Source organism: Mesocricetus auratus, unplaced genomic scaffold (genome assembly GCF_017639785.1).
Source record: "Mesocricetus auratus isolate SY011 unplaced genomic scaffold, BCM_Maur_2.0 Super-Scaffold_100120, whole genome shotgun sequence".
NCBI classification, from domain to species: Eukaryota; Metazoa; Chordata; class Mammalia; order Rodentia; family Cricetidae; genus Mesocricetus; species Mesocricetus auratus.
This window is the reverse complement of record NW_024429246.1, coordinates 4,954-55,724: the sequence shown is the minus strand read 5'-3', so window position 1 is coordinate 55,724 and position 50,771 is coordinate 4,954. Positions and strand designations below refer to the sequence as shown.

The following is a 50,771-nucleotide window of genomic DNA, read 5'->3' as shown; positions in this document are numbered from 1 at the left end:
TCAAGTAACATATAAAGGCAGACCTATCAGAATTACACCTGATTTCTCCATGGAAACGCTGAAAGCCAGAAGGTCCTGGATAGATATTCTACCTACACTAAGAGACCACGGATGCCAGCCCAGACTACTATACCCGGCAAAGCTCTCAATCACTATAGACGGAGAAAACAAGATATTCCATGACAAAACTAGATTCAAGCAATATGTGTCCACTAACCCAGCCCTACAGAAAATTTTGGAAGGAAAACTCCAACCCAAGGAAGCTAACTACAACCAGAAAAACATAAGCATTAGAGAATCTCTCTCTACCAACAGCCAAAAGAACAAAGGGGTGAAATTCCACACATAATTCCACCAACAACAACCATCGCAAATCGAAGAAGGATGAGCAATCATTGGTCATTAATATCCCTCAATATTAATGGCCTTAACTCACCCATAAAAAGACACAGACTAGCAGATTGGATTCGAAGACAGAACCCTTCCTTCTGCTGCATACAGGAAACACACCTCACCCTTAAAGACAGACATTACCTGAGAATTAAAGGTTGGGAAAAAATTTTTCAATCGAATGGACCCAAGAAACAAGCCGGGGTAGCAATCCTAATATCTAACAAACTAGACTTTAAAATAAAATCAATCAAAAGAGATGAAGGAGGTCATTACATACTCATCACAGGTGAAACCCACCAAGAGGAAGTGTCTATTCTGAACATCTATGCCCCAAATACAAAGGCATCCACATTCGTTAAAAAACATTATTAGAACTTAAATCTCATCTAAAGCCCCACACAGTTATAGTGGGAGATTTCAACACACCACTCTCACCACTAGACAGGAATACCAAACAGAAACTCAACAAAGAAGCAAAAGGGCTAATAGAAGTAATGACCCAACTGGGATTAACAGATATCTATAGAACATTTCATCCACATAAAAAAGAATATACCTTCTTCTCACCACCACATGGAACCTTCTCAAAAATCGACCACATACTTGGCAACATATCAAACCTCAGCAGCTACAAAAAATTGGAATAACTCCATGCATCTTATCAGACCACCATGCTTTAAAATTAGAATTCAACAACAACACAAATTGCAGAAAACCTACAAACTCATGGAAATTGAATAATGCTCAACTGCACCATCCCTGGGTCAAAGAGGAAATAAAAAAAGAAATTAAAGACTTCCTCGAATTCAATGAGAATGAAGACACAACATACCCAAACCTATGGGACACTTTGAAAGCAGTGCTACAGGGGAAGTTCATAGCGCTAAATGCTCACATGAAGAAACAGGAGAACAATTATACCAGAGAATTAACATCACAGCTGAAAGCTCTAGAACACAAAGAAGCACACTCCCCCAGGAGGAGTAGATGCCAGGAAATAATCAAATTGAGGGCTGAAATCAATAAAGTAGAAACCAGGAAAACAATACAAAGAATCAACGCAACGAAGAGTTGGTTCTTTGAGAAAATCAACAAGATAGACAAACCTTTGTCCAAACTTACCAAACAGCAGAGAGTGAACATGCAAATTAACAAAATTAGAAATGAAAAGGGGGACATAACAACAGACTCTGAGGAAATCCAGAGAATCATTAGGTCATACTTTGAAGACCTGTACTCCACAAAATTCGAAAATTTAAAGGAAATGGATGACTTCCTGGACAGCTATCATTTGCCAAAACTAAATCAAGAACAGATAAGCAATTTAAATAGACCTATAACCCCTATGGAAATAGAAGCTGTCATCAAAAGTCTCCCAACCAAAAAAGCCCAGGTCCAGATGGCCTCAGTGCAGAATTCTACCAGAAATTCAAAGAACAGCTTATACCAATTCTTCTCAAAGTGTTCCACACAATAGAAGCAGAAGGGTCTTTGCCAAACTCTTTCTATGAGGCTTCAATAACCTTGATCTCCAAGCCACACAAAGATACAACTAAGAAAGAGAACTTCAGACCAATATCCCTCATGAACATTGATGCAAAAATACTCAATAAAATACTGGCAAATCGGATCCAAGAACACATCAAAACAATCATTCTCCACGATCAAGTAGGTTTCATCCCAGGAATGCAGGGATGGTTCAACATACGAAAATCCATCAACGTAATCCACCATATAAACAAGCTGAAAAACAAAAATCACATGATCATCTCACTAGATGCTGAAAAAGCCTTTGACAAAATCCAACATCCCTTCATGATAAAGGTCTTGGAGAGATCGGGGATAAGAGGGACATACTTAAACATAATAAAAGCCATATACAGTAAACCAACAGCCAACATCAAACTAAATGGACAGAAACTCAACGCAATTCCTCTAAAATCAGGAACAAAACAAGGCTGTCCAATCTCTCCATACCTTTTCAACATGGTACTTGAAGTTCTAGCTATTGCCATACGACAACAAAGGGGGATCAAGGGGATACAAATTGGGAAGGAAGAGGTCAAACTTTCACTGTTTGCAGACGATATGATAGTTTACATCAATGACCCAAAGAACTCTACCAGGGAACTCTTACAGCTGATTAACACCTTCAGCAAAGTGGCAGGCTACAAGATCAACTCAAGAAAATCAGTAGCCCTACTATATACAGATGATAAAAGGGCTGAAAGAGAAATCAGAGAAACATCACCCTTTACAATTGCCACAAACAACATAAAATACCTTGGGGTAAGGCTAACCAAACAAGTGAAAGACCTGTATCGTAAGAACTTTGAATCTTTAAAGAAAGAAATTAAAGAAGCCCTCAGAAAATGGAAAGATCTCCCATGCTCTTGGATAGGTAGGATCAATGTAGTAAAAATGGCAATCCTGCCAAAAGCAATCTACAGATTCAATGCAATCCCCATTAAAATCCCAGCACAGTTCTTCACAGACCTTGAAAGAACAATAATCAATTTTGTATGGAAAAACAAAAGACCCAGGATAGCCAAAACAACCCTGTTCAACAAGGCAACGTCTGGAGGCATCACCATCCCTGACCTCAAGCTCTATTATAGAGCTATAGTACTGAAAACAGCTTGGTATTGGCACAAAATTAGACAGGTAGACCAATGGAATCGAATTGAAAACCCGGGTATTAACCACACACGTACGAACATCTGATCTTTGACAAAAAAGCTAAAAATATACAATGGAATAAAGAAAGCATCTTCAACAAATGGTGCTGGCATAATTGGAGACTGGCATGTAGAAGAATGCAGATCGATCCATGTCTATCGCCAGGCACAAAACTTAAGTCCAAATGGATCAAAGACCTCAACATAAATCCAGCCACACTGAACCTCTTAGAAGAGAAAGTGGGTGGTACCCTTGAACGAATTGGTACAGGATTCAGCTTCCTGAACATAACACCAGTAGCACAGGCAGTAAGATCAACAATTAATAAATGGGACCTACTGAAACTGAGAAGCTTCTGTAAGGCAAAGGACACAGTCAGCAAGACAAAAAGGCAGCCCACAGAATGGGAAAAAATATTCACTAATCCCACATCTGACAGAGGGTTGATCTCCAAAATTTACAAAGAACTCAAGAAGCAAGTCTCCAAAACACCAAAGGACCCTATTAAACAATGGGCTGCAGAACTAAATAGAGAGTTTTCAATAGAGGAGTCTAAAATGGCTGAGCGGCACTTGAGAAAGTGCTCAACATCCTTAGCCATCCGGGAAATGCAAATCAAAACAACTCTCAGATACCATCTCACCCCTGTCAGAATGGCTAAAATCAAAAACACCAATGACAATTTATGCTGGAGAGGATGTGGTGAAAGGGGGACACTCCTCCATTGCTGGTGGGAGTGCCAACTGGTTCAGCCACTTTGGAAATCAGTGTGGAGATTCCTCAGAAAAATGGGAATAAACCTACCACAAGACCCAGCAACTCCACTCTTAGGCATATATCCAAAAGATGCCCATTCATACAAAAAGATGTCTGTTCCACTATGTTCATAGCAGCTTTATTTGTAATTGCCAGAACGTGGAAGCAACCTAGATGTCCCTCAACCGAAGAGTGGATAGAGAAAATGTGGTACATCTACACAATGGAGTACTATTCAGCAGAAAAAATAATGGAATCATGAGATTCGCAGGCAAATGGATGACACTAGAAGAAACCATCCTGAGTGAGGTAACCCAGTCACAAAAAGAGAAACATGGCATGTACTCTCTCATATATGGATTTTAGACATAGATCTGGGGAGTGCCAGCCTACAATCCTGTGGCCAGAGAGTCTGGGAAACAGAAACTTTATTTAGTGGCTGATCGAGGAAGAGGCAGACTCCCTTGGTTAAGTACTGAGCTGAACTCAAGAAAGCCAGTAACAGAGAGGGAGGACTGATGATCAAAGGGATTAAGACTGGGCTGGTTTAACCCCCAGAAACAGCTGACCAGACAAAGGTTAACTCTTGAATCCCAGGCATTAGCCTGGGAAGCCAGCATGGGACTGATCAAGACCCCCAGAATCTGGGTGTCAGTGAAGAGGCCTAGGGAATCTATTGAGCCTTGGGCAGCAGATCAGTACCCATCCCAAGTATACACACGGACTTTGGACTCCAATAGAACAATGTGAGGTGCACTCTCACCCTGAACTCTTGGGAAAGGGTCTAGGCCCTGCCCTATATGAAATGACACACTATGGACACCCCCATGGAGGGCCTCAACCTCCCTGGAGAAATGAGGGGACACCGGGGGGGGTGGGAGGGCACGGGAGGAAGGGAGGGAATGGGAGAGGGACCTGGAACTGACTTGTGAAGCAACTTTGATTCTTATCTAAATTTAAACTGGAAAATAAAATTAAAAAAATTAAAAAAAATAAAAAAATCTCAAATATTATCAAAAAAAGAAGCTAGTGTCCAGCTGCTTTGCTTTTCTGATATTCAGCTTGAAGTTTGAACCCTAATATCAGTCTCTGGGTCATTTTTTTCCGTGTTATAATCGTTGGATAGTCTATAAGTGCAGGATTATGGCCCTGACTCCCATCTCCACACTGTCTTCTCTGCTTAGGCTACCCCAAGGCTGAACATCAGGAGATGTGTGATAAAACACAGCTGTGTTTTCAAGAAGCTATTTACACCAGATTAGACGTACAGTTCATTAGAACATTCATCTGCCATAAAAAAAAAGTTTACAGATTGCCTTATGATACCAAGGAAGCTAGTCCCCATGGGGGAGGCTTTAAATTCTTGTCCACATCAAGACTCCTGGCTCTGAGACAGGGTTTTTCTGTATTGTTTTGGAGGCTCTCGGACCAGCCTGGTCTCGTCCTCACAGACATCCGCCTGCCTCTAGCTCCCGAGTGCTGGGATTAAAGGCGTGTGCCACCACCGCCCAGATACACCAAGCATTTGAAATGAGGAAATGCTCAAGGCCACCAAGCACTACAACAGATTGAATTATCCTCAGAGAAACTGAGCTCACACCTTTAATCCCAGCACTGAGGAGGTGGAGACAGAAGGGGTGTGGCTTGGCAGAGGGAGGTATTTAAGGCAGGAAGAGAGCCAGCTCACCCCATTCAGCCTGAGGATTGCTAGACACCATTTCTCTTCCTTTGTGCCTGAGGATTCACGAGAGGTAAGAAGTCACACTGGGGATTGGGACTTTGATTCTCCGACCTTTCAGCATTAACTCTGATTACTGACTCTGGGTTTACTAAGACTAATTAGTATTCTGGCTACACAACCTGTTGTTTTACTTTGTGTTTTGTTAAACCCCAGTAATATCACTGTGGACTTTTACATGATGAGGGTCAATGTCTGCAGCTTCCTTACAGTGCTTTGTACTCTGAAATGATGTCCTAGGATTGCAACAGTCTAGCATCTGTGGGTGAGAACAGCTTGTTTGAATTCACATCCAAAATTAGCATTTTTGAGTTCCATGCGCATAGTTGTAAACACTAACATTTAACATTGAAAATTTTCCCCAGCAGTAATTTTTCAACTGAGAAATATGCACTGTCAAGTAAATATAGCATTCTAAAAAGTATTTTGACAGATTTGTGGAAAACAACTTTTATCCCACCATTGGTGAGGCAAAGACAGCTGGATGTCAGGGAGATACAGGCTATCCCTTCACTATATTGATTTCTACTTCAACCTGTGCTTCGTGGTGAGAATATTTCTCTGACAAAAAAAGAAAAGGAGAAAAAGAAATTTGTATTTTTGTGCTGGGTCCTTAAAGTCGCACTCTTGAGCCTGTTTCATGGTACCAGGCCACAGTATTTTCCCAGTTAGTAAAGGAGTTTTAAACAAGGTGGTGTTGACACAGGTCTGCAATCCAATTTTTCAGTATTGTCCTGGTATCTGATTCCAGGTTTTTAAACACGAATTAGATTTCAGGAGACCACGAGTTCTGATTCCGAGACCAAAATGGCCGACAAAATGGATATGTCTTTGGATGACATCATTAAGCTGAACCGGAGCCAGCAAGGCAGTCGCGGCAAAGGCCAGGGCTGGAGCAGGGCCGGCTACCAGGGCCGCCACGGTGGTGCCATGCAGGCCCCTGTGTGGGGGAATCGAGGCAGCAGGTCTCTGAAGAACCGGCCTACCATGAGTGGTGGCTCTGCCGGAGGAGGCAGGAACAGGCCGGCTCCCTACAGCAGGCCTATACAACTCTCCAACAAGTGGCAGCATGACCTATTCGACAGTCACTTCCGTGGTGGAGCCAGCATGGAGATGGGCGGAAAGCTGTTTGTGTCAAACCTTGACTGCGGGGTGTCAGACGCGGATATTCAGGAACTCTTCTCAGAGTTTGGAACACTGAAGACAGCAGCTGTGCACTATGATTGCTCTGGACGTAGTTTAGGGACAGCACATGTGCACTTTCTACAGAAGGCAGATGCTCTGAAGGCTATGAAACAGTACAATGGTGTCCCTTTAGATGGCCGCCCAATGAACATTCAGCTTGTCTCATCACAGACTGACTCACAAAGAAAACCTGCACAGAGAATGAACAGAGGTGCCATGAGGAGAAACCATGGCTCAGGGTGTTTTGGTGGTGGCCTCATCCGGAGAGGGACCCGTGGAGGCAGCCCTGGAAGAGGTAGAGCTACGAGCAGGAACTCAAAGCAGCATCTTTCTGTCGAGCAGTTGGATGCACAGCTGGATGAGTACAATGCACAGATGGACACCAGTTGAACAGCCGGGCATATCCACAGAAATGACAGGACCCAGAAGCTTTGTCCGTAATCCCTCGAGGGGGTTTGAAAACTGGACTGTGAGGACAATGGTGGATTTCTTTTTGTTTGTCTCTCTCTGTCATTTTTCCCTGTTTTAAAATGGGATCTAAAAACACATGTAAAGGCTTTTTTCCCTCCTTTTCTAATACTGAAACAGACCTGTTTTGTACCGAGTTATTTTGGCGATCAGTTTTACTGGTTACTGTTGTGGAGAAGGAGGCATATTCACCTTTGCCATAATAAACTAGACTTGTGTGTAGGAAAGAAAATAAAAAGAGAATTCTGGCTACAAAACCTACTGTGTTTTAGTTTGTTGTGAGCTGCCACCTAGTGGTGAGACTGTGTAATTCCCACAAGAGGAGGGTCAATGCCTGCAGCCTGCTCAGGGGATTTTTACAGAGAATGGATGTGGCAGAGTTGCAGCAGTCTGCTTTTGGTGGGTGAGAACAGTTTGCTTGCTGTCTCCCTTGCTCCTCCTGAGGGTTTCTTGGAAAAATACTTGTTAAGTGTAATTCTCTCTGGCAGATTTTCATTAAATTTGGTCTATAGTAAATTAAGTAATTCATTTTGTGTGCTTTTGTGATCCCAAATATTCAGTTCCATTTCTGCTCCTGAGGTTTGACTGGGTAGTGATTGGAAGTGGCATTCCAGTTACAGTCACTGAAGGTGGTTTGTAGTTATTTTCAGTGCTATGCCTGTTTATGTCAAATGGGGAATCACTTGAAGGGGCCTATATCTTTTACAACTTGAGTACAGTTCTGTGTTAACAATCCAGGTACTTTCCTTCTGAATGATCTCTTGCTCATGTTGGGGGCAATTAATCCCCCAGATCTGCTCACCTGCGGAGCCAGACAAAAAGTCCTAGAAAGTAGAGAGGGGGGAGATAGTAGTGAATGATCCAGTGGGATACATTCAGTTTTCCCACATTCTGTTTTACTGGAAATATTTCTATAGGCTTCCACTGAGAAAGATCTCAGAATTATCCCGCTATAGCTATGACAAGACTTTCTACATAAGATATGGTACCAGTTGGAAAATCAATCTTATATGAATATTCATGTGAGTCATGCATATTATATTTAGGTTCTACTTCAAGATATATCCTTGCCTAATGCTCAGAAATAGGCTAGGCTTTCAGTTCCAGAAATGACTTTCCTGTGGTTGAGTCCTCCTTAAGTCCAATTATAAGCTGTTGGTTACAAACAATGTATGTGTGCTGCTCTTGCAGCCTTCAGGTTATCATGCAGTGCAGACCATTGGTATGGTTCATAATTTTCATAAATGGGAAGGGCTGTTGGCTTTATGTTGGGAGAAGTCTCGTGTCTTTGTCAAGAAAGAACTGTTGACCAATAGTGATGCAAGATAGCTGGGACTAGGAGTCCAGAAGGACTCTGGGAAGTAGAAACACAGAAGTTAAGATATAAGACCATGGGGTAGGATGCCCGGAAAGTTCTCCGGTAAGAGAAATACTTAGATTATCCATTATGGGATAAATACTTAAGTCAGGGCTAGCCAGTAAGAAACATACAAGGCCAACAGCTTCATAGTTAATATAGCCTCCTGTGTGTTTATTTGGGCCTGATGCGGTTCTGGAACCAGGCTGGCGGGAAGGCTTCCCTTTAGAGCTTTAAAAGTTTACAGATTGCCTTATGATACCAAGGAAGCTAGTCCCCATGGGGGAGGCTTTAAATTCTTGTCCACATCAAGACTCCTGGCTCTGAGACAGGGTTTTTCTGTATTGTTTTGGAGGCTCTCAGCCCAGCCTGGTCTCCATCCTCACAGACATCTGCCTGGCTCTAGCTCTCGATTGCTGGGATTAAAGGCGTGTGCCACCACCGCCCAGATAAACCAAGCATTTGAAATGAGGAAATGTTCAAGGCCACCAAGCACTACAACAGATTGAATTATCCTCAGAGAAACTGAGCTCACACCCTTAATCCCAGCACATGAGGAAGTGGAGACAGAAGGGGTGTGGCTTGGCAGAGGGAGGTATATAAGGCAGGAAGAGAGCCAGCTCACCCCATTCAGTCTGAGGATTGCTAGACACCAGTTTCTCCTCCTTTGTGCCTGAGGATTCACGAGAGGTAAGAAGTCACACTGGGGATTGGGACTTTGATTCTCCGACCTTTCAGCATTAACTCTGATTTCTGACTCTGGGTTTACTAAGACTTATTAGTATTCTGGCTAACACAACCTGTTGATTTAATTTGTGTTTTGTTAAACCCCAGTAGTATAACTGTGGAGCTTTTACATGATGAGGGTCAATGTCTGCAGCTTACTTACAGTGCTTTGTACTCAGAAATGATGTCCTAGGATTGCAGCAGTCTAGCATCTGTGGGTGAGAACAGCTGTGTTTGAATTCACATCCAAAATGAGCATTTTTGAGTTCCATGCACATAGTTGTAAACACTAACATTTAACATTGAAAATTTTCCCCAGCATTAACTTTTCCACAGAGAAATATGCACTGATCAAGTAATATATAGCATTCTAAATAGTATTTTGACAGATTTGTGGAAAACAACTTTTATCCCACCATTGGTGAGGCAAAGACAGCTGGATGTCAGTGAGATACAGGCTATCACCTTCACTATATTGATTTCAACTTCAACCTGTGCTGCGTGGTGAGAATGTTTCTCTGACAAAAAAGAAAAGGAGAAAAAGAAATTTGTATTTTTATGCTGGGTCCTTAAAGTTGCACTCTTGAGCCTGTTTCATGGCACCAGGCCACAGTATTTTCCCAGTTAGAAAAGGAGTTTTAAACAAGGTGGTGTTGACACAGGTCTGTAATCCAATTTTTCAGTATTGTCCTGGTATCTGATTCCAGGTGTTTAAACACGAATTAGAATTCTGGAGACCACGAGTTCTGATTCCGAGACCAACATGGCCAACAAAATGGATATGTCTTTGGATGACATCATTAAGCTGAACCGGAGCCAGCAAGGCAGTCGCGGCAAAGGCCAGGGCTGGAGCAGGGCCGGACTACCAGGGCCGCCACGGTGGTGCCATGCAGGCCCCTGTGTGGGGGAATCGATGCAGCAGGTCTCTGAAGAACCGGCCTACCATGAGTGGTGGCTCTGCCGGAGGAGGCAGGACCAGGCCGGCTCCCTACAGCAGGCCTATACAACTCTCCAACAAGTGGCAGCATGACCGATTCGACAGTCACTTCTGTGGTGGAGCCAGCATGGAGATGGGCAGAAAGCTGTTTGTGTCAAACCTTGACTGCGGGGTGTCAGACGCGGATATTCAGGAACTCTTCTCAGAGTTTGCAACACTGAAGACAGCAGCTGTGCACTATGATTGCTCTGGACGTAGTTTAGGGACAGCACATGTGCACTTTCAACAGAAGGCAGATGCTCTGAAAGCTATGAAACAGTACAATGGTGTCCCTTTAGATGGCCGCCCAATGATCATTCAGCTTGTCTCATCACAGACTGACTCACAAAGAAAACCTGCACAGAGAATGAACAGAGGTGCCATGAGGAGAAACCATGGCTCAGGGTGTTTTGGTGGTGGCCTCATCCGGAGAGGGACCCGTGGAGACAGCCCTGGAAGAGGTAGAGGAACGAGCAGGAACTCAAAGCAGCATCTTTCTGCCGAGCAGTTGGATGCACAGCTGGATGAGTACAATGCACAGATGGACACCAGTTAAACAGCCGGGCAAATCCAAAGAAGTGACAGGACCCAGAAGCTTCGTCCGTAATCCCTCGAGGGAGGGTTGGCAACTGGACTGTGCAGACAATGGTGGATTTCTTTTTGTTTGTCTCTCTCTCTCTCTTTTTCCCTGTTTTAAAATGGGATCTAAAAACTCATGTAAAGGCTTTTTCTTCCTCTTTTTCTAATTCTGAAACAGACCTGTTTTGTACCGAGTTATTTTGGCGATCAGTTTTACTGGTTACTGTTGTGGAGAAGGAGGCATGTTCACCTTTGCCATAATAAACTAGAATTGTGTGTAGGAAAGAAAATAAAAAGAGAATTCTGGCTACAAAACCTACTGTGTTTTAGTTTGTTGTGAGCTGACACCTAGTGGTGAGACTGTGTAATTCCCACAAGAGGAGGGTCAATGCCTGCAGCCTGCTCAGGGAGATTTTTACAGAGAATGGATGCTGGCAGACTTGCAGCAGTCTGCTTTCTGTGGGTGAGAACAGTTTGCTTGCTGTCTCCCTTGCTCCTCCTGAGGGTTTCTTGGAAAAATACTTGCTAAGAGTATTCCTTTCTGGTAGATTTTCATTAAATTTGGTTTGTTGTAAATTAAATAATTCATTTTGTGTGCTTTTGTGATCCCAAACATTCAGTTCCATTTCTGCTCCTGAGGTTTGACTGGGAAGTGATTGGAAGTGGCATTCAAGTTACACTCACTAAAGGTGGTTTCGAGGTATTTTCAGTGTTATGCCTGTGTATGACAAATGGGGTATCACTTGTAGAGTCCCATATCTTTAACTACTTGAGTATTGTTTTGTGTTAATAATCCAGGTACTGTCCTTCTGAATGATCTCTTTCTCATGTTGGGGGCAATTAATCCCCCAGATCTGCTCACCTGCGAAGCCAAACAAATAGTCCTAGAAATTGGAGATCGTATTGACCGTAGTGAATGATCTGGTGGGACCACAATTCAGTTTTCCCACATTCTGTTTTACTAGAAATAATTCTATAGACTTCCAATGAGAAAGATCTCAGAAATATCCTGCTATAGCTATGAGAAGACTATCTATATAAGAATTGGTACTAGTTGGAAAATCAATCTTATATGAATATTCATGTGAGTCATGCATAGTGGATTTAGGTTCTCCTTCAAGATATATACTTCCCTAATGCTCAGAAATCAGGGTAGGCTTCCAGTTCCAGAAATGACTTTCCTGTGGTTGAGAACTTCTTAAGTCCAATTATAAGCTGTTGATTACCACCAATGTATGTGTGCTGCTCTTGCAGCCTTCAGGTTATCAAGCAGTGCAGACCATTGTTATGGTTCATAATTTTCATACCTGGGAAGTACTGTTGGCTTTAAAATTTTACAGATTGCCTTATGATACCAAGAAAGGTAGTTCCCATTGAGGAGGCTTTAAATTCTTGTCCACATCACGACTCCTGGCTCTGACTGAAGCACATGGCTTCTTCTGCATAGGCCTCACCTGCTACTTCTGGGAGGCAAAGGGGACAATCACAGTAGACTGTACTGTTTTTGAAATATCAAGAACATCAGTGACCAACAATATCAAAGCAGAATGCTGTGGTTTCTTTGTGAGAATGTCCGTGGCCCTGGTGAAGAGCATCATGAGTTAAGATTGGAAGATATCATTTATACTCTAACTGGATATGCTTATAGATAGTTAGATGTATTACAGCCATATTTATAGATGATAATATTTAGAAACGTTAAAACTTTTTCATACATCCTTACTGTTATTTTATTCTCTCTTCTTTTTTATTTATGTCTATCACTTCTCCATTAATCACACACACACACACACACACACACATACACACTCACACACTCAATTTCTTCCTTTTAGGATTATTATTTCCTGTTTTTTCTACTGCCCATTATTCCCTGCTCCATACAGAAGTCTCCTTTTACTTTTGTGAATATTCTGGTTACTTCAGATTGTGTACTCTCTTTTAAAGCTTGGAGGTAAGAACTTCCTATAAGAGAGAAGATGCCATCTCTGTTTTTCTGGGTTTGAGTGTAGCCACTCAATATGATCTTTTCTTGGTCCATCTATTTAGCAGAAAAGCTCATGATTTCAATTCTCTTTACAGCTGAATAGTGTTTCATAATGTATGTATACCACATTTTCACTATCTATTTGTCCAGTTCAGAGATATTTAGCATGCTTCCATTTTGTGGCTATTGTGAAGAAAGCCTGATCAAGTATTTTTGGAAAATGATACTAAGTCCTTTGAGACTATGCCAAGGCATGAAAGGGCTGGGTTGACTTGCTGAATTAATTTAATTAGAGGATTTATTTATTTGAAGATTGTCCATATTGCTTTCCAGAGGGGCTAGATATTTGGTGACGGTATTTTTATTTACTAGGTCTTTCTTTGTGATGTTGTTGCTGCTTTTTATTGTTAGCAGTATTTTTCTTCCATCTGTGTGAGAATTAATGATTTGCTGTCTTGCCCATGGATGATTACCTCCCATTTCTCTGGAATATAGGATTCCTCACATGAAGTTTATTATTTCCAATATTCTCATGGGTAAATCCTCTGATTCTCCTGTATTAATTTTAAATCTAATTATTGTCTGCAAAGCTGCTTTAGTGAAATCAATTACCTCAACATGAGAGAACTTTGAAATGAACTTCCATCTCCATCAATTTTAAAATATATTTGTATCTTGATGTAATAATATAGTTAGACTGATTTTCCCTTCAACTTTAAATGACATTTAGTGTTCTCTTGATTTAAGATCATTATCTGGATATCTGGCTTTTTGGTTGCTAGGGTATCTTCATGTAATTTGACATTTTCCCTTTTTATTACATTAATTTTAAATAGCTTGTTTCACATGTCAATCCCAGTTCCCTCTCCTTCCAGCACCCACCCAACATCCCCTCAAGCCTCCCACCATATTCCCACTTCCTTCCACATAGGGGATATCCAGAGTTTGTCATTTCGCTCATGGCAGGGTAGAGGAACTCCCCTAAAAGTCCCGGCTGAAAGAACATCCCTCTTTGTGTTATGGACACACGAAGTCCTTTTGGATGCCAGGAATAAACACTGATCTATTGCACAGGGTCTCATAGGTTGTCCAGCCCTCCTCACTGACTCTCACTCAGGGGTTCTGGATCAGTCCCATGTTGGCCTCCCACTGTCTGTATGGGTTCCAAGAGCCCCCATTGTTTAGATCAGCTGTCTTTGCTGGATTTGTCAGCCCATTCTTTGCCAATTTTTTCATCATTCCTCTATCTCTGTCACTGGCTTCCATGGGTGCAGTTCAGTGTTTAACTGTGGGTGTTTTTCTCTGCTTCCATCAGTCACTGTATGAAAGTTCTAGGATGGCATATCGTGTAAACAACATTTTCTCAAACAGCGCTCAGTATTAATTTTTTCTTTTTTTCATCCCTTATATGAATGAGTGCAAGTCATCTATCTGTCCATTGCTCCTGAAAGAGAAATATAAAGAAAAAAACAGAAGCAATTGACCGAATCTCCAATAACCATGACCCTGCTTAGTGGACAAGTCCACATTTCTAGAAATATTATATGTTCAGATACTGCAAATCATTAAGTTTGGTGCTAGAAATACTTTAAATTTTATTCTGAAAATTGTTTTAAATAAACAAACAACAAAAATTTACACACTGAAAATAACCAGACCCAAACTCTGTACCAAAAAAATATAAAGTTATTTAGTAAGAATACTCCCTGGGGGCCTTTAATCTCAGCACTCAGTAGGCAGAGGGAGGGAGATCCCTGTGAGTTCTAGACCAGCACGTTCTGCAAGAGCTTGTTCTAGTACAGCTTCCAAAGCCACAGAGAAACCCTCCAAAACAGTAACTGGGAACATAAACACTAGAGCCTTACAAAAGGGTTTTACACATTGGTTGTTGAATATATATTTATCAAGTTATCCATCAGAAAAAAGAAAAATAACTGCGATAGAATTAGAGCTAGAAGAGCATTTAGATATATACCTGTTTGTATAAGTGGTGTTCATTCCCTTTATTCAGTCCTTCCTCTGGCTTGATATTCGATCTTCTTTGTTTGCTTTCCTCATTATTCAAGTGTGCCCTCATGCATATTGTTTCTCTTATACACATATTATTGACTAGTTTCTGTGTATGAGGAAAATGGGGTTTCCTCTTCTGACATTTTGTGACTTCACTAAATAGTACACATTCTAAGTCCATTTTACAGGAAATTTTGTTGATATTTTCTATTCAAATGCAAGGTATTCCCTTATATATACATATATATATATGTATATATATAATTTTTGATTGTAATACTATGCTATGGTGAATGCAGTAGCAGTGAATAATGTGTGTAAATATTGTAAGTATTGGGATGTGGAGGTCTCTGGTTATGTCCTGAGGAGTGACACTGATGGGTCTTATATTTTCTCTTCAGTTTTCTCAATAATTTCCATACTGATTCCCATGATGACTTTATGAATTTGCACTTCTCTAAAAGCACCATTAGTGTGAGTGTTTCTTTCACTCCTGATCTTTACTAATAATTGTTTAATTGTTAGCTGATAACATCTAAATTTCAAGTCATCTCTTGTTTGTGATTACATGAAGTCATTGTAGGGATCCTGAACACTTGCAATATTTACTGGCCATATGTGTATTTGTCTTTGAAGTGTGTCTATTGAATTACCCATTTCTAGGATTGCAGTATTAGTTCTTTTTTATATAATTTGTGAAATTCTTTTTATTCTATGTATGAGCCCTTATCTGAAGTATTTTTGGTATAGATTGTCTCCTGCCAATTGGGTGTCTTTGTGGATTGCTAATTGTTTCCATACAGAAACATTTTGTATTCATATAGTCCCATCTGAGCTGTTTCTGTCCTGTTTGTGCACTCTCTAATCAATAAGATTTTAATCATCCCAGCATTCTGGTTGGTATACTGTATTTCTTGATTTGTAGGTGTTTCTGGCTTTAAATAAGGCTTTTCATTTATTTGAATGAATTTTTACAAGTGAATGATGAGAACCTAATTAAATTACCAGAATGATTTGTAGAAAAGGACACATTTTTGTAATGTGCATTTGCCTCCTGTGTTAAATAGTAAATATGTTTAACTTTCTGCTTTTCTTTCTTATTCTTCTACGATATTCCCTCATCTTCATTTTTCATGACAATACCATGCAACATTTATAACTAAAGCTTTACAATGTAATTCTATAAACCCACACTGATAGCAGTTTTATCCATTTAGTCCTTTCCAAACAATTTCTCCCTGGAAAGTAAATGTTTATCCTGAATTGATGACCTGTAATTTGAAAAATTTCCATTTTAACACATAACTATAAAATACATGTTCTTGTGGTGGACCTGTTCCTTGGTGCTTTTTAGGGCATGGAGTTCTTATTCACCAACACCAATTCTTTCAGGCTTGTTACCTGGGCACCTCTCTACAAGCGGCATGCCCTGCAAAGGTGGCCATTGTGTTGGGTGGCCTTTGGGAATATTACCAGCCATGTGATATGGGGCAGCTCCAAAGGAACCTCCTCTTTCTTATTTGTCATTAGACGATGATATTTTACCAAAACTTGTTCGGCGGCAGAGTTAAACATTTTTTGACAAAGTTAACTAGATTAGGAAAGTCCATGGCCCAGAACAGACCAAAAAAGGAGCCCTATGAGGGTTCCCAGGAGGGATGGTATGAGGGTGGACAGCCATGGAACTGTGGAGAACCAATTTATTAACAAGATTGTTGTTTTTCTCTTTCCCTCTTTCTTTTTTCTAAGCCTCTAGAACCATGGCTATACTATCCAAGATGACTCATGTCCAATTGACATAGAAATAACATTCTTCTTTCAGGGCCATGCAAAGACCCCCTTGTTGGAGGAAGAGTAAATCTAAGCCTCATCTTTTTGTAAGACCATTTCTGCCAGGGTTTGGTGTGACTCTTCTAAACAGGCTATTTGATTTTGTAATTCCTTGACGTCTCTGTCAATGGAGGCACAGAGTTCCCGGTAGTTGGATTTACCAGCTACCAGGGCAGAGATATCTTCAACGGCTCCAACGGTGCTAATTCCTAAAAGGACAGCAAGTGTAACAGTCATAATGTGTTCTTTACATATGCAAAGGTATTGGGAGGTCTCCCAGAAATGAAAGAATTCATCAGGATGGTGATAGGATAGGCAGGGGATGGCCTTTACCAATGCACAGAAGCCAACCTCCTGGAAAACTAGAATGGAAAGGCAGGGCATAAGACCATCAAGACAGGTGCAGTATGAACCATTTGTGTGGGGGCAGCAAAATCATCAGGGAAGCTGAGGACTAAAGTTTTGTTGCAGAAAAAAGTGTGGGAATGGGGAGGGTTAGGATTGTCCATAGAAATGATGCATAGGCCAGATCCTATGACCTGTTGCAGGGTGAGGTGGGAAATGCATTTATCTGGACTCCATCAGCAATAGTGGGAGTCAATGGTGGTGGTATATGTGATAGCAGGAGTCATTGTAAGTGGTAAATGCTGCAAGAACAGCCAATCCCTCATAAAAATGAGAGGAGTGATATAGCAAAGCCAGCAATCTGACATCAGTTGTGGGTGGTACTATTTGCTGCAAAAAAGGTGTGGTGTATTAGATCTAAAATAACATCTCCTATATCAGAAAAATGGGTGTCACGATTCTCAGTGGGGAGAGAAGGTGTGGAGAATGGCTCAGGGTGGAGTGTGCTATGAGATTGGGTGATCTATTAATGGAGTTTGGCATCTAATGGTGGGTTTAGGGACAGGAGATATCTGGCCTCATCCCAAGACTGCATTCAGGTCCAAAGTTACCTGAAGTCCATGGATTTGGGTAATTTCTTTGTGTAATTTAATTGAGAAGGTAAGGTCTTCATCATATGTGTATACTCTGTACCAGTTTAGAGCATGATATCCTGAGACGATGAGGTGAATTTTCAAGGGATTGCACCAATCTTGTGAGGAGAAGGCTGACAATCTGAAGGGTGCTGCTACATGCAAGTGGAATTGTGAGATTGGCTGACACAAGGAGAGGAAGAATGTGGGTAGCAGACGGTCACTTAAATGTAATCCCTATTGGAATTGGGATACCAATATGTTCCTCCAGTCATCTCGCAGCCACAAGACAGACTAAAGAAATCCAAAGGGCCCCCACATCTTACAAGAAGGCTACAGTCCCAGTGGGGTCCGGGGCACATGTAAAAGTGATAGGCCCTAAGCAGTGCTCATCTCTGGTGATGTGAGCATACAGCATATGTGGTCCCCTTAAAGGGAATGCTGGGTATGTTTTCCTGATCATAATCTTCCTCGTTGCCCTAGGAGGCTCTAGCACTGAGTGCATGTTTACAAACTTCTGGGTTGAGGGAATCTGCCCACCAAGGAATGTGTTGAGTCTTCAATGCAGACCAGAGAACTACCCAGGTATAATTCCATGGCTCATGGGGGTTAGGTTTTTTTGGGCAGCGGCTTAGGGAACATGAGAACAGAAGGGATCAGGGTAAGGATGAACAATTTAGGGATCAAAAATGCATCCATGTCAATGAGGTTATCTGTCTTCTTTTCATCTTGACCTTTGATGTCATCTTTTTGAGGTTCATCTGGGGAGAGAACAAAGGAACAGGACTCATGCAAAGAGGGTCTAATGACCTGATATGTTGGGAGGGCAGAGAAATGTTTAACAAGTCTCTGGGGTAGACAGCGAGGGGCAATGTTGACCTGGTCATAAATGCAAGCAGAGCCATGGCTTAAGATCAAGTCGGGATCCGATTCATGCCAGGAATTAGTGAGTGGATACTTCAATTTGACAAGAGTGTATGTGGAAGATGGCCTGGGGTGCCAACAGCCCTCTGTATAAGACTTGCCATTTTCATCCTCTTGGAGATAGTTTAGCATGAAGAGAGCATGACTGACAAGAAGGCAGGGGTGGGGAGGTAGGGAGTGGGGAGTGGTGGAGGATCGGAGGGAAATGTGGAGCCCCATATGATTGGCTCACTATCTGAAGCCTTGTCACTGGGGATTGTAGGCAATGGCCATTATGTGTGTGACATTGAACGTGGAGGAAAACTGTTTAAATTTCTGCGAGGTGTAACCTGGGCCATTATCTGATTTTATCCTTGTAGGAGCTCCAAGGGTGGCCAAGGAAAGGAGGACATGATTAATAACATCTTTAATGGCCACCCCAGTTTGGAGGTAGGCAAATATAAATCCTGAGAAAGTATCAGCAATGACATGGAGATATTTAAGCTGATTAAAATGAGCCAGGAGCATAACATCCATCTGCCAGAGGGCATTGGAGGTCAGGCATCCAGGGTAGACCCACAAATGTGGGGGGAGGTAAGATGGAGGAACAGCCTGAATCTCTGATTGTGGGTGTCAATTGAGGAACTTGGGGAGTCTATGGCCACTGAGAGTGGGAATAGTATTTATCTCTAGCACATGAATAGGCTTTTTGGAGCACATTTCTTGTGGAGGAATTCCTTGTTCAGCCTGGATACAGGGGCAGGTTGGTCCTATCCCCAAATATTGAGACAGATCTGATGATTCCCCCATGGAATTCCTCATTCTCGCTTAGGAGTGAATGAGTGTAGGATGGTGAGATGCTGGGGAAGAGGGAGTACTAGAGATAGGGAGCTGGGATTGGGGAGTAAATGAGAATATTAAATTTACATAAAATATGAAATCCCCATGAACTTGTGACTTAGTGGTATACAATATCAGAACCCTAGAGTCAGAAGCAAGTGGTTCACTGAGATTTCAGTAGGTTTCATAGTCCAAACTCCAAGACAACTAGAGCTACACAAAGAAACCCAACCTGATGAAACAAAACAATAAAAAATGACATAATACTAGAGCAAACACATGATTTCATTTGGAAGTAATGAAGAACATGAGGAACTATTTACTTCACAAATATTCTAAATGATATATCTCATTAACTGCCCATAAACCCTTATGAATGTATACGATACTTGTTGGGATACTCCCTCAGACTTAAACAAGTCAAAAATGCCCCCAGTATTACACAATTGCTTATTTTAGTATTTCTGAACAGTTATGGGTCTCTGCATTACCCACTACCAACTGCAAGAGGATACTTCTTTCACCAAATTTGAGTATAGTAAGAAGGGATAATTCTAAACATGAATATTTAGATGACACATTAGAAAATACATCATTAACAAAACAGAAGTAGGTACCCTCCTTTAACCTATAGTTGACAATCTAAACCAATCAAGAAAGATATTGGTTATATCCATAAACAGTTATGCCAGCATTGCAACAGTATTTGCCTCATATGTTGGTACTGTAAGATGCAGGTTCAGGGGAAATTAAGATATCTGACAATTTTGTCTGCCAGCATCATACAAAAGGGAGTGAGGAAGGAGAGTTTCCAGGTACACTCAACATTGGTCTGTCTGTCTGTCTGATTCAACATTGGTCAGTCTGTCTGTCTGAATGTGAATGTTTCTATGTCTACCTCTCCCGCTGACTCTCAGACAAATGCACCAAAACACATAGGCAAGTGAACTGTGGTGTATTTAACAACACAATATACGAAGTGTGTTCAAACAAGAGCACTGGCAATGACCAGTTTTATTTGGCATTACTCTCTGGCATCCCTGCCCATTTATTCCTAGGAAGATAACCTGTACTTGGTTCTGAGAGGTATGTTACATACACTTTTTTACTGGGAGCAGCATGTTTTATTCATATGGGATGCCTCTGTTCAATGTTTTAAAATTCCTAATATACATCCAACCCACCAGTCCTCCTTTTTTCAGCCCGATTCCCAGGTCAACATCAAGTGCACATTAGTCAATTCCCACATTTATATAGCACTTTGTGTTCTATGATTCTCAATAAATACTGGTTTCACTTCCAGAGGCCCCAAAGTCTATGCAATGCTCTGATATCCACATTCAGAGTACCTGGTACAGTCTCATGCTGGTTCCCCAACTTTCAGTCTGGGGTCCATTAACTCCCACTTGCTCAGATCAGCTTTTTCTGTGTGTTTTCCCAGCACGGACTTGACCCAGTGCTCATCACACTTCCGTCTGTATAGCTGGATTCATTGAGTTCCAATCAGTGTGTAGTTATGAATATCGGCTTCTTGTTCAATAAGCTAGTAGATGAAGTCTCTATGAGGTAGTAATCAATCTCATTATAGGAGAATGACATTTAAAGTACCCTCTCCACAATTGCTTTTGATTCTTAGTTGGGTCCATCCTTGTGGATCCACAGAAATTTCTTTCATGCCAGATTTCTTGTTAAGCACATAAAGGCTAGCTCTGTTAAGGTATCTTTTTCCTTGCTGCATTTCTCTGTTCTTTCCCCAACTCCATCTTGTGATCCCTTGTTCTCTCCTTTTCCCATCTCTCCCCTTACCTTCTCTCTCCCCATGCTCCGTATTTACTTAGGAGCTTCTACTTTTCCCTGTCTTCATGGGTCCATTTATGTCATTCTTAGTGTTCTTTTAATCCCCTAACTTCTCTGGGACTGTGGATTGTGTGCTGGTATTCCTTTGCTCTATGTTTATGAGAGAGTAAATATGTTTTTCTTTCTGTGTCTGCCTTAACTCACTCAGGATATTTTCTTCTATTTCCTGAGATTTAATTGTTTTTTTCACTGGGTAGTACAACATTGTGTAAATGAACTATAATTTCTTTATACATTCTTTGGTTTAAGGTCATGTAGTTTGCTTCCAGGTTCTGGCTTTGCAAATAATACTGCTGTGAACATAGATATTGTTGTATGTATGTGCAACTTTTGGGTATGTACCTAAGATAAGAATTTCTGGATCTTGAGGTTGACTGTTTCCCATTTTCCTGAGAAATTGCCATACTGATTTCCAAAATTTGCAGTCCCACCAGCAGTGGAAGAATGTTCCCACTTCTTCAAATCCTCTCCAGCATAAAATCTCATTAGTATTTTTGATTTTAGACATTCTGGCAGGTGTAAGATTGTATCTCAGAGTTCTTTTGATTAACATTTCTTTGATGGATAAGGATGTTGAGCAATTTCTTAAGTGTACTTTAGCGATTTTGGACTTCCTCTATTGAGAGTTCCCTATTTTGATATGTAACAAAATATTTCCTGTAATTAATTTTTAATGTATGGGTGGTGGTAGAACAAGCCTTCAACACAAGGTCTTGGGAGATAGAACCTGTCTACTGTTCAGAGTTCCAAGACAGTAAGGACTACACAGTGACCCCAGTATCAAAACAATACATCCCAAAACAACAAAACTAATTATCACATGAAAAAAGATATCTGTCTCTGAGTTTTACCTGATATAAAACCAGATAATGCACAGAGTAGTGCATCTTTAATCCCAGCAATCCAGAACAGCAATAGTTGGATCTCAGCCATTTTGTGGTCATCCTTTTCTATAAAGGGCAGAATATCCAAAGATCTTACTCATGTAAACACAGTCTCAAAAAAGGAAAGTAAGCCAAAACAACCAAAAAAACATAAATATACAACCGAAAAGAAAATACAGGCTGATAGGATCATTTGAAAAATTTCTGAGTCATATAGGATGGTATACAGCATGACTCCAGCACTTCTAATGCAGATATCTGGGAATTTAGGCCAGCAGGATCTGTAAAGATATTTCCAGGACTGCCAGCTTTACACAGAGAAAACTTGAGTAAAAAATCTTTCTATTATGTTATTAAATATTTTCCTATTTAATATTACTCAGAATAAATAGAACAGTTTATTTTATTTAATTTTTTATTTAGGTTAGAAACATTCTTGTTTCACATGCCCATCCCAGCTCCCTCTCCCTCCCCTTCTTTCCTGCCCTCCTCAATAGGTACACACCCAGTACCAAGGGAGGGTGAGGCCCTCCACATTACATTGGATCTCCTGTGACTGTCATTTCACCCAGGGCAGGGCAGGGCCTAGTCCCTCCTGCAAGTGTCTTGGCTGAGAGAGACTCCCATATTGTGGCATGGTCACTCAAAGTCTATTTGTATGCCACTGATAAGTACTTACCTCTGGCGCCATAGATTTCCTAGGCCTCCCCACTGACACCAATATTCAGGGGCTCTGGGTCAGTCCCATGCCTTCCACACGGACATCAATCTGTGGTCCCAGAGATCTCCCTTGTTCAGGTCAACAGTTTCTATGAGTTAAACTAGCAGAAATGACCTGAGAAAAGCCACCAGGGTATTGGACCTGCTCCCCCCACTGGAAAGGAACCATGGGCTCATACCCTTCAAGGGGAAATAGAATCCTACTGCACCCACAGGAAGAAATGATGGCAAGGAGACAATACATAAACATACCCACCAACAGAAAAAACAATATGACAATGCCAGAATCTACACCAGCAAGACCTGAACAGTCCATTGTGGAAGAAACAGATGAGAAAGACCTTAAAAACTATAGTTGATTTTAAACAAGATGTTTATTTAAACAACAAGAATCATCACTTGAAGTGAAAACTATCTAGGACCATTTTGTTCAAGAGTAATTTACCCCTAGTTAAAGACAGATTGTCCTATATGTAACAGCTATGTGCAAATAAGTCATAAAATTGTCCTCAGTTTTACAAGGATGAATGAAAAACATTAAAATTCTCCAATCAAACTAAATATGCAAGGATTTTGTTGATGGGTTCTCTTTTAAAACATAGAGAGAAAAATAACTTACTGGAATATGAAGAGCTGACTGAGCATGCCCTAATGGAGAAAGGAGGATATTTTCACAGAACCAGCATTCCCCACCCTCACCATCTCCATCTGATCTCAATCAAAACAAGATACTCGACATTTAGTTTAAAAAAGAAAAAAACATTGCAATATGTTTGTGAATTTATACAGTTCTTCCTGTAAAAGAAGGAAATAGTGACAGCGAAACAAAAAAAATTAGAGAAAACTATATGTGTTAATCGTGCCTTTCAAATATCAAGTGTATTCTGGGGTAATGTAGCTGGTTTCCCTTTTAGTAGACAGCTCCTGTTACTGCTGTAACACATCAGTATTGTCTTTATCCTCCATTTCCAACTGTGCTGGTCTGTCTGTCTCATTGGTTGGTTGTCAGTCAAACCAGAATCTGTTCTGCCTCATTGACAATACTTGTGGGTCACAATAGGCTTTCATTAATTTAATAAGTGTGTGTGTGCCTCTTAATCTTAAACTGCACCCCAAACCATCCTGCCTTGGCACCTTCAAATCAATATGATCCTTTTTCTAAGTCTTGAATCCATCCTCAGATTTGTTGTCAGCCTTGACAAGCACCAGAGTCTCCTCAACTACTGATTCACAAAAGAGGCTCCAGGTCTGCACCGAAGGAACACCCAAAACAATTTTTTATTATTAATTACTTGACATGCACACACAAATATGCACATATGCACACAGTGTCTGTGTGGTTTATGTATGCACACCACAAATATTCCCCGCTCTCATGACTTAACTTTCATCTACCCTGGTCCACAATTTCAACAAGTCACTCCATTTTATTCCTCCTTAGTGATTTTACTTGAGATCCACTGGATTAACCAGGGAATTTTATGGGACAGTAGATTTGGAACTATGTGATGGAGCTTAATGGGCTTAGCAGAGGATGCAGGCAATGTATCTTACTCTACAATGCATGCAGAGAGAGCATTTGAGAGATTATGGGTTGGGGTCTGTGAGCCTTTTCCTTTCTGAGACTGAGTGTGATCTAGTATGAGGTCAATGCAGGTCAGTACAATGGCTATATGGAGTCTAGAAAATGGCATGCCTTATCCTATCCTGTTCATTCCCTTCTAAACTCATTTTTGTCCTCTTCTTAGTGTACCCAGAGCCATTGGCTGAGGGTGTAACTGATATATTAGGCAAGGAAATATACATTGCAGAGATATTTTGTTTGTATTCAAACAAATGAATCTTGCTTGAATAACATATTAGTTTTAACTGTTTTTGTTTTAGATAAAAATGGCAAATATAGTGATATTTTGTTTGTAATCTAATAAATAAACTTACCTGAAATTCAGAGTGCAGAGCTAAGTCACTTGTTAGCCACATTACTAGTTAAGATAAAAGCCACTGGTTATTCAAACACCTAACCACTAGTTAGTCATAGGGGATAGACAGTGGTCACTATGCCTTTAATCCCAGAACTCAGGAGACAGGGAGACAAGGATGATTGTATTCAAGGGCACTCTAGCCCACAGAAAGGAGAATAAGTCTAAAAGAGAAAGGGATCTCACACCTTTGATGCCAGGAATTAGCATAAGAAGCCTTTAATCCCAGCACCAGGGAGGTGGAAATAGGAATGATGACTGGGTAGAGAGAGGAATATAAGGCAGAAGGAGACAGCAGCAGTGTAGTCTGAGGTTTGGTGGAGAGCATTGCAATCTGAGGATTCCTTGAGACAGGATTGCTCATTTTTGAATGAGATACAGGTAAGAGTAGTGGCTAGCCACATTGATATTCTAATCTTCATGCAAGTTTTCTTTTTTAGATTTCAACTAAATATCACTACACATTCCTTACTTATTTTCTGCATCTGATAGACACATGAGTCTTGGCATTCACCTAGGGGTGGGTTTGGATAGTGTAGTGTGCATGTGGGGGTGTTAGGCACCTTAGTTATCATCAGTCGTAGAAGAAAAATGTGTTTCTGATTTAATAAATGATCCAGCTACCCTCTCTAATGGTAACAGCAGTGCAGTGTGGGATGTACTCAGACCTGGGCTGTTAGCAATGACTAACCACTGACTTATTGACATAAATTTCTTTTTAAAATACAAGTTCCTGAAATATCTCTTGAAAACTAACAATAAAACTCTGTGTGAGAATCTACATACGTAACGACTTGAAAATTAACGATAAAAAAGTGTGATAAACTACATGTGTAACTTCTTGAAAACTAACTATATAACAGTCTAAGAGAAACTACATGCATACCTTCTTGAAAACTAATGATACAACACTGTGTGAGAAACTACATGCATAACTTCTTGAAAACTAACTATTCAACACTCTATGGGAAATTATATGCATAACTTCATGAAAACTAAGCACACAACACTGTGTGAAAAACTACATGTGTACCTTCTAGAAAACGAACAATACAACACTGTGAAAATCTATATGGGTAACTTCTTGAAAACTTATGCTACAACACTTTGTGAGAAACTACATGCATAACTGCTTGAAAACTAACTATAGAACACTGTGTGAGAAACTACATACATAACTTCTTGAAAACTAACGATACAACAATGTGTGAGAAACTTCTTGAAAAATAACATCTTGAAAAATAGCTACACAACACTCTATGAGAAACTACATGAGTCAATTCTAGAAAGCTAACTATACAACACTGTGTGAGAAACTATATGTGTAACTTCTCAAAAACTAAGCATATAACAATTGGTAAGAAAATATATGTGTAACTTGGAAACTTACTATACAACACGATATAAGATACTATTTCCAATCTTTTATAAAACTAACAATACAACACTGTGTGAGAAAGGACATGCATAACTCTTGAAAACTAATGATACAACACTGTGTGAGAAACTACATGTGTAACTTCTTGAAATCTAACAATACATCACTGTGTGAGAAACTATACGTGTAACTTCTTGAAAACCAATAATATAACACTGCTTGAGACACTACATGCATAACTTCTTGATATCTAATGATACAACACTGTGTGAAAAACTACATGTGTACCTTATTGAAAACTTAGGATACAACACTGTGATACAAACTACATGCATAACTTCTTGAAAACTAAATATACAACACTGTGTGAGAAATGACATGCGTAACTTCTTGAAAACTAAGGACACCACACTGTGAGTGAAACTACATCTGTAACTTCATGAAAACTAACGATACAACACTGTGTGACAAACTACATGTGTAACTTCTTGAAAACTAGCGATACAAACTGTGTGAAGAAACTACTGGTTTAACTTCTTGAAGAGTAGTACCACTGTGTAAGAATCTAAATGCATAACTTTTGGATAACTAACGATACAACACTGTGTGACAAACTACATACGTACCTTCTTGAAAACTAACGATAAAAAACTGTGAGAAACTATAACTGTAACTTCTTGAAAACTAACAATACAACTCTCTCTGAGAAACTACATGCATATCTTCTAGAAAACAAACGATATAACACTGAGTGAGAAACTATACCCGTATCTTCTTGAAAAATAACTATACAACACTCTATGAGAAACTAAATGAGTAAGTTCTTGAAAACTAACAATTCAACACTGTGTGAGAAACTACATTTGTAACTTCTTGAAAACTAAAAATGTAACACTTTGTAAGAATCTACTTTCATAATTTCTTGAAAACTAACTACACAACACTCTTTGAGATACTATATTCCCAACTTCCAGAAAACTAACAATACAACACTGTGTGAAAACTACATTGCACCTTATTGAAAACTAATGATACAACACTGTGTGAGAAACTACATGCCTAAATTCTTGAAAACTAAATGTACAACACTCTTTGAGAAACTACAAGAGTAACTTCTTGACAACTAAATATACAACACTGTGTTTGAAACTAAGTAACTTCTTGAAAACATTAACGATACAACACTGTGAGAGAAAGTATTCTGGTGCCTTCTAGAAAACTAATGAAACAACCCTATATAAGAAACTATAAGCGCAAGTTCTTGAAAACTAACGATACAACGCGGTGTGAGTAAATACATGCATAACTTCTTGAAAACTAAGAATACAATACGGTGTGAATAACTACATGCGAATCTCCTGGAAAACTAATGACACAACACTGTGTGAGAAACTACATGTGGAACGTCTTGAAAACTGATTATACAACACTCTATTAGAGTTTCTATGCATAACTTCTTGAAAACTAACGATACAACATTCTATTGGACACTACATATGTTACTCATTGAAAACTAACGATACAAGACTATGTGAGAAACTATAACCGTAACTTCTTGAAAACTAATGATACAACCCTGTTTGAGAAACTACATGAGTAACTTTTTGAAAACTAATGATACAAGACTGTGTGAGGAACTATAACCGTAACTTCTTGAAAACTAATGATACAACCCTGTGTGAGAAACTACATACGAAAAATGTTGAAAACTGACAATACAACACTGTGTGAGAAACCACATGCCTAACTACTTGAAAAATAACGAAACAACACTGTGTGAAAAACAATATGTGTAAATTATTGAGAACTTATGCTACAACACTGTGTGAGAAACTCTACGATTAACTTTAAAACTAATGATACAACACTCTATGGGAAATTTCATATGTTACTCTTTGAAAAATAACGATACAAGACTGTGTGAGAAACTGTACCTATGACTTCTTGAAAGCTAACGATACAACACTGTGTGAAAAACTACATGAGTAACTTCTTGAAAACTAACGATACAACACTGTTTGAAAAACTACATGTATAACTTCTTGAAAACTAACGATACAACACTGTGTGAGAAACTATACAAGTAACTTCTTGAAAAGTAATGATGTAAGACTGTGTAAGAATCTACATGTGTAACATCTGGAAAACTATCGGTACAAAACTGTGTGAGAAACTATATGTGAAACTTCTTGAAAACTAACAATAAAACACTGTGTGAAAAAACTACAGGCATAACTTCTTGAAAAATAACGATACAACACTGTGTGAGAAACAAATTTTCTTATACAAAACAAATAAAATGTGGAAGAACCTGGCAGAGTAGTATGATTGTTACTTGTTCATTTCTGGGCACTATCTTGTAATCCCCATGTTGGAAACAGTAGATATTGGGAATGAGGTTCCTCTAGCTCTGTTATAGATGCACAAAAGAGAGAGGAAGGAGAAATAAAAGGGCTGAGAGACATTAAAAGGAAGAAAGTGAGGTTTCAGGGGAAAGCAATATGGCAGTGTGAGGGGGGAGGGAGAGAGAGTGAGATATGGAGATGTGGAGATATAAGGTTGAGCAAATCTGGCATGTTTCCTGGCATTGTGGTTTCTGATGTTTTGTCATACAAGGTTGTAATAACAAAACTGGAGAAGGAGAGAGGTGGAAATGAGAAAACGAATAAAGTTGAATAATCTGGATGGAGTCTGAAGTGAGGGACTGATAGTAGTTGTGTTTAAGAGTAGAGTGAATTTGATCCCAGACAGAGATATGTAGGGAATCATTGTCTCTTCATCTTCCTCAAAAATAGTGTCCACAGCTTGGTGACATCTTGAAATGAGAAACAGGGCAGTGGAACTTGCCACGAATCTCTGTAATGAAAGTTGTTGATGGTAGTAGAGACGAACTAAAGTCTGAGGACTTTCTGTGTATATAAAGAGATCTCACTGTACTTTTTTCCCTTTAAAACAAATTATTCATGGTGAGATTATGTGATTCATGATCATTAATTATGGAGACATCAGAGCATAACTATCATGACACTGAGCATACAGTTTTGGATGTATACTGAGGGATTATATTGTTTACAGTACTTTTGTTACTGTTGTGATTTATTTCATATTTTTACAGAATGTATCTGGTTTGTTATCTCTTTTTTGTCTATTTTTTAAAGTAAATTATAAAAAAGCTTGTTTTACATGTCAATCCCAGTTCCATTTACCTATTCCTTTGCTGACCCCCAATAGCCACCTATCCCACCCCTTTCCTGCTTGCAAGGGAGGGTGAGGCATTCATGGGGGATCTTAAAAGTCTGTCATATCATTTGGAGCAGGCCCTAGGCCCTCCCAATATGTCTAGACTGAGAGAGTTACCCACTATGTGGAATGGTCTCTAAAAGTCCATTAATATGCTATGGATAAATACTCATCTACTACCAGAGGTCCCATAGATTTCCCAGGCCTACTCACTGACACAGAAGTTCAGCGGTTCTGGATTAGACCTATCCTGGTTACTCAGCTATGAGTGTGGGGTTTATGAGCTCTCACATGTTCAGGTCAGCTGCTGATGTGGATTTCACCAGTCTAGTCTTGCCCCTTTGCTCATCATTCCTCCCTCAGTTCAAATGGTTTCCAGGAGTTCAGAATTTAGCTGTGGGAATCTTCTTATGCTACAATTACCTACTGAATGAAGGCTCTAGGATGGCATAAAAGGTTGTAATTAATATCATTATCAGAGATGGGCATTGAAGGCAGCCTCTCCACTAATGCTTAGACTAATAGATGATGTCATAGAGGTAGACCTCTGGACATTTCCCTAGTGCCAGATTTCTCTTTAAACATATAATGGCTCTATCTATGATGTCTCTTATCTTTCTCTACTTTATTCTTCCCCATACTTCCTGTTTCCTCATGTTATCCTCTCTCCTCCTCTTCTACTTTTCCCTTTCTCTTAGCTCCCTCTCCTCTCGCCCTATGCTCAGAGGATCTTGACCATTTGCCCTTCTCTGAGGTACAATGTATGCCACCCTTAGGGTCATCCTTGTTTACAAGATCTCTGGCTGCGTCCATTGCAGGTGGGTAATCCTATGCTCTTTGTCTAAAATACATTTGAGTGAGTACAAACTATATTAATCATTTTGTGATTGGGCTAACTTTCTCAGGACGATTTTCTTCTTGTTCCATTCATTTCCTTAAGACTTTAAAGATTCCATTGTTTTTTCCTGCAGAGTAGGTCTCCATTGTGCAAATGTACCACATTTTCTGTATCCATTCTTCAGTAGAGGGGCATCTAAGTTCCTTTCTGGATCTAGACATTACAAATAAAGCTGTTATGAATATAGTGACCAAAAGTTCTGTTTGTATGAATGTGCATCTTTGGGTATATGATTACCAGTGGAATTGTTGGATCTTGTGCTGGATTGATTTCCGTTTTCCCGAGGGATCTCCATACTGATTTCTAAATTGGCCATACAAGTTGGCACTCAAACTAGCAGTGGAAGAGTGTGCCCCTTTTCCATATCCTCTGCAGCATAAATTGTCATCGGTGTTTTTTGACTTTAGCCATTCTAACGTGAGAAATATGGTATCTCAGAGTTGTTTTCATTTGCCTTTTCATGATGGCTAAGAATGTTGCCAACTTTCTTAAGGGTGTTTCAGCCCTTTTAGCCTCCTCTATTCAGAAATCTGTATTTAGTTCTGTACCCCAATTTTAATTGAATTTTTTGATGTTTTGGAGACTAGCTTTTTATTTTGGCTTTTGATAAAGGGGAGTTGTCTATTGCCTTTGTTTTTCTATGTGTTGTTAGCTTCCTTAGTTTGGTGTTTTCCTTCCAGTACTTTCTATGGGGCTGGATTAGTGGATATGTATTGCTTATATCTGGTTTTGTTGTGTAATACCTTCTTTTCTCCAACTATCATAATTGAAAGCTTTGATATGTATAATAGTATGGGCTGCCATCCATGGTCGCTTAGTGTTTGTAGAGTATGTAACCAGGACTTTCTCTCTTTCATACCTTTTATGGATAATAAGGTATAATTCTGATATGTTTGCCTATAAAGTTTACTTGGCCATTTTCCGATGTTGTTCTTAATATTCTTACTTTATTATGCATGTTTGGAATTTTGATTATTATTGCTGAGGGGAAATTTTGTAGTTAACTCTATATGGTGTTCTATCTCGCCTTGTACTTTCATATTCTAGCCCCCAATATCCCCTCATTTCCCCAGAGAGGATGAGGCCCTCCATGGGAATGTCCATAGTCTGTCATTTCATCCAGGGCAGGGGCTAGACCATCCCCAAGGTTCCAGGGTGAGAGTGCATCTCTCATTGTTGGATGGGATCACAAAGTCCACTTGTATACACGGTATAAATACTGATGTACTACCCAAGGTCAATAGATTTCCTAGGCCTCCTCACTGACACCCACATTCAGGGGATTGTGATCAATCCCATCCTGGATTCCCCGCCATCAGTCTGGGATTCAAGAGCAAACCCTTGTCACGTCAGCTGTTTCTGGGGTTTAAACCAGCCCAGGCTTAACAATTTTGCTCATCAGTCCTTCCTCTCTGTCACTGGGTTCCTTGATTTTAGCTCACTGTTTAGCTGTGGGAGTCTGTCTCTGCTTCCATTAGCCACTGAATGAACATTCTGTTTCCCAGACTCTCTGGCCATGGGACTGTAGGTTGGCACTCCCCAGACCTATGTCTAAAAACCATATATGAGAGAGTGCATGCCATGTTTCTCTTTTTGTGACTGGGTTACCTCACTCATGATAGTTTCTTCTAGTACAATCCATTTGCCTTCAAATTTCACGATTCTATTTTGCTCTGATGAATAATACCCACCTGTGTATATGTACCATATTTTTCTCTATCCACTTTTCTAGTGAGGGGAATCTAGGTTGCTTCCAAGTTCTGGCTATTACAAATAATGCTGCTATGAACATAGGGGTAAAGTCATCCTTGTTGTAAGAAGGGGCAACTTTTGGATATATGCCTAAGAGTGGAGTTGCTTGGTCTTTTGATAGGTTTATTCCAATTTTTCTGAGGAATCTCCATAGTGATTTCCAAAGTGGCTGTACAAGTTGGCACTCCCACCAGCAGTGGAGGAGTGTTCCCCTTTCACCACAACCTCTCCAGCATAAATTGTTATTGGTGTTTTTGAATTTAGCCATTCTGACAAAGTACAATATTGAAAAGGTATGGAGAGAGTGGACAGCCTTGTCTTGTTCCTGATTTTACAGGAATTGCAGTTTGGTATCTGTCCATTTAGTATGATGTTGGCTGTTGGTTTTCATGTATATAGCTTTTATTATGTTTAGTTATGTTCCCATTATCCCAGATCTCTCCAAGGCCTTTATCATGAAGGGGTGTTGGATTTTTGTCAAAGCCTTTTTCTGCATCTAGTGAGATGATCATGTGATTTTTGTTTTTCACCTTGTTTATATGGTGGATTACATTGATGGATTTTCTTATGTTGAACCATCCCTGCATCCCTGGGATGAAACTTACTTGATCGTGGTGAATGATTGCTTTGATGTGTTCTTGGATCAAATTTGCCAGTATTTTATTGAGTATTTTTGCATCAATGTTCATGAGGAATATTGGTCTGAAGTTTTGGCAAAGACCCTTCTGCTTCTATTGTGTGGAATACTTTGAGAAGAATTGGTATAAGCTGTTCTTTGAATTTCTTGTAGAATTCTGCACTGAGGCCATCTGGATCTGGGAGTTTTTGGTTGGGAGAATTTTGATGACTGCTTCTATTTCCATATGGTTTGTAGGTCTATTTAAATTGCTTATCTGTTCTTGATTTAATTTTGGCAAGTGATAGCTATCCTGGAATTTGTCCACTTCCTTTTAATTTTCAAATTTTGTGGATTACAGGTTTTAAAAGTATGACCTGGTGATTCTCTGAATTTCCTAAGATTCTGTTATGTCCCCATTTTCATTTCTTATTTTGTTAATTTGCTTGTTCACACTCTGCTATTTGGTAAGTTTGGTAAAATGTTTGTCTATCTTGTTTATTTTCTGAAAGAAACAACTCTTCGTTGCATTGAGTCTTTGTATTGTTTTTCTAGTTTCTACTTTATTGATTTCTGCCCTCAGTTTGATTATTTCCTGGCATCTACTACTCGTGGAAGAGTTGCTTCCTTGTATTCTAGAGCTTTCAGCTATGCTGTTAATTCTCTAGTTTAACTATTCTCCACTTTCTTCATGTGGGCACTTAGTGCTATGAACTTCCTCCAAAGCACTGCTTTCAAAGTGTCCCATAGGTTTGGATATGTTTTGTCTCCATTCTTCTTGAATTCTAGGAAGTCTTTACTTTTTTTTTATTTCTTCTTTGACCCAGGAATGGTGTAGTTGTGCATTATTCAATACTCATGAGTTTTTGGGGTTTCTGTAATTTGTGTTGTTGTTGAATTCTGATTACAACCCATAGTGGTCTGATAAGATGCATGGAGTTATTCCAATATTTTTCTTGCTGCTGACGTTTGATATGTTGCCAAGTATGTGTACAATTTTTGAGAAGGATCCATGTTGTGGTGAGAAGAAGGTATATTCTTTTCTATGTGGATGAAATGTTCTATAGTTTTCTGTTAATCCCAATTGTGTCATAACTTCTATTAGACCCTTTGCATGTTTGTTGAGTTTGTGTCTGGTATTCTTGTCTAGTGGTGAGAGTGAGGTGTTGAAATCTCCCACTATAAGTGTGTGGGGCTTTGTATGTGGTTTAAGTTTTAGTGATATTTCTTTTAGGAATGTGGATACCTTTGTATTTGGGGTATAGATGTTCAGAATTGAAACTTCATCTTGGTGGATTTTGCATGTGATTAGTTAGCCTGTATATTTTTATGGGTGAGATAAGGCCATTAATATTGAGGGATATTAATGACCATTGATTGCTCATTCTTTTTTGATTTGCATTGGTTGATGGTGGTGGAATTATGTGTGGAATTTCACCCCTTTCTTCTTTTGGGTGTTGGTAACGTGGGGTTATCTAATGTGCATGTTTTTCTGGATGTAGTTAACTTCCTTGTGATGGACTTTTCCTTCCAGAACTTTCTGTAGGGCTGTGTTACTGGATATATATTGCTTTAATCTAGTTTTGTCATGGAATATCTTGTTTTCTACATCTATTGTGATTGAGAGCTTTGCCGGATATAGTAGTCTGGGCTGGCATCCATGGTCTCTTAGTATTGGTAGAATATGTATCCAGGACTTTCTGGCTTTCAGAGTTTTCATGGAGAAATCAGCTGTAATTCTGATAGGTTTACCTTTGTAAGTTACTTGGCCTTTTCCTTTCCTGCTCTTAATATTCTTTCTTTATTCTGTATTTTTGGGTTTTGAATATTATGTGGCAAGGGGACTTTTATTGTCATCCACACTATTTCATATTCTGTAAGCTTCTTGTACATTAATTGGCAAGTCTTTCTTTAGGTTGGGAAAGTTTTCTTGTATGATTTTGTTGAATATATTTTCTGCCCCTTTGAGGTAGTTTTCTTCACCTTCTTCTGTACCTTTTATTCTTAGGTTTGGTCTTTTCAGGGTGTCCCATATTTCCTAAATTTTTTTGGTTAGGGATTTGTTGGACTTAAGATTTTCTTTGGTTGATGAATCCTTTTCTACTAGTGTATCTTCCACACCTGAGATTCTCTCTTCCATCTCTTGTATTGTGTTGGTAATGCTTGTATCTGTAGTACCTGACCATTTGCCCAGGTATTCTATTTCCAGCCTTTCTGCAGATTGTGTTTTTTTATATACTCTATTTCAGTTTTCAACCCTTACACTGTTTGAATTGTTTCTTGCAATTTTCAGTTTATCCTTTCCTCCATTTGTTGTATTTTTTGAATTTTTGTTTTTTTCTTCTGTTTCTTGCATTTTTTGTTTTGTTTTTTCTTCCATTTCTTTGAGTGAATTTCCTATACCCTCTATTAGGGCCTCATCATTTTCATGAAGTAGTTTTTAAGGTCATTCTCTTCTGCTTCTTTTGCATTGGAATGTTTGAGTCTTGCTGCTATGGAGTCTCTAGAAACTGGCAGTGTCATATTTGTTTTTCTGTTGCTGAGTGTGTTTTTGTTTTGTCTCTTTCCCATCTCTTCTTCTTGTGGGTGCAGAAAGAGCCCCTTACTGATCTGGTTGATAGGGACCAGAGTTCCCTTTCAGTTGGTGCAAGCAAGTCGAATATTTGGTAGTCCTTCTATTCCTCATCATAGTTCTGGTCCCATGGTTGGAGAAGAAGCCCAGGAACCTGGGTTGTGTAGTCTCCCATCTGATCCCCTGGTGTCATTATTGGAAGAGAAGACCTGTGATCTAGGGTGCTTGGCTCCTGCTGGGATGGCAAGCTCTGTTGCATTCTCCAGTCAATCCCCAGTCAGTGGAATCAGTGGGGCAGTTTCTTAAGATTTCCTCAGATTTTTGCCAAGTGATAGAAAAATCTTTCTTTAAGCCTTTTGTATTAAAGTGATTTTTCTTATGAAATTCTGAAACTTGCAACACACGTTCTATTCATAAACAGTCAATCTCATCATTGCCTTGTTTTAGAGGACCTGGTAGGCCCGTATGAGGTCTGTTGTGATATATATATATATATATATATATATATATATATATATATATATATAGTGTGTGTGTGTGTGTGTGTGTGATGGATTCCATTTCTGGTGGTTTCCTGTAATTGTAGAAACAAGGAGGTTAATTCTTTATCATCTGGAACAAATTCTGCTGTCTCAATGTGTAAAACGACTCTCTCTGCATACTGAGATTCTGTACCTATATTAAGAGGGTCAGTAAAGTCTTTAAGTACCATGAGAGTGTTGTACAACTCTTCATTTTTACATAGTTGTAAGGACTTTGAACTATTTTACTTATGTTTTCTGATTTATAACCTGCCTTACCTGACTTGTTTGCATCAGCGTAGAATGTAAGAACTCCAGAGACAGGCATTTTTCTTCCAAATTTTATTCTTTATGAATTTAATTCTCTCTGATTTGAGATAACTGTTGCTAATCATTCCTAAATAGTTACTGCAAACCCTTTGGTAATATTAATTATCCTTCCATAAGGAGGAAATTTCCTTATTTGTGAAGGGTACAATAAGCTCTCCTGGGTCTCTTCAAGTTAGTTGAGGAAGTTTTAACTTACCTTTCATTATCAAATCAGAGACCTTTTCTATATATGTCTTCAGTTTTTGATTTTGTTTATGTGATAGCTATACTCATTCTACTATGACGTCTTCCCTCTGCATTAAAATTCGTGAAATGTATTATCTGGATGGTAAAATAATAAGAATGCATTCTAGTTCTGAACCCACATGGTTCCCATGGGGTTCTAGTACTTTGTTCCTACCCATTCTAATTCTTTTTCAGGCTCAGATAATAATATTTGTGGACTTTTAAGTCCTTGTTTCCTCTTAGGTGTTTTCAACCATGCCCTTCTATTCCAATAATTGGTGTAGTTGAGAAATTTCTCCTAGTAGTTTATGAATATCATTAAGAGTCTGATAAAGATCTATCCCTCTCTGTATATTTTGCCTTCTACTTTTCTGTAGATGTATTTTAAATCCCAAGAATAAAATCTCCTCTTTGTATTTTTTCCTTTGGCAATTTGTAGTCCCCAGCTAGGTAAATGTTCCTCTATTGACTCAAATATCTTTTCCAGTATTCCTTTTATTTTTAGAACCAGCAAGCAGTATAGCATTCATATAATGGTAAATTATGGATTGTGCAAATTTTTGTGAATTATTTTCAAAGGGTTTTTGCAGAAAATACTGGCATAAAGTAAGAGTGCTTAACATTCTCTATGGCAAATTCTTTCATTGAAATCTTTTAATGGGTTTAGATTTGATATATGTAGGCGATGTAAAGGCAAATTTTTCTCTATATTTTTCTTGTAAAGGTATAATGAAAAAGTAATCTTTTAGATTACTTACTATAACTGGACATGCTTTGGGTATCAGAGAAGGTAATGGCATCCCAGGCTGTAGAGTGCCCACAGGATGAAAAACTTTATTCATAGTTCTCAAATCATTAAGCATTCTCCATTTACCAGAAAATTTTTGTTAACACCAACAGGAAAATTCGAAGCACTGGTGGATTCTTCAAATGTCCAGCATTAAGCTGTTCCTGAACTAGCTTTTGTAATGTCTCTCACTTCTCAGTGGTTGTAGGCCATTGTAATATCCAGTCAGTTTCATCTGTTTGTCATTTTAAGGATAGTGCTTTTTGTTTTTCTGTAGGTGTGGCACTAGCTTGCTATTTAGGTACAGACTGTATGTTTGGTGTCTGCTTATTGTAGTGACTAACAATAATTTTTCTGCCATTAAGAGCTTGTTTATGATTCATATCTGACTCAGCTGGAATAATAAGCTGGGAATTCCATTGTTGGAATAATTCACGACCCCAGAGATTCATAGAAATATCTGTGACATACAGCCTCAGACTTATTCTTTGTCCCTCAGTCCCTATAAACTCACCCCATCTTGTTATTTGTTTTATTTGACATAGGGTTTCAATTCCTAAGAAGTGAACATTACTTCTTGTAGTGGCCATCTGCAGAGCCAAATTTTTTGAGTTATAATAATGACAGCATCAGTGTCTAAAATTCAGATAAATATCTTATTATACATTTTAATCAGTAATTTGGGTCTGTGATCCTGTATAGTAGTTTACCAAAATATAGGGTTTTTTGTTTCATCCAGTTACAGTTGATTCCTCCTCAGTAGCTCTCCTATCATCCAGAGCATTATTATTCTTTACAATAGGCTGTGGGTCTTCTAATTGTCCACATTGCCCACCATTACATTTTATATATTCTTACACTGGCATTTACTCATCTGGGTTTAGGATGCTTACAGGTATGAATGTTGTTTCTTGTGTCATCTTTGTTGAGAGAGTGACTTATTCCTCTATTATCTGTTTAATTAAATGCCTTCTGGATTGAGAGGCTTTGGTGAGTGGCAAGGATCCATGTCTAGTAGGGTTTTTCACCTGAGGTTTGAGTGCCTAATTCCAGCATATTTTATTATTCTTCTGACTTTTCTGTGTTGTACCTGGCCTTTGGAGACTGCTGTTGTCCTGACACATGTGGGATATTCCTGTTCCTGTGGAATCTGCTGGAGCTTTGTTGGTGGATGTCCATGAGTAGGATGATGAGCTGGGTGGGTGTTTTAGTGTTTATATTGCTATGAAGACTAAGCATAACCACAACCACTATCATACAGGACATATTTAATCGTGTGTCTTAATTACAATTTCGGAGGTTCACTCCATTATCATCATGATGGAGAGGAAAGTAATAGGGAGAATAAAGGCAGCTTCTGGATATGGGGAAGTATCTAGTGATTGAGCAAAATAATGAATGTGATATATGTCCAGCTTTGCTCCAGCTTGTATCTGCTAAAGGTTCTTATTACATCCCCACAATTTCAGATGGGTCATGACATTGATGCCATACAATATTGACACATGGAGCTGGTAGTATTTGACAATCCTTGGGAGAAATGATGTTGCACCAGCCATGCCACAAACCATCCAGGTGTCTGCAGAGTCCTGTAACCCAGCTTCTATTGGCAGTCTCTTCCCTTATGTACTGCCTACTGAAAGATGACATGAAAATGTATGCAAATACAAATACCCTGTATGAGAAAGTACTCCAGATTTGAAACATTCTGTGTTTTAAAGGCCATGTCCCAGTCAATGATAAGTAAGTCCAGGAAAACCATTCTGTTTCTATTCTAACTGACACTTGAGTACAAGACACCTCAAGTTTTTTTTTGCTTCTAAAAACCATTTCATTAAAAGAAGAAAATAGATACAATAAATGATGATGTAATAAAAGTCTATGGCCCCAAAGTTTCTAAATAACATTTTCCCCAGCTTCCTCCATTCTGTTTGCGTTTCAGGGTTATGGTTATTGATTATATTATGGTTATTAATTCACTATGAATAAATCCACGACCTGCATGACACAGGTTCTTTTTCAAGGCTCAAAACTTTAATTATAGCAACAATAATACAAATCTCTTTGCATTCAATCCTCGCTGAGAATTTTAAGTTCTGAAAACCAGTGTTCTTTCTGTCAAAGCAGGAATAATAGATCACATGCAGTCAACAGCAATGTAATTTGATAATTTAGAGATCCTGCAACAAAACATCATGCATGCCAGTGCTCCTTACTATGAACTATGTCTTCTTCCTTACAAAGAAGATGGTTTCTGTATCGTGAATATTAACAACACAGAAGCAGGTATTGGGTTTCATGCTTCAACCTGTCAATTAAAAAAACCAAATCCTTCATGCCAGTAGATCTTACCTATTCCAAGATGAAATGGCAATCTGTTTCAACCATGCCACAAGCAAGTCTAATATATCAGGCAAAAGCCTTGAGATTGAAATGGAATACAAGTTGTCTGGTCATTTGTGCTAAGGTGTCTATTCTGTATTGTAGAGAGGGAGCAGTCTTATATACAGGCTTACATCACAGTGGATAAAACCCAGGTGGAATAGTGTTTTCCTCAGTGGAACAAGGCTGGGTCAGTAAGCCAGGACTAGAAAACAGGATACACTTGGACTGGAAAAAGGGATGTACCTGTTGGCAGACCAGCGACTCACAGAGACCCCGTGGGCGCTGAACCCAACATCTCCCCCTTATTTATACGTAAATTAGCACCTGTATCATGTTACTAGGATGTTATTGCAAACCTTAGCTGTCAATATAACAATGACCCAGGCAGTATGACCCTGTTTTAAGTGTTGCCTGGCATCCCTATTTCTCACCTGTCATTGGATGCTTAATTATTCTATAGGCTCAACCATAGTTGAGCTGAAGGATTCTCTGTAACCCTTTTGTGAAAACTTGAGCCTGGACTTGTCTAGCACAAAATTGCCTTAGCCAAATGAAGCATATGATAATAAGTCCTATGGCTACAAGGCCCAGAGATGGGGCCAGGCTCATTCTTTGTTTAAGTTTCTTGCCATTTGGAATCTCCTAAGGGTGGGGGAATGTTCAGATGATGGAGGATCCTGTGTCTTGTTCATGCTAAAAATGTGATTTTCCAGTTGATGAATATAAACTTTGGTACGGGTAGGCAAACAGGTTTAAGGATGTTGGTTGATCAATATTTAAAATTCCTACTTGGACTAAGTCATTTAAGGATCACTGAGTGTTGAAAGCCTCTGTTGCCTTCCTTGATGGCATATCCTTTGTGAGGGCTATAGTTACAGACAGTTAGAGTGCAGAGACTGCAGTCCCAGAAACAATGGCTGCCACAGCAATAAATACAATCACCCCAGTAGTGATGTCATAGAGTGTTTTGTGCTGCATTAGGGCAAGTTGTCTTTCTCTGTGGAAATACATTAGCAATGGCATGATTCCATGAATATGAACCACCAAGGCTGATGTTTCAACACTCCAACATCTTTTCGGGTGGCCAAGTCCTGCTCAAATCGTGAAAAGGGTCTTTTGCTACTCATAACTGTCCATACCAGTGTCCAATTTTTTGAAATTTGTCCTTCTTTCCCCAAAGGTAAAAAGTGGCAAAGTGAATTCTGTGATTCAAGTTGTGTCAATGGCCAACTGAGAGTCTTCCAGTTCTTTGACTGCTACGGGATGAAAACTCACGTGTCTGGGAATTTATTGCAACAGGCCTGCTGAGAACCTGGAAAGCTTGAACTGACTATTTCCTTTCTTTCTCTGCCTGTAGATTCAACAACATCAAGCATTAGGAACACTGGTTCAGGTGATATAATTGTACTGGCTTGGGCAGGCTGCCAAGTTTTCATGTTCGGTTTCTTTCTGCTCTGTGTATGTAAACAAATGGTCTGGAAACCACCAAGCTTTATTTTTTCTGCAAGAAAAAACATATATGGCCTTTACCTCAAATTAGGTCAGAATCGTGTCTTCTCTCTAGTTCATAGAGGTCTCCATTTGATCTGACTCAAAATTGCAGATTGCTCACTTGCATCCACATTTAAAAAACTATAAAGGAGGAGTGCATGATGTTGTGGGAACTGGGGACATTACTCCCCCTTTTTTATCTTTTGACTCATGTATGTTGGCTTTCCCCATTTTTATAGTGGCCATCAAGAAACCTGAATACCTATCAACTGCCATGTGCATATATTTTAGCTTGCCAAATTCTGTAATATGAGTAACAACCATTTTCCATAAATGATTAGGAAGTAGGTCTCAAGTGTTTATGTTTTAATTAGTTACAGATAAATATTGTGGGTACAACTCGTTGTTTGACAGTTTTGACGAGCAGTCTCTCTAGTTAAAGTAAATTGCTTTTCTAGACTCCTGTTATTCTGAAGAAGAAGGTTTTGAGACTTCAGAGCTCTCTCTACATGAGATAAAGTGACTAATTTTGTTTGAACTGTTTGCTGACATCTGTTGATGCTGGACTATACTCTTACAGTAGAAGAACTTGTCTATCCTCCTTAGTTCCCTATCTAGGTTAATTGGGATCACTATCTATATCACCAGTAAATGCCTTTAAAAAGGATATAACCATTGGATATATCCCAACAACTTTTGAAAAATCAATAAAAGATTACAAACTATACAATGTCCCAAAATTTTTGAAAATTACTTGTAGTTTGGGAGTATATTCTTAAACCAAATTGTAATCCAATATGTAAAGGTCTCACTAGATGACAAGGCCTCATTTGTATCTTAGCCTACATGGCCTAATTTGTAACTACATTGACTCCTTTGTAGCTGGGGTCTAACAGGGCAGCAGTTTCACTGAGGCATCTTCTCAAAAACGTTTTTCTCTAGATTATTTTTCCAACCATAATAATTTAGGATTTTCATATATTGTCCTCTTCTAAACTGTATAGAATCATCCATACATATTTTTTGGCTATTTGTCCATGTTGTAGGCTTCTGTCTTCCATTTACTGGCTTTGAGGACTTAAATAAACAGCCATTCCATTTAAGAAACTGACTGGTTGGAAGTTAGGTAGCTTTTTAACTATATCCAAAGCAATTTAATATCCTTTTATTCATATCCAAGGCAATGCAAGTAGTTATGATTCACACATTCACAATCACATTTCACACATAAAAGTTTGGCCACATGATATATACAGAACATACATACATCTTGTAGTCATGCTTTTGCCCTATGTCATTGTAGGACAAAAACAGCATTCCGCCATTAGACATGTGACTTATTAGAGGCACATACAGATGAGGTAATAAAAAGGTATTTTACCACACTGCTAAACACACCCACTTTTGGGAATGGCTAGGGGCGTTACGGAGAAAATTATAAAATACTGAACAATGCAAGTTATGGTCTCTTTTTCCAGCTATTGGCTTCCAGTTTGGTGGTGGAAAACTACTCGGCTCATCTGAGTTACTTGCTTGGTCTACTGTGAGTAATTTCTACAAGAAATACTTATTTTTACTTTCAGTAAGTGTGCCGTTTATCGTTGCAGGATCATGTCATGAATAGTGTGTTGAAATGAAACTTACTTAATTGAAATCTCTTTTGAGAAAACAGCTCCAGACAATCCATGAATTAAAACAAAAGGTTCAAAAAGGCATTCATGTCCTTCACCATCTTTCCATTTCCAACTGTCAATATTCTGTTGTAGCTAGGCAGTTTGAGAGGAGTAGCAATAGGTAACAACAACATCGAGTCCTTTGCCAATTATTTGAACCAATCTTTTGGAATTCCTACTGGCATGGGTAAAACTGGTTGTGTGGCATCCATGACTATCACAGTTTTATTGACTTCTGTCAAATCCTGTAACAGATGCCATTCTCCTATATTATTATGATAACAAAAAACATGTGTTCCAAGGAGTGGTAGAAAGATCAATATGTCTAGCCTCCAATTGCTCTTACATCAGCTGATGAGCAGTCTCCAATGTTATTTTAAGGGGACATTTGTCTACCAGAATGTGGATTGCTCTGACTTCCATATGATTGGAAAATGCAGTATGGGTGGAAGCTTAGTCACAATAGCCCCAGCTAAAAATGACCCAATCCTGTCCAATCTTGGAATTATGGGTAACTGAATTTCTTAAAGCAACTGGTTGACTGAAAAAATTCTCTGTTCCCCTCATCATCTCTCCACTTGAGAAGTTTAGAGCTACACTCAGGAGCTACAGCCTTACCTACTCCTTGTAAGTTGGCAAGGCATAATTGTAAACAATGACTAGTAGTAGAGTTTGACTGAACATGGGCAGTAGTTTACTAACTGTTATTCCTGGGTATTTATAAATGATTTTTCAAGATCAGACATTTGTTCTTTCATCTTAGCTCTATCACACCACAGGGTGTCTTTCACTTATCTCCAAAGGGGAAAAGCAGTAATATGAAAATTTTACAGTCCTTATTTCTGAACAGCTCTTTGGAGATCATTTTTAACTTGTTCCCAATTATGAATTTAATCCCTACTGAGAGTAAAAACCATGGAATTGTCTTTTTAAAAACTAAAATAGAATCTTTCTGTCTTTGGCTTTATGCTGGTACCTTGTCTCTTTAACAAGTTATCTAACAGTTCTATCCATACAGCCTTAGAAGCTGAGGTACCCATTTTCTAAATACACTCTCAGAAATCCTGGACAGCCTCAGAAGGTGATCTCCCCTTTCTTTCCTGATCTTGGTGTCAGGCAAAAGTCTGGAGATTTAATGCAATCCACCCTCCTAACCTCTGAGAGTGGTCTCTCAGTTTCCCCTTTCTTTCCTGACCTTGGTTTTGGGCAAAAGCCTGGAGATTAAACTATTCAATTTTACTAACTGATGGAAATTGAAGTACATATTTTCAATTCCTTTCCTTCCCATGTCTCTTCTTTCTTATTTTCAGGCTTCTTTCTTTTCCAATCAACTCTCTTTCCTGAACTTTATTAGTTTTTCCAAGTCTTTCCAAATCTCAGTGGGACCTCCATGCTGTGAACAAGTCTAATATATCAGGTAAATAACTGGAGATTGAAATGAAAGATATGATGTCTGGCTGTTCACATTAAGTGGTCTCTTCTTCATTGTAGAGTGGGAGAAGTCTTATATATAGGTATACAGCAGAGTGGAAAAACCATAGGTGGAATAGATGAAGTTTCTCTCCATGATAGATGTTGATGTTAGTAGGGCAAGGCTGGTGCAGTAGCCAGGAAATGAAAATAGGAAGAACTTGGAAAGAAAACAGGATGCAGCTATTGGCTGACCAGTCACTCACAGAGAACTCGTGGCTGCTGGGACCCAACAAGGGTCTGTTTCTGGGAATCATTTAGTGATGCTGTGTTGGATGAAGGGACACATTAAATGTGTAGACATGCAGATCCTAAATTAAATAAACTAAGGCTAAAATTGTGGAGCCTGGAACATCACATGACATTGAAAACAATTAATACTTATTGTCAAGGTATCATTCAGTTATGGAAATGAGGAAATCTCACAACTCCTTTGTTTCTCTGGTCAGCTGCTCTAGCTGGTTGCTTAGACTCTCCACCTGGTGTTTCAGCTCCTGTTGGTTGATGAGGCCTGGGGTTGGTATTAGCACTCCAGCAGTCACTGTGTGGTGACAAACATTAGTAAACTTGCATTGTGGCCACCCATAGAGGATATACAAATCACTCTGAGCCTTCAAAAATATTTCAGAATGCTACTTGCCTGTTACTCAGTGACACATCAGTGGATTTTGACCCAGGCTTGAGATGTCTTTGCAGGGGATCTCAGCTCTCATTTCTCTGAAGGTAGCTGCATGTCTTACCAACTTTCTTTCCCCTGTCCCCTCAGCACATACTTCACATAATGAAAGAAAGAATTTGCTCAGGCTTATTCACAGCTGCAGAGTCTCCAATCAATTTACCTAAAGAATTCACAAGTCTGTGGGTTTAGAAGTAAAGGAAGCAATTGCCAAAGTCCACAGGCATGCAGGTCTTTCCTGAGATTCCAAAACATCCTGACATGTCACTCCATGCACATGGTTATAGTTGGGAGGAGAAGCCATACAGGTCCAAAACATGATCTCCAGACTCACTAAGTCATGTCACTGACAAATCAGAGTACACAGAGGATGTCCACAACACATAAAGTTATCCAATGATATTGAAATACAGTAATGACCAGCCTAGACCTGGCACACTCCATTAGTGCCTCCCTCTGGTTGGTCTGATTTTGATCTGGTCCTCCATTAACCAACACAGTATTGTGAGATTTCAGACCAAGAGCTCCCACAAGAACAGATTTTCTTTGCCAGTTCCTGGTTTCTGGTAGAGACATAATACTAGACTGGAATCCTTGACTTCCAGAAGGCCTGTCAGGCAGTAAAGTCCAAATTCTTCCCAGAAGCCCCAATTCCTGATCTTCATTACCCAAATTCCAAGCTAAACACAACCTTCTCCAGGGAGCACCCCATCTTCAGCCCAGGGCTTGCTATAATTCCTTTTGAACCTTTTCTTCTTTGATAGTTTAAACTTAGGCTTAAGATCAGCCTTCTTCTTCCTCTCTCTTGTCTGTTTCCCCTCCAAAAGCTGTTGGTGTTGCTACAACACATGTGACCTCACAGGATTCCATGGTCACCAGGACACAATGGAATTTCAAGGAAGGGTCTGCTGATGTCATGTGGAATGAACATGGCCTCCCTGCTAACCAGCTTTCCTCATAACTCAGCAGAAGTCAGGTTTCACTATCTGGGAATCTCTCCTGGGACACAAAGCAAAACCTGCATCACTTCTTTCTTCCAACTAAAGGTTGTAAATCCTTTGAATCGCCCACATGTGGGATTAACTCTGCAGATTACAGGCTCTCTGAAGTGTGCATTTGCTCCCTGTGAAACACTTTTCTGGTTATTAGAGGATATAGGGGTTGAAGATGTTACCCCAGGCAGGTTTGTGTCCTTTGGGGATAAAATTAGCCCCAAATAAAGTGTTGTGTAGGCTTCAGTAGTGACTCTACTTTCAGTTTGCCTGATTCCTTTGATCCACCCTGTATCTAATCCATGCCATGCACATCTGATCGGAGGTCAAGCCTTGCTACACTATTAAGTTTTAGCCAAAAAGAACCTCCAGCCAGTGGGTGTCTTAACCGGATTTGCCCCAGTCTTGCCCCACTGATATCAACATCTAGCTTAAAGAAAACTCTACCCCACCTGTGGTTTTTCCACTATGCTGTATGCCTGTATGTAAGTCTGCTCCATCTCTACATTAAAGAAGAGAACTCTTATGACAAAGAACCAGACATTCATTTCAATCTCCAGAGTTTCACCTAATATTTTATGCTTGCTTGTGTCGTGGGTGCCACACAATTCCATTTCTGCTTAGTAGTGGTAAGATCTACCAGCATGTGTTCTTTGCTTTTCTGTCAGCTTGAAGGTTGAACCCTAATATCTGCTTCTGCACTGTTAATTACCTCATTAGAGAAACCATCTTCTTTATAAGGAAGATGACATAGTTCAGAGGAAGGAGCATTGACATGCATGGTGTGTACTTAAAGGAACTGTAAATTATCCAGTTATATTGCTGTGGACAGCATGTGTTCTGCCTATTATTTCTGCTTTGCCAGACAGAACACTTGTTTTCTGAGGTTAAAATTCGCAGGAAGAACCAAATATCAAGATACTTGATATATTTTGTTGCTGTAATTATCATGTTTTTAGCCCTGAAATAGAACCTGGGTCTCGTGTGGTTCTTGGTTTTATTCATATTGAATTAATACACATAACACAATGAATAGTCTAAAGTCTAAAACGGAAAGAAAGTGGAGGCAGCTGGGGAAATTTTTTTTATTAATATTTTTTTTATTTTCCATTTTAAATTTAGATAAGAAACAAAGTTGCTTCACAAGTCAGTACGAGGTCCCTCTCCCTTTCCCTCCCCTACTCCCGTGCCCTCCCCCATCCCCCCCGTTATCCCCTCATTCCCCCAGGGAGGGTGAGGCCCTCCATGGGGGTGTCCATAGTCTGTCATTTCATATAGGGCAGGGCCTAGACCCTTCCCCAAGAGTTCAGGGTGAGAGTGCACCTCACATTGTTCTATGGGAGTCCAGAGACCGTGTGTATACTTGGGATGGGTACTGATCTGCTGCCCAAGGCTCAATAGATTACCTAGGCCTCCTCACTGACACCCAGATTCAGGGGTCTTGATCAGTCCCATGCTGGATTCCCAGGCTGATGCCTGGGATTCAAGAGTTAACCTTTGTCTGGTCAGCTGTTTCTGGGGGTTCAACCAGCCCAGTCTTAATCCCTTTGATCATCAGTCCTCCCTCTCTGATACTGGCTTTCTTGAGTTCAGCTCAGTACTTAACCAGCCAGTAAATGAAGTTTCTGTTTCCCAGACTTTCTGGCAATAGGATTGTAGGCTGGCACTCCCCAGATCTATGTCTAAAATCCATATATGAGAGAGTACATGCCATGTTTCTCTTTTGTGACTGGGTTACCTCACTCAGGATGGTTTCTTCTAGTGTCATCCATTTGCCTGCGAATCTCATGATTCCATTATTTTTTCTGCTGAATAGTACTCCATTGTGTAGATGTACCACATTTTCTCTATCCATTCTTCGGGTGAGGGACATCTAGGTTGCTTCCAAGTTCTGGCTATTACAAATAAAGCTGCTATGAACATAGTGGAACAGACATCTTTGTTATACGAATGGGCATCTTTTGGATATATGCCTAAGAGTGCAGTTGCTGGGTCTTGTGGTAGGTTTATTCCCATTTTTCTGAGGAATCTCCATACTGCTTTCCAAAGTGGCTGAACCAGTTGGCACTCCCACCAGCAATGGAGGAGTGTCCCCCTTTCACCACATCCTCTCCAGCATAAATTGTCATTGGTGTTTTTGATTTTAGCCATTCTGACAGGAGTGAGATGGTATCTCAGAGTTGCTTTGATTTGCATTTCCCAGATGGCTAAGGATGTTGAGCACTTTCTCAAGTGCCTCTCAGCCATTTTAGACTCCTCTATTGAAAACTCTCTATTTAGTTCTGCAGCCCACTTCTTAATTGGGTCCTTTGCTGTTTTGGAGACTTGCTTCTTGAGTTCTTTGTAAATTTTGGAGATCAACCCTCTGTCAGATGTGGGATTAGTGAATATTTTTTCCCATTCTGTGGGCTGCCTTTTTGTCTTGCTGACTGTGTCCTTTGCCTTACAGAAGCTTCTCAGATTCATTAGGTCCCATTTATTAATTGTTGATCTCACTGTCTGTGCTATTGGTGTTATGTTCAGGAAGCTGTCTCCTGTACCATTTCTTTCAAGGGTACCACCCACTTTGTCTTCTAAGAGGTTCAGTGTGGCTGGATTTATGTTGAGGTCTTTGATCCATTTGGACTTAAGTTTTGTGCATGGCGATAAACATGGATCGATCCGCATTTTTCTACATGCCAGTCTCCAATTATGCCAGCACCATTTGTTGAAGATGCTTTCTTTATTCCATTGTATATTTTTAGCTTCTTTGTCAAAGATCAGATGTTCGTACGTGTGTGGGTTAATACCCGGATTTTCAATTCGATTCCATTGGTCTGCCTGTCTATTTTTGTGCCAATACCAAGCTGTTTTCAGGACTATAGCTCTATAATAGAGCTTGAGGTCAGGGATAGTGATGCCTCCGGACGTTGCCTTGTTGAACAGGGTTGTTTTGGCTATCCTGGGTCTTTTGTTTTTCCATACAAAATTGATTATTGTTCTTTCAAGGTCTGTGAAGAATTGTGCTGGGATTTTAATAGGGATAGCATTGAATCTGTAGATTGCTTTTGGCAGGATTCCCATTTTTACTACATTGATCCTACCTATCCAAGAGCATGGGAGGTCTTTCCATTTTCTGAGGGCTTCTTTAATTTCTTTCTTTAAAGATTCAAAGTTCTTACGATACAGGTCTTTCACTTGTTTGGTTAGCGTTACCCCAAGGTATTTTATGTTGTTTGTGGCAATTGTAAAGGGTGATGTTTCTCTGATTTCTCTTTCAGCCCTTTTATCATCTGTATATAGTAGGGCTACTGACTTTCTTGAGTTGATCTTGTAACCTGCCACTTTGCTGAAGGTGTTAATCAGCTGTAAGAGTTCCCTGGTAGAGTTCTTTGGGTCATTGATGTAAACTATCATATCGTCTGCAAACAGTGAAAGTTTGACTTCTTCCTTCCCAATTTGTATCCCCTTGACCCCCTTTGTTGTCGTATGGCTATAGCTAGAACTTCAAGTACCATGTTGAAAAGGTATGGAGAGAGTGGACAGCCTTGTTTTGTTCCTGATTTTAGAGGAATTGCGTTGAGTTTCTGTCCATTTAGTTTGATGTTGGCTGTTGGTTTACTGTATATGGCTTTTATTATGTTTAAGTATGTCCCTGTTATCCCAGATCTCTCCAAGACCTTTATCATGAAGGGGTGTTGGATTTTGTCAAAGGCTTTTTCAGCATCTAGTGAGATGATCATGTGATTTTTGTTTTTCAGCTTGTTTATATGGTGGATTACGTTGATGGATTTTCGTATGTTGAACCATCCCTGCATCCCTGGGATGAAACCTACTTGATCGTGGTGAATGATTGTTTTGATGTGTTCTTGGATCCGATTTGCCAGTATTTTATTGAGTATTTTTGCATCAATGTTCATGAGGGATATTGGTCTGAAGTTCTCTTTCTTGGTTGTATCTTTGTGTGGCTTGGGGATCAAGGTTATTGAAGCCTCATAGAAAGAGTTTGGCAAAGACCCTTCTGCTTCTATTGTGTGGAACACTTTGAGAAGAATTGGTATAAGCTGTTCTTTGAATTTGTGGTAGAATTCTGCACTGAGGCCATCTGGACCTGGACTTTTTTTGGTTGGGAGACTTTTGATGACAGCTTCTATTTCCATAGGGGTTATAGGTCTATTTAAATTGCTTATCTGTTCTTGATTTAGTTTTGGCAAATGATAGCTGTCCAGGAAGTCATCCATTTCCTTTAAATTTTCGAATTTTGTGGAGTACAGGTTTTCAAAGTATGACCTAATGATTCTCTGGATTTCCTCAGAGTCTGTTGTTATGTCCCCCTTTTCATTTCTGATTTTGTTAATTTGCGTGTTCACTCTCTGCTGTTTGGTAAGTTTGGACAAAGGTTTGTCTATCTTGTTGATTTTCTCAAAGAACCAACTCTTCGTTGCATTGATTCTTTGTATTGTTTTCCTGGTTTCTACTTTGTTGATTTCAGCCCTCAATTTGATTATTTCCTGGCGTCTACTCCTCCTGGGGAGTTTGCTTCTTTGTGTTCTAGAGCTTTTAGCTGTGATGTTAATTCTCTGGTATAACTGTTTTCCTGTTTCTTCATGTGAGCACTTAGTGCTATGAACTTCCCCGTAGCACTGCTTTCAAAGTGTCCCATAGGTTTGGGTATGTTGTGTCTTCATTCTCATTGAATTCGAGGAAGTCTTTAATTTCTTTTTTTATTTCCTCTTTGACCCAGGGATGGTGCAGTTGAGCATTATTCAATTTCCATGAGTTTGTAGGTTTTCTGCAATTTGTGTTGTTGTTGAATTCTAATTTTAAGGCATGGTGGTCTGATAAGATGCATGGAGTTATTCCAATTTTTTTGTAGCTGCTGAGGTTTGATATGTTGCCAAGTATGTGGTCGATTTTTGAGAAGGTTCCATGTGGTGGTGAG

General features: G+C 39.5%; 2 protein-coding genes across 2 annotated transcripts; both read left to right on the top strand.

The window, feature by feature from the left end:
* The first annotated feature begins 6,355 nt into the window (after positions 1–6,355).
* On the top strand, positions 6,356–7,229 carry LOC121136430 (THO complex subunit 4-like). The gene has a single exon (XM_040736828.1). It carries the CDS (start codon positions 6,374–6,376, stop codon positions 7,139–7,141), a length of 768 nt encoding a protein of 255 aa, XP_040592762.1. The 5' UTR covers positions 6,356–6,373; the 3' UTR covers positions 7,142–7,229.
* A 2,836-nt stretch (positions 7,230–10,065) lies between these two features.
* LOC101844720 (THO complex subunit 4-like) lies at positions 10,066–11,166 on the top strand. Its single transcript, XM_040736832.1, is given in 2 exon segments — positions 10,066–10,164; positions 10,166–11,166. Coding segments are annotated over 2 exon segments (768 nt in total). The 3' UTR covers positions 10,835–11,166.
* The last annotated feature ends 39,605 nt before the right edge of the window (positions 11,167–50,771 follow it).

Excerpts from the sequence above, each read along its gene's own strand:
- LOC121136430 (XM_040736828.1), top strand. The coding sequence starts at position 6,374 with ATGGCCGACAAAATGGATATGTCTTTGGATGACATCATTAAGCTGAAC.